A 68986-nucleotide genomic window follows, 5' to 3' on the forward strand; every position below is an offset into this window, starting at 1 on the left:
TATAGCGAAAGTAGCCGTACACTTGAGACAAGTTGACACGTTGATATTTTTTTAATAGGTTCGGTCGACCCTGCGGGTACGACTTAGTCCTATGTTAGGAGAGGCTTCGAGGGGGTCGTTAGCCAAGCGCTTGGGCCGAACTCGTCTTCCCAAGTCGCCTATAGCGAGAGATCTCTAGGGGCCGTCTCGGACCTAGGCCGAACTCGTCTTCCCAGGTAGCGAGGTTGGGATACCCTCGACACTCTAACCCGATCCCTCTACTTCGAGTCGAGGTCGTACTAGACGGCCCGGAACCTCGAAACTAGGCTTCTCAAGTCGCGTCCCCGAGGTCGAGTCGAGACTAGGCTCGACCCAAGCACTCGAGAGCGGGCTCCTTGAGTTGCTCTAACTCTCTCCCCTTTGATCTTATTCCAATGGAGAGTGTCTATCATACATGCCCCCATGGGGGGTATTTATAGCCTAGGGGTCCATGACAAAGGACCATGGCTACCCTTGAGGAAGAGGGAAAGTGAGGGTAAGGTGGTAATTTTGCTCGTAGAGCTTTCTTGGCCCTTACTCTAGCTCCTTTGACCATGACTTTTAGGGCTTGACCCTTTGACTCCTTTGATCGGCGCTTAGTTGGCATGGCTATGCCTTGTTGACGATTTGACCGGTCTTCGGGATTCGTGGACTTGGTCGTTGCCACGTAGGATCGCGGCCTGGCCCATGTAAGGATTTTGTTATATTACAACACATCATACTGACATGGATCATTAACCACTGAGATTGTAGAGCGGGTACTAGTATTGTGGATTGATGCATTTCAGTTAAAAGACCTGACGGAGGTAAATACACCCGCGGTCCTATTTTTATTGTCTCGGTGTTAGTTTAGTCCTAAAACTATGAAATTGAACACTTTAGTTCTAATTTTATGATAAGTGGTGCACACGAGGTCCTAAGCTCGCTCGGGCGCGTCTGACTCGCCTATGTGGCATGTTAACAACCTACACGTCGGGTCAGGGGTGTTTGGCGGGAGTTTTGCCGCCACGGCGGTTGGAAATTTTTGCAGAAAACCCCCTATAAAAACCTGGCCATCTTCCTCTCTCTGTTTCTCGTCCTCTATGTTTTCTGTTCAAGCTCTCTATTTCCTCGTCCTCTTTTCTCAGTCGTCGTCGTCGTCGCCGCCGCCGCCGCCATGACAACGAAGTCGATGGCCAGCTCCTCCGTGCAGGGGCCATCCCAACCAGCGTGTCCCCACCGGCTCGTCAACTATACCGCCACCGGTCGCCACCGAGTTGCCACTACGTCGCCTTAGAATCGCCGTTGGGTACGAAGGATTGAAGGGAGAGGAACGGAGCGGGGAAAAATAAAAAGGATGCCTCCTCCGTCAGGGGGTTTTCTGCAAAAATTCCCAACCGCCGCGGCGGAAAAAATCCTACCAAACGCCCCTGAGCCGACGAGTATGCGGTCAACGTGCCACGTAGGTGAGTCAGACGCGCCGGGACGAACTTAGGACCTCGCGTGCACCACTTATCATAAAATTAGAACTAAAGTGTTCAATTTCATAGTTTTAGGACTCAACTAACACCGAGACAATAAAAATAGGACCGCGGGTGTATTTACCTCCGTCAGGTCTTTTAACTGAAATGCATCAATCCCTAAATACATGTTTAGATACAATTTCTCCAATACTTTGTATCTTAGTGTTGTATCTAAACATGCTCTCATTTATTATGTTTTGTGAGAGGGCAATTATGAATTTTCTTTTTTTCTTCATTAAATAGTGTGCCACATCAAATTTTTACTTAGGTGGCATGTTTAAGATATGGTACACCTTGAAGCATTGGGAGTGCCCTAAGGAATCAAACAAGACCATGTACTCTCCTCTCCCTTCCAAGTTTTCTTGGGAGTCGGGTGTTCATAAGAGTAAAATACACTGCTAGTCCATGAACGCGGCAAAAATGAACACTTTAGTCTACGAACTCAAAAACCGCACACTTAAACCCCCTAAACTGGGACTACTGTGTCACTTTAGTCCAAAAACGGTTCGGCGAGGCTTAAACACGCCACGTGGCCGCCACTCGGCTTCGGCGATCCCTTCACCGGCGTCCTCTCGTCAAAATTGAGCGTTGTGGACTTGATAGCAACCTTAGGCGAGGCGGCAGCGGCGTGGTTCTTAGGGCCCCAGGATCCCTGTCTGGGCACGGCCGCCTTGCCCCTCGTGGGCAGCTCGGGCATGGTGATTTTACAAAAAAAAAATCCTAAGAAAATCTAGTAGCAGCCCGCGGTCCGGCGTGTTTAAGCCTCGCCGGACTGTTTTGGACTAAAGTGACACAGCAGTACCAGTTTAGGAGTTTAAGTGTGCGTTTTCCGAGTTCGTGGATTAAAATGTTCATTTTTGCTGAGTTCATGGACGAGCGGTGTATTTTACTCTGTTAATAAACCCCAATCCGAGTTTTACGCGCTGACACTTATACTGTTTTGTTGGCTTTTATGGACTAGCGATGTATTTTACTCTGTTAATAAACCCCAATCCGAGTTTTACGTGCTGACACTTATACTGTTTTGTTGGCGGCGATGTAAACCTTAATTTTATTGATTCTGTTTCCATTCAAAATCTTTCTCTGTTTCCTGGGGCTCGACAGGATCTCATGTGGTTTGATGGCGAAAGGAGTGGAGGGGCTAGCGAGCAAGCTGATCGATACTCTTGGACGCAGAGAAGGGCGTGAAGGTATGAAAATAATCCTGCATACACTGAAGTGGCAGGGCTGCAGCTACATGCGATTGGGAAGTTGTACTTAGAGAAACTGGCGAACCAACAATCAGAGGTGACTACTGCTGGTGGCCCCATGGGCGCACCCTAGGCCCTCCCGCGTCCGCGTGTCCCCTGCTAGGCTTCATCTGGTTCCAACTTTCAAGTGTACCTCAAGGACTTTGACATATTCACCCTCTAATTTTCGGAGATTTTTCCTCGCACATTAAATTCCTTGAGATAACATAATGGAAAAAATGAATAATCTGCTTGACAGCAGTTGACTGCATTTAAGACACAAAAATGATATAATTTGGTAAAAAAGCAAAAAAAAAAACTTCAAAAGGAATAGATATATTTGAGATTTATCCGCGCGCGAAGTGTGTCGGAGCGGATTGGCGCGTTGAATCCGTTGCAGCAAGCAACAATTTATAGCCATCTTTACATACATTACTTTTTTTTAGGGAATCTTTACATAAATTACTAAAAGCAAGCATTAACGGAATCCACGGAACAGGTTAACTTCCCAGCTAATCAGAGGGGAAGGATACATTTTTTCTATTATATGGATTCTTCTGTGTATCAGAAGAATATGCCATAAGCAACAATTTCTAGATGAGGTTTAGTGGGACATTGAAAAATCGGAAATGGATGTCATATGTTAAAAGAAAGAATTTATATGGACCTCTTACGGCATGAGACATGTTAAAAAAGATTATTGTGGCTGATGTAGACTACATGATCAGAAAATGAATTCAAGTTCTATCATTCTGCATAGTATATAATTATATTTTTGTAGGACATCACTTACCCCTCATCAGTGTGAGTTCTGCTGCTCTCCAAAGCCATTTTTTCCTTTTCCATAAGCGGTATAACTGACAGTAGCACTATGAAGATCTACGCTATTTAGCTCGCCTCGTTGCACATGCTCTAGGATATAGGATGGTAACCTAGCACAAGACTCCGGCTGCGTCTTCTGACGATTGGCAGACAGAGATCGACGCACATATAATAGATTATGGCAGGATTGTGAAATCTACATTGCTTTCTTTGTATATTGTTCTGACCTGAACATGGTTTCGAAGTACACCCAGGCCGGATGTTGTATGTTATTTTTATTTTCTTTTTGCGGCTAGGTGTTGTATGTTATATATTTATGTATGTGACAATGACAGTTGACAACCTTTGAACTTGACGTGCACGATTCTCATTTACTGTCTAGTGTCTTGTTAGTTGTTACACCAAAGCTACTTTCTTTGCTTGACCATGAAAGTTTAGACTGATCGATGCTGCGTCTCAAAGACAGGAACAAAAAGAACAGGTGCTGCATAATTGCATAATTCAATAATTCAACATACGTTTCCCCAGCAAGGCGTGGCATCAAATGCAAACTCATAACTCATTCCATGCATTCCCATTTGCCTCACGCCTCACAGTGCGTCTACCATTTCAGTCGTTGGGGTCTATTCCACATGTCAAGGCACTCCAACTAATACAGTACGCATGCACTACTGTACTATTCTCTAAGATTGGTCAAATCTAGCATTAAGAACTTGGTAAACAATATGCATTGCATTTATAAATAACTCAACACTACTACAGATCGCTGTATAGGTGACGGGCTATTAGCACCTTCACTGGCGTGGAGGCAGTAGCCGGCGGGCTGCCCGTCACTGATTGCGTTTTGGGTCGGACGACACTGATATGCTGTTCCGTGGTAGTGCAAGATCAACCATCATAAAATGGCATAGCATAGAGATAAGATCATAGACAAGAGATTACATTATGCAGGGCATCTCATATGACTAATAAACAAGAGAACACAAGTAGAGATTGGATACAAGCTACTATGGACCCAAGGTACTCATTGGGATTTGGGGTACTTGGTTCGAACTTGATTTAATTTCCACCTTCTCGATGGCAGGATTTCTAGTAGTTTCGCTCTGAACTTCTCATACTTTTTTTTTTGCGCTGGACTTAACTTCTCATACATGGGCTAGTGCGCGCAGGTCCATGGAAGCCCACAACCAATCAAGGTCAGCCTAACTTTACCGAACAAAACGATCTGACGGGTGATGTTTTCTCCACTAGTGTTAGGAGTTTCTTAAGTACCGTGACGCGGCAGCAATCAGCAAACCACCACAGCCCGAGAGCCTGGGAGGCCTCAACTCCCGGCTTCTCCTCCTCGGCTGATCGATGCAGGTCACATACTTCCACGTTATTTAAAAAAAAATATGTTGTATAATTGGTTATCTTTTAATGTTATATCTTAAAATTAATGCTCAGATGAATAAAATTAACTAAATAAATGCTAAGAAAAGGTGAAATCTAGTACAATGAAAAAATTGCCTTATCTTTGCCTTATCATTCTTGTGAAGAGATCATCTCTTAATTAAAAAAAAGCTTGTGTCTTTTTTTCGTCTCTCTCCACATCAAATTTTATCCTACGTGACACCGTTAAGAAAAGGCTGATGTCACCATATTATACACGCCCGAACGCAGCTCAGCGATGGACACGCCTGATTTCTTCGCTCCCGAGCCATGCGGGTCACAAATCAATCGCAATTGGGAAGTCAGCGGGTGAATTGATCAGTAGGCCCGTGTGATTTGTGGGGTGTGGACGAATTTGTTGCTACATACCAGGAGGAATGTGTCCGACAGAGCCTCGCGGCATGTTGGGATGTTGGTGGAGGTATGGATGGCAATAAAACCCCGATAATACGCGAATAGGCAGCCAAAGGATTTTGAACCGACTAGCACACGGGTTTGGTAGTGTAATTGCAGATCCGTGGGTGTAGTAGTAATTTTCTAGACCAGGCGGGCCTGGTATGGCCAGGCCCGGGCCTGCAAACCCGTGTATTTGTCTGATCAGTTGCTAATTAAGTGGATGCATCATGCATGCATGGACCCTGCGTGTCACAGTTGCCAACACGTGTGTTGATAGATTGAGCTGGTATTCTCTTGAATTACTTGCACGAGCACATGAACGGAACCAGGTCTTGCGCCAAAGTTTTCATTAATTTTTTGACAAAGTTTCTATTGTGGAGAAGTGCGTTCAAGTTCACTTAGAGTAATGTGGAAGTACTGCTATTGGGCAGATTTGAATACACAAACTACCAACTACTGAAACTAACATACAGGTGTAAGATTGCAACAAAAACAGCTTTGCCTGATATGATTGTACTAACAAAATTCCATTGCTCACACACTGCTGATCATTATTCAGTAGTCAGAAATGCATAGCTGAGCATAGTTTGGTAACCAATTACAAACAAACATGACCTATGAATTATGAAGTACATTCTGATGACTTCTTACATGGGTTTTTGCTGAACCCAGGAAATAACTGGGACCTGACAGATGATCCAACAAATGGATGAACAAAATTACGTGACATCTAAAATTGCCTTACAGATCAGTAGACTGAGCAAGATTTGTACAGTTAAAGTTTTAAATAAAATACCTAGATCTCATAAAATGGTAGATTGGTAGACACACCGATATAAACTTCTGCACTGATGGAACAAGGCAAAGTAAGTTTGGTGCTGGTTGCTCCTCTCTAAAGAAACTACGGATGGATCAGCTTATGCTTGTTCATCTCATCAAAATCCTAGAAGAAAATAGAGAACTGATGTGAGATTATTTGCACAAACTGGACTGAAGAATGCCCTTGAATCCCTTGTCAAATTAACTAAAAACATGACCAGGTGAAATTTGATAAACGCTACAAGAGAAAGCATCTCAGAAACTGAAAAGAAAAGAGCTGCAGCCTGCATGTCAGGTGTTTTCCATGCAAAAGCAGGGCATCCATTTGGAAGCACCCTATTTCTTATCCAAACTATACATGAAACTTGTGTTTGGATTGGATAGCCTTCCCTCAGTGCTAGGATAAAATTAGAGCAACAAAAAAAATCAGCATATGTTATTACCCTTTATCTCTATCGCAAGATATGATGTTTCACTCTTAGAAATAAGCATTACTTAAAATGGCTCCATTCCTTCGAGCATCTCAATTGGAACCGGAGTTGAGGATTTCCAGTTAATTACTTTGGAAGTTTTAGTTGTTACAGATATCCTAGAATGGCATCCTCAAGGTCATAAATTGGAGACTTACAATTACACAATTTATCTCTTTCCTAACCCACATGACACACCCAAGAAAATTGGCCCAGAGAGCAGAGTGAGCAAGCAGAAGAACAACACATGTCCTCCCAATGAGGGAGATCCATAGATCACAGTTAGAACAAACCTTTGCAGTTTGACAAAAACAAGAAACCAGTTGCTTCTCATGAAATGATTCTGCAAAATCGCGAGAAACTGAGTTGAGGCTTACCAGGTTTTGCCATATAAGTTTTTATGAGGTAACTAACATCCAAGGAAGGAATAGCCCCATTCTTCTCTACCTGCATGCATATCACTTGCAACAATAATATCTACTCCCTTGTTCCAAATTATAAGGCATATATTTTCCCACAATCAAATTTTCTAAAGTAAATTCATATGATCCATCAACAAAAAACTATAAATGAACATCAGCATTCAATCATGATAACACATACAAGGCTCTGATAGAAAGCAGAGTGTAATAGTGATTGTAGACTTTAGATCTTGTTAATAAACCTCATTAAGCTAAAATGATGTAGACCTGACCTTACTGATCCTGGATGCTGTGTGCAAAATATAATTAAATTAACTTCAGTTGAAGTTTAAGACAAAGACACCGATGCTGCTACTAATACGTAGCCAGTGCATCTATAGCTTCAGTTGAAGCTTTCATAAAACAACCAAGATATCAGAATTCAGTAAAACAACTGTACTGAAGATTGAAGAATACGCATAGGAGACAACTCTATTGGTCAGTTCTATCTTTGCTTACAAGGTATCCATTTACTTACAGAAGAGAGGAAACTTCCTTGTCCGCAATCTATATACGCTTCATGTAAAACTGACAAGTATTATTTCACAGTTACCTAATTTTACTTATTCTTTTTCCATGATAATGCAATTAACTTTACTTATCAGCATTAATATTTCCATGATGCTTCCTTGTTAACCATTTTTATTACAACAGAGCCACCTATTAGCTAGACACCTCTATCAGGAAGTAAAGAATCACTGTAATGGACGGAGGCTGCTGGTTATACCTGAATGGAAGCATATTTTCTGCACAGAGGATGGATGTAGCCTGCTCCTGGACGATCCCATGCCTGGCAAACATGGCGCTCCACTGTCAGCGTGCTCCCGACGGTTCTACGATGGCTGCTCAGTCGCAGGGGAGCGAGGGCGGGTCCAAGCCGTGGCGTGGAGACGGTGGGGGGCGGTGGTCGCAGGGCCGGGGTCCCAGTCGCCGCGTGGAGACGGCGGGGGCTCGCGAGGCCGCGACGGCGGACGGCGGCAGGCCGCGTGCGGGGTGGCAGCGTGGAGACGGCGGGGGCTCGCGAGGGCAGACGGCGGCGGGTCGCGTACGGGGTGGCGGCGTGGAGACGGCGGGGTCGCGAGGGCGCGAAGGCAGACGGCGGCGGATCGCGTGCCTCTCGTGAGGATGAGACGGCGGCGGGTCGCGATCGGAATTCCTGGTCCCGTGCGGGGCTCGGCAGCGGCGACGGGTCGCGTGTGGGGGGATTGGCGGCAGCGGCGGTGCCTCGTCGCGTGGCTCTTACGGCGGCCGCAGATTCGCAGGTGGAGATCGGGGGCACTAACTGGCAAGCGGGCGAGGCGGGGTGAGGCGGGGCAGAGGGCGGCGGCTTCAGGGGAAGGGAAGGAGGAGGTGGGGTGTGCGAGGCGGGCTGTGTGGCGGGGCAGAGGCGAGCCGTGGGGGGAGGAGGCGGCGGCGTTGGAGGCTGGATGGGCGAGGAGAAAAAAAAATGAAAAAAACGGTTCGGAGTGTTAAGATTAATTAACAAATATTAATTAAAGAGAATCAATCCTTGACCGTGACATCCCGCAATCCCTCAAAAAACTGCCGGAAGCTGTCTTTCGGGAGTCTTGTCTTCAGGAACTGCCATATTTGATCCCTATATATTTGTACAATTAATCATCAATAATATACCGATTCATTCTTGTCTAGTACACAATTTACTTCTAACACGTTATCAGCATGTTCTCGGAGCCCCTTCGAGAGAACTGACGAGAGGAAGAGAAAAAAAAAGATTTCTACGGGGACGATCCAGACTCTCAAAAAGATGAATGGAGATATTTTAACAATCGCTGGACGCGATACGGTAATAGTTGGCACTGGACGTGCCATATTTACCTTTCCAAATGGTACACAAGTGACTATCGAGGATGCCTTGTTGTATCCGATTCTTCACGTACCCTAATCAGTTATCGAGATATCCATAAGAATGGTTTTCACATTGAAACCCATGAAGACAACAAAGAAGAGTTTCTACTCTTCACAAAAGATTACGGATATGGCAAACAAATACTTTAGAAAATTCCTTCTCTGTCGTCTGGATTGTACTATACGTACATCAAGCCCGTAGAACATGTTACTTACAAGGTAATTTTCCAGAATGCTGATGCATTCCAAACTTGGCATGATCGCCTAGGCCATCCTGGTATCGGGATGATGAGGAAAATTCCTAACAATTCCATTGGTCATGCTTTAAGTGAATCAAAATTTCCACAGTCATCAGACTTCGTGTGCACATCATGCGCCACAGGGAAGCTAATTTTGAGGCCTTCGGACCTCAAAATACAAGCTGAACCACTTCAGTTTCTTGAACGCATTCAAGGTGACATTTGTGGTCCCGTCCAACCATTGTCTGGACCATTTAGGTATTTCATGGTTTTGATAGCCGCATCTACACGATAGTTGCACGTGTGCCTTTTGTCCACACGAAATCATGCATTTGCCAAGATAATGAGGGAAGTAATTAAATTACAGGCCCGTTATCCAGAAAGTCGAATCAAATCAATTCGCATGGACAATGCTGCAGAATTCTCCTCCCATGCTTTCAGTGATTATTGCATGGTTTTGGGGATTGAAGTTCAACACTCTGTTCCATATGTCCATACTCAAAACGGTTTGGCTGAATCCCTGATTAAAAGGATCAAGCTCAACGCAAGACCTTTGTTAATGAATTGTAGCTTGCCAACCTCTTGTTGGGGTCATGCAGTTTTACACGCTGCTGACTTAATACAATTGCGACCTACTGCATATCACAGTACTTCCCCTCTGCAATTGGTACGTGGGAATCCTCCAAGCATTTCCCATCTGCGTAAATTCGGATGTGCAAAGTACATCCCGATCTCACCACCCCAGCGTACATCCATGGGACCACATAGGAAACTGCGGATCTATGTGGGGTACAAATCACCGTCGATTATCAAGTACCTGGAACCCCTTACAGGGGACCTATTCACAGCCCGTCACGCTGATTGTATCTTTAATGAGGAACATTTCCCGGCATTAGGGGGAGATTTCGAGTACCAGAAAGAATGCCCGGAAATTGATTGGAATGCAATTGCCATTTCATCCTCTGATCCACGTACCCAAGAGACTGAACTCCAAGTTCGGAAAATAATTAATTTGCAACATCTTGCAAATAATCTGCCAGATTCGTTTACTGATTTAAAAGGTGTTACGAAATCCTCGAATCTGGCCAGAAATGCGCCCGAACGAGTGGAGGTACCAGCTAAAACCACTCAACTTCCCGTCACTAAAAAGAGGGGGAGTAGTACGGCCTCTGACCAGGAATCTGCTTCTCACAGGCAGCAAAGGAAAGAGAGGAGAAAATCCTCAAAATCAGTAAATGCAAGTCAATCTAGCATTGACACACACCTAACGGGTAGTACACACCCGGTGGAAGGGCAACCTCCACAACCCAATTACAGTTTGCACACACTGGTTGGGACATCGGAACACCCAGACTCACGCGTATTGGGAAATCATGAAGAGTCACCAAGGGTGCAGGAGATATCCACCAACTATATCGATTCTGGAGAATCATTTAATCGTAAGTCTACGATTGTCGACATATATTTTTCTGCTACAATTGCTGATACCCTTCTCAATGATCATGATCCAAGGACTATCGTTGAGTGTGAAAAACGCTCCGACTAACCTCAACGGAAGGAAGCAATACAAACAGAACTAGCTTCGCTTAACAAAAGGAAGGTATTCACATAAGAAATACCTACACCTCCCAATGTTTTCCCCGTGGGATTCAAATGGGTTTTTGTCCGGAAACGGAATGAGAACAATGAGGTGGTGAGATACAAAGCGAGGCTCGTAGCACAGGGTTTCACGCAGAGGCCCGGCATTGATTTCAATGAAACATATTCTCCAGTAATGAGTGGTATCACTTTGCGGTACCTTATATCTTTGGCAGTGCAAAATCATCTATCTATGCAGTTGATGGATGTCGTGACCGCATATCTTTACGGGCCACTAGATTCGGACATTTACATGAAGGTTTCCGATGGAATCTCTGTCCCGAATGCAAGCGCAAAACGTAATATGTACTGTGTTAAATTGAACAAGTCTTTATACGGCTTGAAACAGTCGGGACAGATGTGGTACAACCGACTAAGTGAGTTCCTTCTTCAGAAGGGTTATTCCAACAATGATGACTGCCCGTGTGTCTTCATCAAGAAGTCCTCTTCAAGATTTTGCATCATTTCAGTGTATGTTGATGATCTAAACATCATTGGCAACGCACAAGATATTGATGAAGCGCGCAATCATCTAAAGACAGAATTTGAGATGAAGGATTTGGGTAAAACCAAATTTTGTTTGGGTCTCCAACTCGAACACCTTCCCTCAGGAATAATGGTACATCAAGCTGCCTATATTCAGAAAATATTGGAGAAATTCAATATGGATAGATCCTACCCATCTAAAACTCCCATGGTGGTTCGTTCTCTAGACGTAGAGAAAGATCCGTTCAAGCCAAGGGTCGATGGAGAAGAGATGTTGGGATCCGAAGTTCCATATCTCAGTGCCATTGGAGCGCTCATGTACCTTGCAAATTGCACGAGACCTGACCTCGCATTTGCAGTAAATCTACTTGCTAGACACAGCGCAGCCCCCACCAAACGCCGTTGGGCAGGAGTAAAGAATGTCTTTCGATATCTCCAAGGCAAGAAGGATCTTGGCCTATATTTTCAATCCCAGAGAAATCTGGACTCTAATATGGTTGGATACACAAATGCTGGATATTTATCTAATCCTCATAATGCCAGATCGCAGACCGGTTTTGTGTTCCTACATGCTGGAACTGCAATTTCAGGGAAGTCTTCAAAACAGACTCTGGTTGCAACTTCTACCAATCATTCTGAAATAATCGCATTGTATGAGGCGTCACGTGAATGCGTGTGGCTTCGCAAAATGATAAACCACATACAGATGTCATGTGGAATTGGTTCTATTGAATCACCTACCATTATCTATGAAGATAATGCAGCTTGTGTTGCACAGATGCAAACAGGATACATCAAAAGCAATATCACTAAGCATATTGCCCCTAAATTGTTTTATCCCCATGAACTCCAAAAGAGTGGAAAAATAAACATCTTGCAAGTCAAATCATGCGATAATCTTGCTGACCTATTCACAAAGTCTCTACCAACTGCAACATTCCAGAAATACATTCATAGAATTGGTATGCGACGACTACGTGATATGCAATAATCAGGGGGAGTGTCTTCTTGAATTATTCCTGTTCAGAGCATCATATCACACTCTTTTTCCTTTATGAGTTTACTTTACAGGTTCTCATTAAGGTTTTTAACGAGGTAATATCAACATGAGATTTTGTGCCTTACTTTCTGTTTTCCCCATCGGGGTTTTTAGGGAAAGTATACACGACATAATTATTGTCCTCGATATTCTATGGAGCTTATTCATATTGAGTTAACAGAGGCAATAACCATAATATGTTGTATCATTTTCTCCTTATTTTTCCCACAGGGTTTTAAAGGAGTTTCAACAGCATATCCTACATCACTCCTCACATTTTTCCCACAGGGTTTTTGGAGGAGACTTAATCAAAGATGATGGATCATTCTATGCAGTCAAGGAGTGATTAGGAGGAGTGTTAAGATTAATTAACAAATATTAATTAAGGAGAATCACTCCTTAACTGTGACATCCCACGATCCCTCCAAAAACTGTCGGAAGTTGCCTTTCGGGAGTCTTGTCTCCAGGAACTGCCATATTTGATCCCTTATATATTTGTACAATCAATCATCAATAATATACCGATTCATTCTTGTCTAGTACACAATTTACTTCTAACACGGAGGCTGAAAGATTCTACTGCCGGGTGGGTCGAATTTCAGGCTCCGTACGTAACCACTAAGTGCACACGGTTAGAAGATAATCCATGTTTAGTGACTCTGACTGTGAGGCTATTATTATTTGTGTTCGTCTAGGAGGGTGAATGTTGGAATGAACATGCCCGTGTATATACGTTCGGGTTGAGTTGGATGTCCAAAAGCCCTCTTTCACGACAGGTTCATAAACACATGTTGGAAAAACTCCTATGGTACCTCGCCGCCAAGGCGGTTGGTCGAGAGAGATGGATGCGCTGGAGGCTGATGCACTGGGCGAGGGTGGCCGGTATCACCCCGGACAGCAGGTTCCTTTTCAGGTGGAGGATGCTGAGTTGGGTAAGGTTCCCAATGCTGTCCGCGATGCTTCCCGGCCGCCAAGGCGTTACCCGACAGGTCCAGCAAGCTGAGTGTCTTGACTTGGCCTATATATGCATGGAGGGATCTCGCCCGTCAGGGCGTTGTTGGACAGGTTTAGCAGCCGAAGATTCTGGAACGCGCAGATGGACGCTGGGATGGTCGTCCCATTGAGCTGGTTGCTCGAGAGGTTCATCTCCACCAGCATAAGGTTTTTCAGGTCGCCCATGTCGGCAGGAATCGAGCCCTTGATCTGGTAGTTGTCGGCCAGAAAGAGGTGCGACAGGTTCCGCGGGAGCATGGAGCCGAAGCGGCTCGGCAGCCGGCCGCCCATCCCCACGGAGTCGGCCTCTATCTCTAGTAACTGTGAGCAGTTTGATACTGCAGTGAAGAAGGGCTCTAGGTTGGCTCCAGAACCTGTTGTCGGACAAATGCAGATAAGCTAGGCCCTGCTTGCCCGAGATGATGTCGGTCGGAAGCTCGTCGGCGAGCGAGTTATCCTCGATCCACATCCAGCAGCCAGAGAGACGTGCAGTTGTAGTTTTGGAAGAGAGCAGGAGGTATATATACGGCCTGACAGATGGTTAAACTCGAGGCTAAGGAAGTGCTTAGATGCTAGGCAGTTCGGACAGGACCGGCGGTATATATGCTGCCGCTGAGCTGGTTGCGGCTGAGGTCGAGGCTGGCAAGGCTGCGGAGGCTGGAGAACTCGATCGGCCGGGATCTGCCCCGTGAGGTTGCGCACGGACAGCGGGAGAGCTCCGGAGAAGTAATTGTATGAGATGTCGAGGCTCCGGAGGCGCGATAGGTGGCCGACGACCGGGCCGGGGAATGGTGCCGTAGATGCTCATGTGGCTTAGAGAGAGCCTGACAACGTGCTGCCGCGTCCTGTATATCGCAAAGAGACACCGGCCGGTGAAGCCGCCGCATACGTCGTCGTTGGACTCGTTCCAGTCGGCCAGGACCGACGGGGACGGCAGCTCTTGAACGCCAGAAGGGTGGCCTTCTCCTCAGCAAGCATGGCTATATAGGTGCTGCCTGTCCCCGCTTGCAACGATCACGTGGAAGAGAACGAGGAGGCCGGAGCGTGGCCCTGCCATTCATCACCATATTTACCGATCGATACGGCACCCTCGTTCTTGTAACCGGTCGCGCGTGTGATTGTTGGCTTTAACTAGCTAGCTCAAAACACGGGATCGAGCACACTGCAGGGATCTTTTGTTTCCTCGGTCTTGTTTGTTTCTTGTCGCGTTTTGGCTTGATGGATCATTCACTCCTACATATATACTATCGACAGTGTGCGCAGCGCATGTTCTTTCCGTCCATATGTGTGTGTGGTGTGGTGTTGCTCATTCCTGGTAGTTAAATTCCCACTCGTTTTCTTCTTGCCGTAATGCATGCCTTTCACTTTCTCTTCTTAGCGCGGCCTTTATGCCGAATTTGTGTGCTATACTGCTTGCTTTTGAAGGATTAAAGAGTAAATAACATTGTTACCTTTAATTAATTTTATCTATCCCATTTGAACTATACGACCGACAACTCAAGTCATTCCTCCAAGGAATAAATAACGTGTAAATTCAGATTATGTCCAGATCAGGTTTGATTGCACTTTGTGAAGCGCGAGCTGAGCCTAACTCAGGTGGTTGGTTCCTTGTGGCTCAGGTTCAAGTCTCCGACTTGACGTGGGTGCTCGCATTTTTCTGGATTTATTTCAGGACCTAACTCGTGTACATTCTGTGTTTTTTCAAAAAAAAAGATTGCACTCTGTGAAGCGGACATGGCGGACCCACCTAATAAGCCCCGAGCACCACCGAAGTGGCCTCGGTTCTTGATGCTGCTAGCTGCGGCGCAACCCACCTAATAGCATGCGACGCGGCATGTGTAACTTCTTGCATGTTGTTTTCCTGATGTTGCATTGGCTCAATGGCTCGCCCACTGGGCTTGTCCGCTTTGGCCGCAATAGGCTGCCGGCAGCCGCATATAGCACGATCAATCCCCACCTAAACATCATTCGTGGAATAGTTCATTTTATTTCAGAACATCTTCATAGCAGATATCATGGCTTGTCTGTGACCTTCACTCGCGCTAAACATATCTAAGCCTAAGCCTTCATAGCAGATTTCATGGCTTGTATGTGACTTTCAGAACATCTTCGTAGCTAGCTCTGACAAACATATCCCAAATGAATATCCCAATCCTATCGGGCGGTTTTGGGTCTAGGGTCTAGCTAGAGACCTTGTAGTAGTTTTTCTTGCACATATATAATATGATTTGTACGTGTGCAATTATCCTTTCATCCATGTAGTTCTCGGTAAAACTATATAAGTGAATTAGCTAAACTTTTAACCTAAGTAAACAATATCTCACATTGTCTCCTTGGGGTTCCGTAGCTTACCATGGACAACTTGCTAGTATGACGAAACAAGAAAGTGCATGGAGAGATTTTATATACAAGCTATTACCATGGTCCATGGACACAAAGTCCAGAAGAGCTACTACCTAGAAACTAGATTAGCTGGAAATTGATGAAGTGGGCTTGAAGAAGCCTTCAGAGGCGATTACAACGCCGTTTCCCCTTTGATATACACCTTCTTTTGGTGGCAAGATTTTTGGTAGTTTTGCTCGCTATTGTTTTCTACCTCCTTCGGTCCTTTCCTGGCATCATTTGTCGGTGGGGATTATAGAGAGTGTGTCGGTTAGGGTAACGGATAATGCCAAAAATCAGATGCGGCGGCCACTGTGGTGGCCCCACGGGCATGCCCTAGGGCGCCCCTGGGCCTAGGTCCCTCCCACGTGTCCCCGTTGAGACTATTCGCTAACTTTCAAGTGCACCTTCAGGGCTCCGACATATTCACCCTCTAATTTACTGGGATTTTTCTTCCCGCGTTAAGCTTAAAAAAGGAACATAATGAAAAAGGAAAAAATATGACTCACAGCACTTAACTGCACCGAAGACAAACAAGTTAATAAAATTTCGTAAAAAAAACATAAAAATAAAGAAAAAACTTCAAAAGAAATAGAGCAAGGTAGACCAGAGTGGAGTAGCGCGTGGAATCCGTTGCTACGAGCAACAATTTCTATAGCCATCTTTACATACATCACTAATTAATGAAATCTGCAGAACAGGTTAAACTTCCCAACTGATCGGTGGGAAAAGATACAGTTAATTTCTATTACATGGATACTTCTGGGTATTATCCCCGTATCAGTATGCCATTGGCAACAATTTCAAGAGATAAAGGTTTAATGGGACACTGAAAAATCAGAAATGACTGACATATGTTCTTGTAAAATACGAGTACCTCTCACGGCATGCGACAGGTTAAACAGGAGTGTCGTGGGGCTGTGGGCTTTGTGGCAGATGCAAAAGCGGTATAAGCTACGGAGTAGATAGTAGCACGTACTCTGAAGATCTACGTTGCGCCTCGTTGCACATGCTCTAGGAAATAGGATTGAAGCCTAGCAATCTTCTGAGGATTGGCAGCAGATGGCTAGAGATCGACGCACGTGTAACAGATTAGCAGGATTGTGAATATCTACAATATTATATTATATTGCTTTCTTTGTTATCGCTTCTGACCTGACCATGCATGGTTTCGAAGTACACCCAGGCCGGGTTGCGTATTTTTTTTAACGTATCTATGTAACAATGACATTCGACAGCCTTTGAACCTGATGTAGACGATTTATCATCTACTACTGTCTAGTGTTTTGTTAATCCAAAGATACTTTCTTTACTTTTTTTTTGCGACCAGCTACTTTCTTTGCTTGAGTATGGAAGTTTAGACTGATGCTGCGTCTCAAACAGAAACAAAAAAGAAGAAGAGGTGCTGCATAATTGCATAATTCAACATGCATGCATTTCCACACCAAGTTGACATCAAATGCAAAACTCATAACTGAAGAATGGCATCCTTGAAACAACAAAGAAATTGATCTGAAGGAAATTTGTTCTAGCTGCAGACTGGAAGATACTACGGAGTACTACAATCCCTTAAAAAACAAGCTACAGTTTGTCTATCGCTTAATTAACATTCATCCATCTACTGGAGCCGACAGCCTGCGCCTGCAGATAGGGCACTTCTCGCTTTCCTTGAGACAGAGCTCCAAGCATTCGCCATGGAAGACATGGGGCTGGAAGCACCCGGGCCACTTGGCGAGGCCGCTCTCGAGCTCCTCCAAGCAAACGGAGCACTCATCTTCCTCTTCCTTGCCTTTGCCTTTGCCTTTGGCTTCGTCTTCGCAGGGCCGCCGCAGTACTGGCTCGGGCAGCTGCAGCTCCATGCCGACGTGGTACATAGACACGGGCCAGGTCTCTTCCGTCATCCCTCCCAGGTAGTAACTCACACGGCCCATGCGCCTCGTCGTGTAGTCCCCGCGCCGGAGGATGCCGACGTCGGCGCGCAAGTAGACGCGCCAGGCCCGCGGCGGGACGCGCATGTCGGAGACCAACCTGGCCCAGAGCTCCTCGAGCGGGCAGGCATGGCTGGCGGGGTAGATCAGCGGGCCCAGCGCCGGCCCGGCCCAGCGCCGCAGCGAGGCCGCGGCGTCGCCGTCGTCCGGGACGGCGAAGCGCATCTCGTGCAGCTTCGTGCTCCTGAAGCCGCGCACCGCCACGCCGTCGCCGGAGCCGGAGGAGATGAAGCGGGTGAAGCGGTATAGCAGCATGATCTGCCTCTGCGGAGGCTCGCCCTCTACGGGGTTCTCCTCGGTGTAGACCCGCAGGACGCCGGCGGTGCTCCCGGCAGAGGCGAACCGCGGCGATAGGTCGCGTTTCAGGCCGTTGAGGATGACGCAGCGGCGGGTCATCAGCTCCATGTTTCCGCCCGCTAGGAACGCTTTGGAGTCGTCGGTGAGCGTCTTGAGCGGCACGTCCACCTCGTCGTCGTACTCGCTCTCCGCCTCGTCATCGTCGGCGGCGGCGTTGCGCTCCTCTCCCTCGCCGTCGCCGCTCTCCGCCTCGTCATCGTCGGCGTAGCGCTCCTCTTCCTCTTCCTCATCGGCAAGAACCGGCGAGGACTCTTCTTCTTCGGTGGCGGGGGCGGCGGGGTCGTCCCGGTTCATGATCGGCATCCTAACCCTGGGATGGGACAGGGAGGCACGGGGCGAGAGTTGCAGGAGAGGAGAGGAAGGGGATGAGTAACGCAGATGGGAAGAGAATGAGTTGGCTTCTTCCACCCGCTCCTCGTGCTCATTTTATAGAGGCACTCCAGGTCGTACAGAGAGCTTGCTAGGAAGGATACAGCAGAGCATGCAGACTGGGAAAGAAAATCTTCTACGATTTGAAGAGGGAAAACATTAAATGCCGTTAATGCCAGGCTTGTGATATCAATGCTTTCCAAAATATTATACAGGACCGTTGTAAATCCATTGTCTTTGGACAAGAGGTCCCTGGCTGCTCGCGGTTGGCCGTACGCCGCCAAGGAATATGTCCTCTACTCTCCCTTAGTCGTAGTCTCCCCCATCCCCACCCTCCATCCCTAGCTACCCCTTTCAAGTTTGCTTGGGAGTTTATAAACCCTAATCCAAGTTTTACGCGCCGACACTTATATTTTGTTGGCGGCGGTGTAAACCCTAATCTTATTGATCCAGTTTCCAATTAAAACCTTTTGTGTTTGGTGATTAATTGCGCCGCCATAATGGACCTCGTCCAAATCGCTCTTTGTTTCCCGGGGCTCGACAAGATCTAATGTGGCTTGATGGCGACGGAAGGAGTTGAGGGGCTAACGAGGAAGCTGATACTCTCAAATGCGGAGAGACAATCCCACATACAAGGAAGTGACATGGCTTCCATAGGCGATTGGGAAATTGCTCTCAGATAAGAAACTGGCAAACCAAGGTACACTCGATACATGTTGGGAAATGTTTGGTGTCCGTTGAAGGGGTTCAGATGGAGAGGAGGGGCTGTAGATGTTACAAAAGGAGTTATTGGTCATGCGGGAGCTAGACACTGCCAAAACCTAGATCGATGAGATCGAGTTTTATACCATACCAATGTGGATTAGAGTGTCCCTCTTTTTAAAGGGTTGTGTGCATGGATTGATGCAGACGTTTTAGGATTGTTCCTCACTTCCTCCTTTTGAAACAAAATCGTGGATGGACAGGGATATAAGCTGTTGGTGCCGAGGCGTGAAATTATCTTATATCCCCTTTGTCCGAGACTCGCTGCATGCTGAAGCTCGAGCTTGACTCCATGAGCTCCAAGCTGCACATTCTAGCTAAGTAGCTAGGAATAACATGCATTGAGGTAAGGTTAAGATGAAGAGAGAACTCCATATTTGCTATCCAAATTTTGCGCATATGTCCAAATGCCACTCAAAATTTTCCGGTTCCGAATATACCACTCAAAATTTTCCGGTCCGAATATACCATTCAAATTTTGCATGGGTTCAAATATGCCACTCCATTTAGTTGACCGTTACGTAAGACCTAAACAATTATCGGTTTTTTATATTGACCAATATGGTCCTGCGTCCACACAGGTCAGAGCTCTTCATGCATGCGCTCCGCGGCCTGTTTGCACGGCCTAATTAAGAATGCGATTGTGATCATTTCCTGGTTCACGGGGCTAGCTCTAGCTCCTAGCTAGCTCTCGGCCAAACTCAAACGCACATATGTTGTATGCTGCCCTGGCCAGGACGTACACTAAAACTCACCAAGTCCACGCGAATTGCCTAGCTAGACACAGGCAGCACAAGGACTCCTGCATGCACACGCACGTACATGCGCCGCTGGCCGCTGCATGTGTGTCGTGTTTCATTTCTTACCGATGGTAGAATCGCGTACGTAGCTGACTTGTATTTTCGTACGTCGGTCTTGGCCGGTAGGTATATACGCTGGCCGTATTCGGTAAAAACTACCGTACTAGGAGCAAAAAAAGGAAAATCAACATACTACGCAGGGGCAATATTGTCTTTTCATATCTTACTTAACGATCGACTAACAGCAGTGGCATATTCGTACCCCGTGCAAAATTTGAACGACATATTTGAAACAGGCAAAATCTGAGTGTCATTTGGACATGTGGCCAAATTTTGACCGGCAAATATGAAGTTATCTCTAAGATGAATGACAGGTGGTAGAAACTAGTACGATCCAGCTAGCTCGCAAAGGTTAGATACTCTTCAAAGAGATAAAACCTTAACATTCATCCTCCTTCGGTGTACTAAATTTTGATCACGGAAAAGATGTAAATGCTCAAATTTACATGTACAGGTTAGACGGTTAGAAGTTTAGGGCCCCGAAATGGTTTCCACTTCTAGGCTGTGTGCTGCTACTCCACAAAGCTAAGATGTACTCCCTCCGATTCTAAATTGTTGTCGAAATATTACATATATCTAGACGTTTTTTAAGAATAGATACATTCATATTTGAGCAAATTTGAGTCAAGAATTTAAAATGAGAGGAATAATTACGATCTTATCACAACATTCGGTAACGAGTTGCACGCAATATGTACCAGTACTATCAGACAGAAAAAAGGACGGAAAAAGGAAATTCTTTACGTGCGCCCCTCGGTCCCGTTGAGTCTGTGACGCACACTACCGCACGGACTAACTAGCAACCAAGCATGACACGTATATACATCCAAACGAGCAGCGGAGATTGGAGACCGGTAGGCTGCTGATGAGAGCACGTCACACTGAGTAGGAGTTAAATGTGTAGAAAGGGAAAGGATAAAAAAATTCTACTCAGGGGATCCCATATGGCATAGGCAACAATTTCCAGAGGTTTAGTGGAACACTGAAACAACAGGTACGAATGGCATATGTTCATGTAAAATACCTCTTACGGCATGCCACATGTTAGTAAGAATTAATTGGCGTGGCTGATGTACGTAGACTACATGATGAAAAAAATATTCTACCATTCTGCATATCACAATTTTATTCTGCAACCTTTGAACATCATGTACATGATTCTCGTTTACTGTCCAGTCTCTGTTAATCCAAAGCTACTTTCTTTACTGGACTATGAAAGTTTTGACTGATGCTAAGAAAAGCAGAAAACGTGATGCATAATTCAACATACATTTCTCCATTGATCAAACATGGTTTTTTTACAGTGGTATGTTCCCATCAAATACATCTCATAACCTAGTTCAGTTCATCTCTGAAGAATTCTTGAAACAACAACAAAATCTGAAGGAAACTTGTTCTAGCTGCATAAAGGAAGATGCAACTGCATTCCCTTCAAAAAACGCTACAGCTTGTCTGTCGCTCGCTTAGCATTCATCCATCTGTCGGAGCCGACAGCTTGCGCCTGCAGATGGGGCACGCCTCGCTCTCCTTGAGGCAGAGCTCCAAGCATTCGCCATGGAAGACATGGGGCAGGGAGCACCCGGGCCACGCGGCGAGGCCGCTCTCGAGCAGCTCGAAGCAAACGGGGCACTCCTGCCCGGCGACATCCGCCACGACCTTCCTCCTCTTCGCCGGCCGCCCACCGTCAGTGTCGTCCTCCTCGTCGCCGGCGGCCTCTGCGTTCGCGCCCAGAAGAACTGGCTCGGGCAGCTGCAGCTCCATGGCGACGTGGTACCCGGGCCAGGGTGCGGCCATCATCCGTTCCAGCCTGGCGCGCACGCGCTCCATGCGCCTCGGTGTGTAGTCCCGGCGCCGGAGGATGCCGACATCGGCAAGCACCTGGACGCGCCCCGCCCGCGGCGGGACGCGCACCGTGGAGACCAAGCGCGACCACAGCGCCTGGAGCGCCCTGCTGTGGCGCACGGGGTAGATCAGCGGCGCCAGCGACGACCCGGCCCACGGCAGCGAGCCCGCCGCGTCGCCGGTGTCCGGGACGACGAACCGCAGCTCGTGCAGCTTCGCGCCCCCGCTCGCCTTCACGCCACGGCCGCCTCTCCTGCCGTTGGAGACGAAGCGGGTGCAGCGGTAGAGCACCAGGATCTCCTTCCGCTGCTTCTTGCCTTCTTCTTCTTCGTGGGTCTCCTCGTCCTCGGCGTAGACCCGCAGGAAGCCGGCGGTGTTCCCAGCCGAGGCGAACCGCGGGGCCGGGCCGACGAAGTTCCGGCCTTCCGGGAGCGGGACGAAACGCCGGGGGATTAGAGGCATCGATTTCGACTCACGGCTTGAGCAGGCCGTTTGATCGCCGCCGTCGATCTTGAGCGGCACGTCGACCTCGTCGTCATCGTCATCGTCGCTGCCGTAGAACGCCTCGTCGAGGCGCGCCTCCTGGGGTTCTTCCTCCGGCTGTTGCTCGCCCGAGAGGATCGATTGGCTCCGGCACCAGTCGCACGGGCACGGCGAAGACGAACCTGCCGCGTCATCGCTGTCGTCGTCATCGGAATCCACCGCCTCCATCTCCCCATCCGCAAGAACCGCGGCATCTTCTTGTTCCCCGCCCGCCGCAGCAAAACCCGAAGGCGGCGGCGGCGGCGTCGCAAGATCAAGAACGCCGTAGCCCGCCAGAACCAGGACTGCAGCCGCGTCCGCGGCGGGGTCGTCCCGGTTCATCGCAATCCTCTCGTCCATGGAGTGCGATCGATGGAGTTTCTTGTGGGCGGGTCGTAAAATCGAGGGAGGCAAGGGGTGAGGGAAGATCGCAGATGGGAATTGAATGAGTTGGGGTGATCGACCCGTTCCCCGTGCCCAGATTTATAGAGGAGTGACTCCGGGCTGGGGCCGGACTCGTGTCCAATCCGAGAATCTGTGGACATTGACGTAAATAATTAACGGGCAAGAAGAGAGGATGCAGCAGAGTATTTAGATTGGGAAAGAAAACGATTTCGATTTGCAGATTGGGAAAGAAAAACGATTTCGATTTGCAGACGTAAAAAATTTAAAACGCCGTTGCCGGGGATCGAACCCGGGTCACCCGCGTGACAGGCGGGAATACTTACCACTATACTACAACGACCTGGTTGTTAAATGCTTTCCCTGTTTACAAATGATTAATAAAGAACAAAGTGTTCGCAGCTAATCCTGTGTCTGTGTCTTTGGAAAGGGAAACCATGCTCATTTCTGCTCCTAATGGGCGATCCGCTGATAATGAATGCAACAAAACGTCCAGCTGTTAAGTTTCCAATCATATATGGTATTTATGTAAAATTATCATAAAGAGATTTTCCGATAATTCAAATTGGTGCTAAGACAACTCCCTGATGAAGGAAATGAACATTCCAAACGTCCAAAAGAATTACACATCTATATGTCCGAGTCTTATATGCTGGTAAATAAATTTTCGAAAGAAAAATATAAATTCTGGATCCTGGATTAGAGGAGCAAATTTACTGTTTTTTAGAGTACTGCATCTATCTTTCTTATTTTATATTTCTAGCTGTTTATTTTTTTTTATTTTACTTGTGTATCCTTGGAGCATGTGCTCCACCGGGAGCCAAAACGCCATGTTCCATTTTCCTGCTGAGATAAAAAAAACAAAACAAAATAGTTTCTTATGCCATTGATCATATGTGCAAAGAAAATACTGATGCACGAGCAACGCATAGGCAAGTAAAGATCTCTTTGCTGCATGCTGATACACAGCTTCCAGTTACAAGTTACACCAAGTTCAAGATTTCTTGGCATGGGAGCCAACCTCAGGTAAACATATGAGCTGGGGCATATGAATAGAGTAGCAGGTGGCAAGCGTAAGAAAAGAAGCGCTGCACACTACGAAAACCTTGAACCACACGGACGAAAACAGGGTTAAATACATGAAGAAGCTTGACATGCTAATCACTGCTACAAAATTCGCGAGGCACTTGAATGTGGATAGATCTTCTTCAGTTCCTTCGTTAGGGAAGTGGCCTAGTTTCAAAAAGTCGGACAGAAGTTCGTCCTTCAGTCTAAACCTCTCCGTGAGCCAGTCAGATACTTCGTCTTCCGATGTGGGTATGTCGGAGACTTGAATGATTTCAGCATGGATGTGGACTTCGGAAGGATCGACACCATATAGGTTGTCAAGAAAAGTGGGAAGCCGATGTTTATATGCAATTGTGATATCATAAACTGCATTAAACAGAAAGATGCAAGTCATGCAACCAAAAGAGAAAATTATGAAAGAAAAATATTGCAAACTGTTCATGGTCAACCACATTAAAGTATCATGTTCCATAATACTAGGTATTTCAAGTAAATCACATTGCCCAGAAGTCATCAGTGATGTGTTTGAGAAGTAAGAAGTTCCAGTACAAGTCAATTGCATTATGTGGTTTTAGCTCCATCTACTGCAGTCATTCCAGGATACCTGGTGTGTTGAACATACTTGGAATGCTCGTTGACAACTAGGATTAACACAGTTTTGTGCAAAGCTGACAGGTCGGTCTGACTGACAATAATTTGAACAGACCAAAGGTGTCCACCAGAAAGCATTATCTTCTGATAAATGCACAAATCCTAAGATGCAGAAAATGGCAGCCCCAAATGATGATTCCTTACAGATGCTAAAATAAAGAGTGAAGTGAAAAACACTGAAGAAGGGTTTGAAGGGAGGAGACAGATGGTTACCAGCATCTAAGGAACTCCTCAGCTCTTGCAGGCAGCAATTGAAACCCTTTATCTTGGGAAGGAGGACATTTTTCAGTATAGGCAAACCATGTTCTGCCGCATACTCTTGACTTTTCAGACATTTCTTCTCACTGAGATATTAGCACAATCAGCATCCAAATCAACAAAAAAGGGGATAAGTTACACCAATTTTATTTTATTTTAAAGGCAGAATGCTATTGTACAAGCAAAAGAGCGATTAGTATGTTCAATATGGAAATTTGTTCAAGAAAATGCAAACTCTGGAGCCTTATCATCTGTGCTACCGACTAATACCCAAAAAATGAACAGATAGAATATTGAAAAGTGAATACTCAAAAGTGCTTTCATTAGACTGGAATGCTTGCCAACAATGCAGCTGAATTGACAAACATTTAGTAATAAACACGGGCGTAGACCGTAGATCTTACGTGTAATCTGTGCCTTCAGGAAAAACTGCCAGCCAAAGGGGGTCCTTGGGGTTCCTCAATCCCGAAAGCCTGCTTCGGATTAATGGTTCATCAATCTCCCAATTCCGCTCAACTGGGATGAACTCAATAATGTGAAATGCCCAGTTGAAAACAGGCAACTTCATCAAACTTTTCTTGAGGATGTACTTGATAGACTGCAAACGGCCTTTCCTCAATGCAAGATCCCACAAGTACATCCAGTCGACCTCAGTTCTGTGGTTAGCAAACAGCAAGACACACTCTTTTGGGGGTACACTTTCACCAGAGAAAACAAACCTGGTTCTGTTAATTTTCTCAAACAAAAAAGGAAACATGGCTAACCACATCCCGAACATAAAGCATGTCCACTTTCTGCTATAATGCACACTGAAAAACCGCAGAAGGAAAGTAGTGACAGGGGCCAGGTAAACCATCATCATAAATGCTGTTAACAGCATAATCACCAAGCACAATACACCGCGGCAGCGTCTGAATGTAGTCAATGGACGGTGTTTTGGTCCATTGTTCAGCATGGAAGGACGAGGAGAATCAACACTTTGCGCCTGCTTTCCATTCACATGATTCCGGGAACCAGTGGAACCATTCATCATGTGGTATTAAATGTGAAAAACTTATCCTTTCTGAAATTCACATCCCCAGCTCCATCTAAACTTCACCTGTGATGGGAGGAATGGTATCTGCAGAGAATAAATCAAATCATACATAAGCATGCTAATGTCAATTAGTGACTTGCGCAGTTTACGCAACAGTATCTTCTGCTCCTTCATCCAAATGTATAAGAAAAAAAACAAAAATGAAAAAAAAAAAGTGACTACCAAAAGCCTGCCACATGCTTTGTGAAACATTTTGGAACATATGAAGTAGTCTATAATGCATAGTAAACCCTAGATCCAAGAGAAAATTGATAGAAGCAGGTGGTTTCGACAAACAGTAACTCTAAGAAAATAAATTTGCATGGCCAGCTTGCAGTTCAGGGTGATGCCATAGCCCAAAACATCTGAGAGTGCCTACAAGACTAGATGTTAATCGAAAAGGAGAATGCACGTCTGTATACATGTATGCAGTTTTTCGTCAAGGCAAATTATAAAATCAATTAGGCTATGGTAGAAAATGTCCATGTCCATTCATAAAAGCTTAACTCACAGGTTGATACAGATGCCTTTCAGCTATGCTGATAACGAAATCTTGATGGGGGCATTCATGAGAACCAAACAACATCACTGAAATCGGGATGCCACTCCATATCACGACTACTCGTCAGTCCAGCGCAAACTAAGGGCAATCAAAGAGATGCCCCCAAACAACTCCCCGTAGTTATATTTTAGTTCCGTTAACAAAATAAAAAAAAGCTCTCCAACTACTTCCCTATACTGTCCCCCAAATCTAGCTGCTCCCCAGATCGCACCCGAGATCCCCCATACCTAGCAGAGCGATCGGGACTCCCCTGGCCCATACCACAACAACCAGCTCGGAGCCTTCCCAACGGACGACGCGCCACTTACTCGAAGGCAGGCCCTGCAGCTGCGTTGCTCGCTCCCCTGCCAGCCGCCGCTACTGAACGACAGGAGCAGAGACGTCGGGGCAGGCCAGCGAGGCAGCTCGACGGGGCATCGCCCGATCTGCCGCCGCGGCCGGCTTGGTCGGGGAGAGATACAGAGAGAGAGGGAGAGCTGCGTAGAGAGGGGGCGAGAGCTAGGGGAGGCCAGGATTTGGAGAAGATGGCGAGGTGGTGGATGAGGCCCGCGGTGGGCAAATCTGGAGGGGGAGGCGCAGAGACAGTGGAGAAGATAGAGCAGAGAGGAGAAGCAGAGGCAGAGGGGAGGGGAGGGGAGGGGGGAGTTTACCCGAGACGGGAGGCCGGCGGGGAACGACGAGTGGCCGGCGGCGATAGGGACGGGGTATCGGCTCCGGGGGCGGGGGCCGTGGACTGTGGAGGAAAGCGAGTGGATTGGAGTTGGGAGGAGGAGAGTCCTGTGTGGCGGGCGGGGCGTGTGCGTAGCGGCGCCGGCGGGTCCGCGGATGGGCGGGGGCTGGTTGGTGGGACGCGTGAGAGAACCTGAGTGGAACGAGCGAAAACGACAGTGGCCGGCCCCGGGCGGGCCGGGGGTGCCTGCCAATGCCAACGCGACGTGCTCGGCCGAATCCGGCGCTCGTCATCTCGGCGCCGTCCGCACCGCAGGCCCGCAGCGTGGCCGGTTTGGTTTGTTTGGTTTGCCTCGTGCTGTTTCGGGTGTCACGAGACGACGCGAGCCACGGCGGCCGTTGGGTGCGTGAGCCCAAACTGAGTGCACAGCTTGGATTTTAGGCCAGTACAATGCAAAATGCTTGGTAAAGTGTTTAGAAAAATTAACTGTTTTTTTAAACACTGGTGCTTGTTTATACTAGAAAGACGTCTAACTTGACACCTTCCCATACAAATAAGTATTGGTGGTTAAAAAAATGCTTGGTTTATTTACGTAAGCATCCGTCTAAGCATCTTGTAATGTATATGTTCTAATTTGGTTGACAGCCACTGTCTTTTTTTTAGTTCATCTATGTAACCATCAGCCACTTTCAAAACATGCTAAAAATACGAGCAGTGGCAAAAGATTAGGCGCCACGAAATCACTCGTCACACATTACGTAGCCATCAGGCAAGTTATAAAGACCTATTGAATCGTTTCCTCTTGGTTACAGAAGCGGCATAGTTTGTTCACGCGTTGCTAGGATTGCATCTTGCTACGATTACCTCGGATAGAGGAACCACGAGAAAAGTTTGATGTTGAGGAGGATTTAAAGCATTCAAAGACATTTCATATGACGTCAAGTACGAACCGAATCCATATGGTTGATGGTTTACAACGACCTCTTCGAGTTTGCACTTTAGGTCATTCCACAAAACTACCTTTGCACTGGGGATTGCTCTTCGGACATAATATCTGTCACGGAGGCATTACATTGTTGGACAATATTGTATAGGATGAGTTATTGATTTGCTGGATCATGAATGTGTCTAGACAAGTATCTTCCCACAATCTGAAATTGGTCCCATTGTTAACATTAAACACCTCGTGCTAAAGGAAACTTTTTTTTGACACACATTAACCTCTTCCAAAAAGGCGAGTGTAGTTTTAGAGTGAAGAGTTGTCAAATAAAAAGTATAGATATTTATTCCATAACAACACTTGATACACCCCCTTCACCACCATCCAGCCCAGCACACTTATTTTTGTCTCAATTTTGCCGTAGGTTAACACTTAATTAATGGAGAGAAAATGTGTTTAGAGAAATAATCACAAGCACTAACTAACAATTAACAGATAGATATAGCTGTGCATAATACTACGACGATTTGTGATGCGTATTAAGCCGGTATACAATTTTGACATCGACATTTCTGAAATGACTAAGGATTTAGCATATCCCCATGTGCTACGATGTTCATCGTTTTGCGGATTTATGTAGGAGTACTCGAGATCCACAGCTTTACATCCATCGCTAGGTTCCTGCAAGGCTGCAAGCCTGCAACCCTTCTCCCCGGTAGAACAAAAGCCCAGCAGCAGCATGCAGGGTATGGGCCGTCTCCTGTGCACCCATGGGCTAGCTAGCTAGCTAGGAAGCCTACAACTAGAAATCGTCGTCCTGGTTGGGCTTGGGCGAGGCGAGGATGGCGGTGTAGAGCCGGAGCTTCTCCTCCCCCATGGACGAGCACCTCGACAGGGGCCGGCGGGGCCTGATAAAAGACAGCGACGCCAGCGTCTTGCGGTGCTTGTACCGCCTCCACGCGAGCTGCACGGCCACGGCCGCCCAGGTGCGCCACCCGGGCGAGTAGTACCGCGCGCTGCGGCGCACCTTTTCGTTGGTGAAGGTGTACCGGAAGTGGCGCGTGACGTACTTGACGTCGGCGGCGTCCAGCCCGAACACCTCCGTGCTCTCCATGGTCACCAGCGTCGACGACGACGCCGGCAGCCGCTCCATGAACGGCCTCCTCAGGCACCACGACAGCAGCTCGTCCCCGCTGAAGTTGCCCGGCCCCAGCGTGCAGCTGCTCGTCGCCCCGTTCCTCAGCGCCTGGCTGCACTCCAGGTGCCCCCGCACTATGAACAGCATCCTCTGCACCGGATCCCCTTCCCTCACAATCTGCAATCCAAAATCACAAACTCACTCCTCAGCTTGAAATTCAGATCGATCGATTTGGTCACTAAGAATGTCCCGATCTTACGGTTTCGCCTTTGGGGAAGATGAGGGACTTGACGCGGTCGCACATGTTCTCGAGGACGAGGTCGTCCATGTGCTGGAAGAAGGGGACCTGGCGGACGAGGTCGAGGCAGAGGTGGTACTTGATGTCGCGGCGGAGGGACTCGGGGAGGTCGCGCACGATCTGGCACTCGTCGACGCCCCGTGTGGCCGCCCACCGCTGCCGCTCGAACTGCCGGACCCGGTGCCGGTACTCCTGCGGCAGGTTCTTGCGCTTCATCCACCACTCGACGCTCCGCAGCCGCGTGTGCATGGCCTGCTTCTTGGACGTGGTAGCGTTCAGGAACACCTTGATGTTGCCGATCAGCATGGTCACCAGGATCAGCCCGCCCGTGATGGTCACGATGTTGAACACGATCTCCAGCCACTCCGTCGTGCTCTCCAGGTTCCCGAACGTGCTGCACAGTGCAGAACCAAAAATCCACGTCAAGGAATGGAACAAGACATATGGACGAACACCCTGCGCGCGTGCAGTGTCGATGTACCTGAGCGTCATGAGACCCCAGAAGATGGGGAGCAGCATCTTCTCGAGGCGGCTGGTGTTGGCCACCAGCATGACGGTCCACTTGTAGGCGCCGTACTGGTAGTTCTCGCCGCTGCCGCCGAGGCACGTGTTCCTGGCCCTGCCGTCGTTGGCCCAGGCGAGCCTGTCGCCGCCGGCGCTGACGACGGACTTCGCTGCGCCGTAGTAGAGCGGGTTGGCGCACGCCACGGCCGCCCCGGACGACGAGCACCCGGACTGGAGAAGGAAGCACTGCTCCTTGAGGCACTTGGTCGCCCTCTGCACCCCGAGCAGGTACCAGCACGCGCCCACAGCCTGCAAATTCATCCGTCAACACGAGGGCTGTTTCTCAAGTGTTAATGGCGAGGGAAGGAGGATGTACATGGGCGGCGACGAAGTAGGCCATGAGGTTGAGGACGATGCCCCACCAGATGGTGCCGAAGATGTGGCCCGACTGGTTCTGCATCCGCCGGAGGAAGGAGACGGAGTGGTAGATCTTGGGGAGGTACTCCAGCAGGAACGCCACCAGCAGCACCGTCATCACCGCCGTCGTCGACCCCGCCCGGATCATCGCCGGCGCAGCCACCCACACCACCACCTGCCATGAAATGCACGTGCATAGATGCATTCGTCATCGTCCATCGCTAAATTTTAGCGACAAAATTACGTAAAGCGCGTGACTACGCGAGACACCAGTCCATATACCTGTTGAAAAATACTGATTCGAACAAAGTTTATGCGAATTCGACACGTTTTACTCAAAATTTGAATCTTTGTTTCACAGAAACGAGCCGATTGACACGATGGAAAACAAAATTACGTAGAGCATGGGTTCGGTTTGCGACACGTACACGTCAAAGGAGCTATTCTCTCCGTTCCTAAATACTTGTCATTGTTTTAGTGCAAAGTCTGCAGTATTTAGGAACGGAAAGAGTAATTGCTAGCTGTAGTGTGTCTGACTGGTGATGCTGAAAGGGGAATATTCTTTGCAAAATGCGCCACGCGTGCAGGATAAATTGATTTTGGCTAATCAAGATTGCATTGGGGAGATATGCACAAACCGGTGGGATCAATACGGTGATCGATACGTACAGCCGAGTGCACTGCAGCCACAAAATGGCAGGCTGATGGAAATTGGTAAGCTTGTAGTACAAGCAGAACACCCATGCTCTACGTACGAACTGTACGTACCCTCTGTTCAGTTCGACAGTGCAATTGTGTTTAAACTGTACGCTAGCTAACGTGAAACATGGCGGCATGTGATTGGAGCACAGGAGTACAGACCCCGACACATCCTCTGTGTTCTGGCAGGATAATGGTAGTAGCATGCATGGTGTACCGCTGGGCTGGGTCCGGCCGGCGATTACGAAAACTCCAAGCTGTGACCTGTTCCAGCAAACTGTGCTGATCAGCTAGACAAAGACCGCACGTGATCGCCTGATGCAAAAATCCACCCCGAATATTCCTCTGGTTTGTAAGGTCTACAGTAAGATATGTTATCTCACTGTACTGAACAGTAGTTTAGAAACCATTTTTGTTTTTTATTGGAAATTTTGGTTTATTCATTGCTTTGACTAAACTCGATCGATGGCAAAATTATAAATTTTCAGTTTGTAAATAAGTCATGTTAGGGCCAACCACACAAAGAGAGCCGTACGCAGCTCTTTTCAATTAACTTTTTTGTCGTGGGCTTGAGGCGACTCCAACTTTGATAAATTTCGGTAAGTGTTCATGGCATTCTATCTTCTCGGTCAACTATAACACATATAATCAGTTTTGTTGCCATCTTCAATCTTCTCACCGAAGATTGCCAATCACCTCCAATCTTCTCACCGAATATCGCCATTCACCTCCAAGCTTTCAACTGACCCCGCTCCAAACTTGATTGGTGTTGCTTCCGTGTAGCCTCACCGCTTCCAACAGGCAGCAACTATCTAGGACATAGAGCGCAGGGATGCTCGCGTGATCCCGCTTATATTTCATTTCTAGTCCAACATTTTAATTTTGAAATAATTTGTGAACAATTTTTTGAACTAGCAAGTCAATTAAGTAGAGAATAAGCATGATCGCGCTTGTGTATCTACTTGGGTGCGTAGGCTTTTACTTCGGAGCCTGTGCCTCTCTCCCAACTGTAACCGTTTGCCTGGACGAGAAGGATTTGCGGCGACATGGTTCTCCTCCATGGTGGTCATCTCTTGTTCGTAGGTGACTCTCCGTCTCGCCACCGTGGTCACTCAGGTAAGGTCACCACACTCAACTTTATCGTCTTCATCTCTCCTCCCTCGCCAACAGCTTTGTCTCGATCGCCGATGGCGAATCAGAGAGAAAATTCCCACGATTCATGACATGGATCAGATATGATGTAGCAAATCCGATATACTATCAGTACGATAGCTAGCGGAGAGGATGGGCTTGTAGAGCCGAGAGTCGTGGCAATGAACCAAACATTAATCTAGACACATCCGTGTGACATCGTATCGTTTTTGGGAGATGAACAATCGCCTTCAAGGTGCATGTTCATTATGCATCACATATTTATGCGAACCAACCAACAAACTATAGCCAAGTCAATAAGGAACATGCATGAGCGCACATGATGACAATAATTCGGACCAGAAAGAGACAGGGAGTCATGTAATTTTGTCTGCAGCAAAAGTGTAAGGCCGGCAATCCCAGCGAAACCAAACCTAGAACTAAAAACCAAGGCGCAAACAGAGAAGAGATTACATAGGGAAAAGAAGGGGCGGGCACCTGCATCACGGGGAGGAGGACGAAGAAGTCGAGTGCCATCCCTTTCCTGGACCTCCTGGCGTACGGCGGCGGCATCCGGTTGTTATTGCTGCCCGCGGCAGCGGCGCCGTCTAGAAGCTGATCCGCCGCGTCGGCCTGCTCCTCGTCCGCGACCCCGGTCCCGGTGCCGCCGCTCTTCGGCGCCGAGGCCGCGCGGGCGAGGCGGAGCTGCGTGAGGAAGTTCCAAGCGTGCATGGCGTCGACGGCGCAGCGGAGCGCGGTGACCGCCGCCGCGAGCCAGGCGTCGAGGAAGACGCACATGAGCGTCCCGCTCACGGAGACCGCGTACAGGAACAGCGGGTCCACCACCAGCCCCGCCGCGCACGCCACCAGGTAGGCCCGGTCCCACTCCCGGACCCACCGGGCGCGCGGGTCCAGCGCCCACGCCCCGAGCGCGCGCCCCAGCTGCCGCCGCCCGCGCTGCCACCGCCGCCGGAGCTTCACGCCGCCGCCGCTGCTCGTCTCGGTGGCCTGGCCCCGAAGCGGCGTCGAGGCTTCATGGTAGTGATCGTCTCTCCGCGCGATGTCAACGGGAGGGGAGGCGGCGAACAGCGAAGGCGACGAGCGGGGGGAGAGCTCGCTCGACATGGCGATGTCTCGTGCTCGCGAGCGCGGCAGAGAAGGGCATCAGCTCTTGCGGAAGCGCGAGACTCTAGACTGTGAGGTGGATGGGTAGCTCGGGGCATTGAGTGAGTACCGGTCCGTACATATATGACATGTATGGTGTGATCGATATATGCACTGAAATGACCAAACTAACCTCTTTGCTCCAAGCGTATATATTGTAGGTGTATACTAATATTACTGCTTCATTTTGCGTATCAGCGTATGGATCAGTGTGTCGACGTCAATACGTACGAGTCGTATTATACGCCTCACGTTTGCAACGGGGTGGGAGCAATGTAGGATATGCTTTTGACACGGACGGTTCAATTCCTAACCTGCCAGCAGGGACGGTTTTTGTGCCCGTCTTGTCTAAACTTTATGTGGCCGACTGTTATGCCCCGGTGGCAAGTCGCAGAAGAGTACGGCCGGGTTAGCGAAGGCGTTAACTCTAAAAGATCTTTTAATCGTGTGGAACTAATGATTAGCTCAGATTAGTGCACGTCAAATGTTACACACATTCTGAAAGATCAGCCTCTGGAAACCCGTAAAGCTTTTTTTGTTTTTTCAGAGAGAGATCCAAAGCATTTGTCCTTCTTCTCGTAGCAAACCGATTGAGGCGAATAAATGGTTCCACCAACTAATGAAGATTCGGTCGATCCGGCCGGCCGGGACGCTGCATGATTGCGCGCGTTGGCGCCGTGGATGCATATGATGAATGACGAAGACGACAGCGTGCATGCGAGGTGTACAGGGCAAGAGTGCTACTGGCAAAACGATAACGAGTAATTGGTCCCGGCCCGGCCCACGGCCACTCTATCCCCATCACGTTCATCGTGTCTATTCTCGCCATGAATATGCTCTCGTCTCGTCAGAAATTTGTCTCATCGATCTACATGGCATTATGCTGGTCAGTTAATTGATCATCTCTCCCGGCCCCTCTCGGCTTCTCCATCTTCAGGAGGTATCTTGAACGACTCACTAGCCTATCAAGTAATAATAGAGCACCGAAGATCTCGTTCAAAGATGGCTGTTTTTTTTTAGAAACTCCACGGCAGTGGTGGACCAAGAATTAATTTAAAGGTGTGGCGGATTTTACAAAAATAAATAAATCATACGCAATATAGCTATCCAAAAGCTCACCGAAATACTAGACATATACATTACTTTGTGTTCAACAAGTATATTCAAATCCAAAAGCAAGATATTGGAGCTAAATACCTCAATAGACGTACCTCATTTGCGTTTAGTATACTGCGGCAATGGTATTCTTCTACCTTCCTTCTGAAATTCTTTCTTGAGTTCATCAAGATCAAGTCCTTTGAATAACCCTCGCTCGATGTAACACACCATCAAGTCATTAAGCCAACAATCGGACATCTTGTTGCGCAACTCGGTCTTGATAATCTTCATGGCTGAGAAGGCTCTTTCAACCGATGCTGTCGCCACCGGTAATAGCAACCCCAACTCAATAAGGCAATAAACCAGAGGAAACATAATATTTCTTTCAAGTTCGAGCATCTTTTTGGCTATGCTTGCAAGATCATAACAAACTCTAAACTCATCATGTCTTCTCATGTGGCTGATGAATAACTCAAGCTCAACTTTGATACGCTTGAGATCATCATACGAGAAATCTACATCATAGATGTTTGTAAGACTAGCAAGTTTGTCCAAATCAAACTTGGCAAATGAGTCTCTTGGATCAAGACAAGCAAAGCCAGCAAGCAATTCTGAAGTCTGTCATTAAAGCGATGATCTAGCTCAGTGGTGATAGCATCTATAGCTGCGTAGAAGGTATCAACATGAAAAAAATGTTCAGTGCTAATGTTATTTCTCCCTCCTCTTCTTGATTGGCCAAATCTTGGTACAACTTCATCCATATTTGGCACTGGAATATCATTTGCAGTGCAGAAAGTTTTGACATCTTCAAATAATGGTTCCGAACCATTGCTCCTCAAGTTGACCAAGCATGATTTCACATCTGTAACCAAAGACATGGCTTGAACAATATTTTGATCCTTCTTTTGCAAAAGAAGTGATAGCTCATTTGTAATGCGAAGGATTTGCAACATCAACTTCATGATGAACACAAAGATAAAAGACTCCATTAGATGCACCAAACCTCCTGATCTAGATGGATTACGCTCATCTTTATGCACAATCTCTAGCACTTCTACGACTGCAGCCCACATCGATTCAATACGAGCTAAAGTCGTATAATGAGAGCCCCGTCTTGTGTCACCTGATCTAGCCAAAGATGTTTCCTGATTTTTGCCTCTTCCTGATAAAATCTCTCCACTCTCTAGCTTTTCCAACAGATTTATGCGTTGCTTATCAAGCAATACATCCTTCCTCTTGCAAGATGAGCCGGTACTTGTTACAATCAAGGCCACATATTCAAAGAAGTCCTCAATGGACGTACAACATCTTGAGATAGCAACAACTACCAACTGTAACCGGTGAGCAAAACAATGCATATAGAAAGCATACGGGTTCTCATCACGGACCAGTTTTTGAACACCATTGAATTCTCCTCTCATATTAGAAGCCCCATCATACCCTTGCCCACATAAATTTGCAATAAGTAGCCCATGATTACCAAGAACCTCAACCAATGCTTTCTTTAGTGCTTCCGCTGTTGTCTCCGTGACATGCTTGATACCCAAAAATCTTTCAATAACTTCCCCCTTGTTGATATACCTATAGAACAATATAAGAAATAATAGAATAAGCCATGCATATAGGTAATAATAAAAACTATAAAAGAACACACAATAAACTCAGTAAGTAGCCAACAACATACCTCACAACCAGTGCCATTTGCTCTTTGACTGATATATCACGAGATTCATCAATAAGAACTGAGAAGAGGCGATCGCCCATCTCTTGCTTTATTGCTTTACGAACCCCATCAGCACAAGTTTTTGCAAGTGCTTTTTGAATCTTTGGATAAATCATTTGGGCATTTTGGGGACATAGCTCCTCAAATGCAATCCTCGCTTCCTCATTTCTTGCTTTGTACCAATCAAGCATCTCTAGAAAATTACCCTTATTTAAGGAAAGGGCAGATTCATCATGCCCACGGAATGCTTCACCTTGCAACATAAGATGACTTACAATGCCCAAAGATGTTTCCAAACGGGTCTCATATTTCACTTGTGATTCTTTACTGTAAGTTGTAACCTTATATTCCACACTTGACCTTTGATTTTTGAAATCATCATGTGCTGTCCTTGCTATGTTGTGGATACTCATAACATTACCAACATGAAGAGGAAGTGCTCTATATGCATTCTTCTAAGTATCCCACCCATCTTTTGTGAAGGCGGTACAACCAAAATTTTCACCCACCGGTTCTACTTTAAAAAGAAAGCAACAGAAGCAATAAGCTGCATTCTTCGACACACTAAATTCCAACCAAGGATTCTTTTTATACCATTTTTCACAAAAGCGCCTACCGCAATTGTCAATTATATATTTATGACCAGATGGCTGAGTTGGACCCTTTGCCACATAAGCCAACCTAACTTGATCTCTAATGTTGGAACGAAAATTATCAATTGGAATACGAAGCCCAGGATCTACCTCAATGTGGCCTATGTTCCATTCTTCAATTAACTCTTCCTCTTGGCCAGAATGCTCCAGGTTCTCTTCCTCTTCTCCTTGGCCAGAATTTTCTTGGTTCTCTATCACATTCTCTTGATTCTCTGCATCTGCATCATCAATCTCTATATGATCATCTTGGACCTCTTGGTCTTGGTGCTCTTCTCCTTGTACAGAGGGTGGATTTACTCTGCTAGTGCTACCATCATTGACAAAGAAGCTCTTTATATCTGAATAAAAATATATGGATATTCAGTTTCTGAAATTTGAGTTCTACAGTTTCGATTTTGATTTTTGAATATACCTCGCATCACATATCGTGATTTCTTCTTAGGCGCCATCTGGGCAAAGGTGCTCCTCGCCGGCTCGCCGGTCGCCTGAGCCGCTCAGCCTCCGCACTTCCACAGACAGGCGCCACGCTCGTCCCCGTGGCCGCCCCCCCTGCTCGCCCAGTCGCCCCTCGTTGCCGGCGACCTGACGTTCTGCTGCTGGTGCACTGCGCTGGCCGTGGCCCCTTCTCTCTTCTCTGTCTCCGGAAGACGGCAGTCTACAGTTCGGTGCGCCGTGCACTGCAGATTGGTGCAATGGTGCTTCACGGCGGCAGAACAGAAGGGAGTCTCGCGAGGCCGGAGGAGTCGAACAGACAAGCGATCGGCCAATCGGGAACCGTCCTGGCACACGATCGATGGACTTTCACTTACATGAGCAGGCCGGATCGAGTAGAGGTAAGGTTGGGCTGGGCTGAGGTAGGATAGTATACCTGTTGTAGTAAAATAAAACCCCTATATGGGCCGGGCTGTAAATCCTACGTGGCAACGACTGGGTCAACATTTCCCAAGCACGAGTCAAGACGCCCACGTGGCACAGTCAATCCTACGTGGCAAAAGAAAACAAGTCAACAAGTCAAGCCTCTCATGCCATGGTCAAAGGGTCAGATGAGCTAGAGTAGCGGGCAAGAAAAGGGCCTTAGTCCATGATGAACCATGGACCAAGCCCCACTTTTCCCACATGGTGCACACAAAAGCTATGGACTAAGAAGCTACTTTTATCATTTTGTCCCCACTTTTCTCTCTCCCCCAAGGGTAGCCATGGTCTTTTCTCATGGACTCCTAGGCTATAAATACCCCCCATGGGGGAATGTATCATTCACTCTCAGTTGAATAAACTCAAGGGGAGAGGGCTAGAGAGCCTCTTTGAGAGGAGCTCTAGTTTCGGGATCTCGGGAAGCCTCGTTCGGCCCAAGCCCGAAGGAGAGGGAATCGGGTTAGAGTCCTAAGGGTATCTCGACCTCACTACTTGGGAAGCCTCGTTCGGCCCAAGTACGAGGCGGCCCCTTCCGACCTCTCGCTAAGTGATTCGGGAAGTCTCGATCGACCCGAACGCTTTGGCTAACGACCCCCCCGAGCCTCTTCTAACATAGGACTAGGTCGACCCTGCGGGTGCGACCGAATCTATTTAAAAAATATCGACGTGTCAACTTGTCCAAGTGTACGGCGACCTTTGCTATAAGGCCGGCGTACACGCCCTACTTTTATACTCGCACTCGTGCCATCGAGTTTTGGCACCCCTTACTCTAATCGTTGTCGAGAACAACAACAATACCTATATTGGTCTTCTGGGCCAAAATTTAGGTGTGGCGCGGGCCGTACCTTGCCATACCGGCAGGTCCGCCACTGCTCAACGGAGCTATTTATGTGAGACACAGTATACGGCCAGAGGCAGAGCCACATCTAGCAGCCGTGCATGTGATGAAGCGTGCCACACGAGAATGCCATTTCGCTCCGCTAGATACTTCCTTGATGTACGTTTTTCCTCGCTCGAATTAACCATGGATGTAAAATTAACCATGGATCGTCGCATGCATGGGTTTGGTCCGTTTGGATCGAGAATCCCGAAATTAATCATCTTCCTCCTGAAAATCGTGATCACTTCCCCGAAATACTACATGGAGTATATGGCCATTGCACACCACCGCATGCCAATTGACTCGGAGTAGCTTGGACTACCATTTATGCTTTGGTGGTTGTGGTTTTTTCTAACGGATTTCCTAGTTCTCAATCGCCCTGAGAAATTGTATTTCTTAGTCGACGGTGTGGACTATCGGATGAACCATCAAGATTCGTGCTTGTTGTCAGACGACTGGTAGAAACTAAATAACGGAACAACCGGACATGCATGATAACAGCATGTTGGCTTGGTTGTTAGTATGCTTTGCCGTCAAATGGAGGTTGCAGGTTCAAATTCTTGCGAGCTCATTTTGCTGTTTATTTTGTTCTTTTTTTTGTTTCTTTTTTCATTTTCGTTTTTTTTGTCTTGACTTATTTTTGTTTTCGTTATCCTTTCTATTTTGTTGTACTTTTTGTTTCTAATATGCATGTCTTGTGTTAAGAGTAGGGCAAGTTGCATGTTTCTAAATTAATAATGGCGCAATGACGCTAGTACTTCATCTGATCTATATTAATTATCTCAAATTTGCCTAAATATGGATGTATCTATGTCTAAAAAACGTCTAGATACATGTAATATTTCGACAACTAATATGGATCGGAGAGATAAGTTGACATATTTTTTCATATCTTTATTTTTTAAAGAACTGAACACTTGGAGTTTTCAGGTCTTCTTTTTTGCAGCTGCAACGTGCTATCTTTTCATAAATTACAAGCGAAATTTGTGTGCTGACTTTTTGCAACCGCAACTTAGTTTAATAACTTCAAGTGTATTTTTAAAAAGATTGTAACTTCATGTCTTTTCATAAATTGCAAGCGAAATTTGTGCACTGACTTTTGAAACTGCAATTGCAACCGTAATTTTTTCGAAGGGCCAGAGGCCGAAAACTTTATTAGAGAGAAAGAAGCAGAGCAGTACAACACACGTGCATCCTGCGACAGAGGAGGCCCTGAGCTCATGTACAGGCAACACCACAACATCTACAACATCACAGCATAGCACGGCCACTCGCCTCCTGAGCTAAGCCAGACCAACTTGATGCAGCAGAAACACACTACAGGAGGCCTGAAAAAAGAGACACTCGATGATCATCACTACAGGAAAAAGAAGGAGCATTAAAATGCTACTCCTCCATTTCATAATTCTTGTCTCAAATTTGCTAAAAAATGGATGTATCTGTTCCCAAAAAGTGTCTAGATACATGTAATATTGCGACAAGAATTATGGAACGGAGTGAGTACAACACAACCAGCAGCTCTCCAGGCCTGAAGATCCTCAACAATCAGCTCGAAGACCCTATCCACAGAGCAAGATTCCTGCTGGAAGATCCTCGCATTTCGTTCTTTCCAAATTCTCCAGTGGATTAGGATAGTAATAGTATCAAAATCCCTTCGCAGCAGCTTAGGAACTCGTTTTCTAGCCGTAGACCACCAATCTTCAGTGCTATGAAAAGAGGTGTCAGGTGTAGGGAAGGTGGCTCTGGACCAATGTAACATCCCAATTTTTCCAAATTTTGCATCATGCATTTGCACTCATGAGCATCATACCATTTATGCATTTTGAGTACTTTTAAACCAAAGATTTAACTTTTAAAACCTTTTATTAAGCCTTTTACCCTTTTAACCTTTAACTTTGCATCTTTTTGGAATTTATCAACCCATGGGGTTGAAAACAATAGAAAGGGTTTAATGCAATAAGATGAGCTACCCAATAATTTTTGGAATTTATTTTGGAGTTGAAAAAATAATTTGTTTCTAAATACTATTGCACTAGAGGCAAATATATAAGCAAAACTATTTTCAATAAATTACTTTTGGAAGAAATCAAGTCCCAGATGCTATGGCATTAAAGGATATGATTTTACAAAAAAATTGGAATTTATTTGAGTTCATTTGGAGTTCAAAATCAAAAGTTATAAAAGAAAAACAGAAAAAGAAAAGGAGAAAAGAAAAAGAACAAAAAAAAAGGAAAGACGGACCGGCCCGGCCAAATGGGCCGAACCGGCCCAGTCGCGCTCGCCCGAGCAACCCAGCCTGCCCAGCTAGCGCCGCCCTTGGCCAACGGTCACTGACAGGTGGGGCCCACCTGTCAGTCTTCTTCTTCCTCTGGCCGGGAATCTAGCGAGTGCCCGCCTTTAAGCCTCGTCTTCATTACGTGATTTAGGGCGCGAGTTAAAGCCTCTCTCCCGCGTCACTATAAAGAGGGCACTCCCCTCTCTCATTCCCCCGGCACCCCCTCTCTCCAATTGCGCCCACGCCGCCGCAATTGCTCGCCGAAGCCAGGAGTCCCCGCCGGCCGTCGTTGCTCGCCGCCCTCAAACCGGTGAGAATTCGACCAAGTGCGCATCATATTCTTTCTCCTCTCGTCCTTGCGCACATTTTGACGCGACCGTTTTCCTTTTTGGTGCACCGAAGCCCGCCCGAGCCGCCCGCCGGAGCTCACCGACGCCGCCGCCACGCCCGCGAGGAGCTCGGCACCGTCGTCGTTCTCGTCTCGTCGCGCCGACCGTGTCACCATCTCCGCCACGTCGCGCCGCCCTTGCCGGAGTCTTCCCCACGCCCGAAGACCGCCCACGACGCCCACACACCGCCGCTCGTGACGCCGCCGTCGCCGTCGCTCCCGCCGGAAACCTAGCCACACCGGAGGTGAGCTCGGAGCGATCCCACCCGTTGGATCTCGGCCGATGGCCGAGATTAGACTTGTTTAAATCGAAGGGGTACCCCTTGATCTCATCCGTCCATCGTGTTAAATTAAGATTGGACGGCCATCTTTTTTTGGACCCTGAAACGGTACCGACGAATCACGGAATGACACGTGGCAATGTAATAAAATTGTAAAATGATTTCCGGATGAATTAAATGGTAAAATTGCAGAAAAACTCCTGGAACTTCAAACACTCATAACTTTTGAACCGTTTGGCCAAATTTGATGAACTGCACCTTTTTGGAATCCTCATGGCATGTAGAATCTTTTGGAACAGTTTGCTTTCAGTTTTGGACAACTAAAACAGGACCAAGTGACAGAATGCTTAACAATGAATGTTATCACTTAAAAATTTAGTTAAAATTATTTTGGACGATTTATCCACTCTTAAAATTTTCTAAATGCACCCCCTGTCCATTGGAACCAGTAGAAAATTGTTTGGTATAAAAAATGGATTTATCACAAAAGTGAGATTAATCTAGCTTAAAATGGATTAGACTAGCCTTGTTTAATGTTTTCCTTTTCTATACACCATGAACATGATCCTAACTTTTCATCACATAGATTTAAATCACTAAACAAGTTATTTATTTGTGACAGAAACCAAATTTAGGATTGCATCATGTGCATGGCATCATGGCATATTTTATTTGATTGCTTGTATGTCTTGTATGGTTGTTTATTTTTGCTATACGTTTGATTGTTAGATTGTTCGGAGTGCGAATCCTGTCTTTGCGAAGAGTGTGAGAACAGGAACAACTTTGGACATGGCAAGTTCACCTTGACCATGAATCACCTACCATCGCACTTATTTTTAATCCTTTATGCATTAGCGTTGTTTGTAGAATTGCATTAGGATTAAATGATTATATTTGTGCTAGCTATGTTGTCCTAGTAGAATAGATTTTCGTCGCCGTCATATCCCCACCAATAGCCATCGAACTAGTTACGCTTAGCCGTGCTATGTAAATATGCGTGGGAGGGAACCACTTTCATTTCTAGAAATTTTGTCGATGTAAATGTTATCTTGAAGTATGGCTAAAATCAACTACTAATGAACCATTCTGGGTGGGCGACTTTGAGCTTTATGGTTGTACGCGACGTCAGGTCCATTTCTATGGGGCCCGCTGAGTCGTCTCTCCGTGGATTCGGGAGCGTCCATGGTCGTTGCTCCCGTGGATTCAGGGAGCGCCTGCGTCGCAAATGTGGAATTCCACCCGGGGTAACCAGAGGCTGAATTGGGTTCCTATTTGATTGCTTCCAGTACAACCACATGCTATATGGGCTCTGGCGAGAATAGAGTATGTTGTATGAACCTAGACCCGAAGAATTGTAATGATGTAGCAGTGTAGATGGAGCGTGATTCTCTCGTGGTCTAGGGAATTACTTCTGAAAATCTCGTAATCGACGCCGTTGCTACTCTACCCTGAGGACAGCAATGGATTAACCCGTCGGTTTCTTGTGGGGAATGTGTACAACCTCTCGAGAGTGTCAAAACTAAGTACTCAGCCGTGTCCCCGATTATGGACGAATTATGAGCAGTTGGATATGGAAACTAAGTAAGATCTCACTCATTCGAATTTCTAAATAAAATGAATGGTTTAAACTTGGGTTAGGAGCATTGATGTGTCTACTCAATGTCCTTAGTTTTAATAGGAGCATCGGTGTGTCTACCCGATGTCCATTAGATTTATCTTATTGAAAAATTCAATTGTAGTAGGATAAAATCTATTTTAATTACTTCTACGCCAAAAAGCCTAAACTCTACATAGGATCTGTTATAAACTCCTGTGAACTTGCCAATACATTCAATGTATTGACCCTAGTGGCTGCAATCTTTAAAATTGTTGCAGGGATTTCCGACGACGAGTAAGGTTACGTTGTTGGGTTACGAGCCTGCATTCCAACATTCGCTCTCTGTGGTGTTGCAATGGCTCAATTTTTCCTCCGTTTTCCGCTGCTGAACTATTTATGATATTTTTCAAATGCTAACCCGAGTGGTTATGCGAAGTTGTAAGTAATATAAAGTTCTGGATGATGACGATGTAATAAAATTACTGGACCTTTGTTTCTCGATATTACATCTTGAACTGTGTGTGCTAGTGAGTCGATCCAGGGACTAGCACTATAAGCACAAAGATCGAACCCTGTACGGGGGCGGTCGCTTCAACCAAGTTCGGAGGCGCAGCCAAACTTTCTGCGAGAAGCGGCAATACACAAATAGATGGGTACAATCTTCCTTCTCCACGGTGCAAAGAGGACAGATGGGACTATGAGGCCATCTTCTTCTCTCCAAGTTGTTAGCGGTTAAGCAGCGACGATGGATAACAAGCCACGTAAAGAATTTGCACTTCGTCGGAGCTTTGGACTTCCAAATTGGCTTGGCGCAAGCGAATCTCGTGTTAGCAGCGAAAAAGAGCTGATAAGCAAAGCTGACTGAAAAGATGCCATTTGATGAGCGACGTCAAATTGCCTTATCCGGCTGTCCAGGAGATAGATTAGTAGCGGTCACCAAGTCCCAAAGCATAAGATATTCAGTAAGAGCTTGGGTTGATAAACCGCCAGAAATGTCTCTGACCCATCTGTTATTGGCAATGGCTGAAGCAACCGAGACGGCCGAGTCGCGAACAAAGGTGAATAGGATGGGAACAATGTCCTGCACCGCACGACCACCCGGAAGCCAATTGTCAGACCAAAACTTAGCTTTTAAACCATTTCCGAGCTGAATAAACATAGCCGCCTTGCAGAGGGCAGCAGCGTCACGGTCATCTTCGATGGGAATAAAGGACCATGGACGGGGATCAGGAGCCCATCTCATCCAAGGCCAACGACACCGAAGAGCAGTTCCGAAGAGTTGCGGGTTGAGAATGCCTAGACCACCAACATCAAGAGGGCGGCAAACTCGGGACCAAGGAAGGAGGCAGTGGCCACGGTAATTCATATGCTTATTTTTTGCGGTTGCAACTTCGTGTAAGATCAACAAAACACACTCATGCATGCATGGATGTAGCGGTCACACACACGAGCTGAAAAAACGCAATCCACACACACAAGCATGCACATGCATGTACCGGTCCACACACACACCCAAGCATGTATGCATGCACCGGTCCTCACACACACACACACGACATGGAACTTGCCTGGCCTGTCGACTGAGAAATTTGTTTTCTCAGCCGACTGTACCGTAGGCAGTCCCTTTTTCTAAAGTAAAATCGAACTATATATACATGCAGTCAAGCTGTTTTGAATGATTGAAATGGCTGGTAGGTGTTGGCCGGTCCGTGCAATGATGTTTCTTTCCTTAAGCTGTTGCCAGCAGAATGACGTTTCAGGTTTGTGACATGATTTACATTGCGCGCACGATGCCCACGTTTATATATACTGGAGCACTCCCTTCATTCTTAAATATAAGATGTTCTAACTTTGTTTTGAATCAAAAAAAAAGTTTGTCTAGGGTTTAAGAAAAATCTACAAACACCTACAGGTCTAAATGAGTTTATTAAAGCTATCATGATATAAATCTTTGCAATATACTTATTTTGATATTGTAGATGTTAGTATATTTTTCCATAATAAAGTTGGTCAACACTTGAAGAAGTTTGACTTTAGAACAAATTAAAATATTTTATATTTAGGAGCAGAGGTAATAGTAGTACTAACTGCGGCAAGGGTAAAATAGTCCAAAAGCAATCCGGATTAGCTTCTTTGATATGCGTTTTGATTTTTAAGACGACCTCCAGTAGAAGATATACATAAAAAATTACTAGCTGAAATAATGTAGTCCTAGTAAACGGGACCATTATTCATCATGGAAAAGGACTATATTCATTAATCAGGGGTTTGATTACAATCGATGGCGATCGATCAAAGATTTAACACAATATGATGCTGAAATCGGCATGCCAGACTATGTCTAGTCCTTTTCGTCGATTGAGCTAGCTCATGCAACACTGCACTACTTAATTTTCGTGCGTGAGCAAAGAGGAAGGTCATGGGGTCGCCAATTAACTGAGCTAGTATTAACTTAGCTTCCTGCACAAATATCAGAAATATGAAATATCTGTTCTGGTATCCGTTGGTTGAGCATGTCCATGGGCGGACTAGCAATCCGACAAGTGTGCATCCACTCAGTTGCCATGGCGTGGCCTTTCACGACAGGCCAAAACGTCCACCTTGAGAGCGTGAGATGAACCATCTCCAGGAACAGGAAGACAATGGCACTGACCAGTGACCATCAATGTCCCTGACTCTGAAAATTAAGCCAACTCCAGGATCATTTTTTTTAGATGATAAGGGACAACGTCTCCGGTCCCAACCATTTCATTGAGACCCAGCAGGCCACTCCAGGATCCTTTCAATTTTTGAGTATCAAAAGAACCATCCAGACTGATCTTTGTTCACCCTGTGACTAGTGGTGCTCATCCTTCTTTCCGTTGTTCAGAGCAAAAGAAACCATATCACGCCTAGGGGGAAAACAAGTCAAAATTTATCCTGATTCTACTACAGTAGCTTAATTTGGAAATGGGCATTCTGCTTTTACAGTAGTACTTCTGTAGTTCGTTGCCAAGAGAAAGACATGCATGCATGTCTACTCGTTGAAGAGCAGTTTTTTTCCATACATACTTTTTTTTTGAATTAAGGGCAGCAACACTGCTCCCGATTTCATCATATACTGAAATCAGACTAGTAGACTACAGAATGTTCACATACCAGTATATACGATGTCTTAAGTATGTCTCCATAATACCCTGAGCTAATCATTGTCATGATTTTGCTCAGGGAGCTTAGGCCACTCGCAATGCATCGTTCCTTAGGTGTTGTTTCTTATCCCACAATAAATGCTAAGAAATCATATCATCAATGCATTGTTTCTTAAGGTGGTATCTAAAGTAGCTAATAACTTTGTGGGAGGGAGTTAATGATTTTGTGTTGGTTTGCGTGAAGAGACAGTCACTAGCATAAGAGACAGTTTTATCATTACGGATTTGCTAGGGAGAAATTGCTTTTCTCAGTCGACACGGCAACGTACCGATGATAAATAGACTAATACCTGGTAGTTTATAGAAATAGTTTTGTGGTGTGGTGGTTTGTGGTCGTTATGCCCCAGGGTAGGTCATGGGTTCTAATCTCCTGCCCTCATATTTCTGTTTTTCTTCTACTTTTGGTTTCTAAATTCCTGTTTTTCTTCTATTTTTTGGTTTCTAATTATAACTTGTTTCGTTTTTGTTTTATTTCTCTTGCCTTTCTTTGTTTTTAAGTTTATATATGTCTATTAACGTAAAATAGAAGTACATTTATTTTATGTTCTCGCGTTCCGATTTTTTTGGACGAGTTGCATATTTCGAAAATTTCAGTGCAATTTAAAAAAATTCACCAGCAATTTTAAAAGTTGGACCTGCAATTTTTAGAATCGCGCATAATTTTCAACTGTAATTTTTAGAATCACACATAAAATTTCACCTGCAACTTTTAAAATCGCGCATAAAGTTTTACCTTCAATTTTTAGAATCGTGCTTAAAGTTTCACCTGCAATTTTAAAACCGCGCATAAAGTTTTACCTGCAATTTTTAAATTTTGATTGCAATTATTTTTGTTGCCTTTTTCCTTTCTCCGTGGCGTTGGCTACGCTATGCAATTGTGATTTCGTCTGGATCGATCATTTTTCAAATTTCAAGTTTTAGTGTTGTTTTAAAATTTGTAACAATACACATGAGAACCATATAAATGGTGACTGGATTTATGTTAATAGAAAAACGAATGTTTTTTATTATGATCTCAAACTCCGAAACACATAAGTTCGCATGTACCGATCTGGACGTCACACCCACACACATGCATGTAATTGTGTTGTGTGGCAACCTTGCCGAACGAATAAATCACAACGTTCTGGACAGTCGACAGAGAAATTAATATTCTCAGTCGACTGATGCCTAGGCACTCCCTTATCATTAAGCCATGTCACCAAAATGCCTAAGATACGTGGTAAGTGGGAGTGGCCTTATGGTCCTGAGATAATACAGTACCACTCCATTTACGCAGAAGGAAATTTCGAGGCAACTTCCAGCATCATTCATTTATATGTATGTGGATGCTACCGTGGACGTACGGGAAGCCTGGAGCACATTTACTGCCGCGGCACCCATTTCCATCGCCTTCTTGTCGAACTCGAAACGCCCTGCACGTCTCTAGCATAGACGGGCAAAAATTCCATACGGCATCCCAGACGCGGAGCCTCCGTCGCAGCCGCTCGATAATCCAACGCCACACGAGCCATGATTAGGATCCCTGGGGTTGGAGCATATATATATATAAAGTCGGTCGGAATGTCGGATCACCGTGATTGCAACGCACGTAAGTAGGAGTACGTACGTACGGCGGGCATCCGTGTTGTTCCGATCGATCTCACCCTTGGTAGCAATAATTAACCGATCGATGGCGAGGTGGATTAATTATTGGCTAACCGACGACGTCGCCGTTGACGCAGACCCACGCACTACTGGCCGTGGCCGGGGAAGACGTGATGTTAATTGGGAGGGCTGAGATGGGCACGGCGGTTTCGACACGGCGGCCGTGAAACGGCGACCGTTCGAGGCGCTAACGCACACGGTCTTGCGCGCTCTTGCGGCGCTTTTTTCTTCAGTGCCGCCTTTATACCCAGCCCAAACAGAAAAATTCAGAGCCCGGCCCATAATTACCCGTGCCAATAACTCGACCCGTGAGACAGTTGCACGCGCTAATTTCGGCCCATGAGAGTTTATACTCGTATTGTGCGCATCGCAAAGCCAAATCATTTTCGCTCCCCGAGTCCGATCGACGAGTCCGATCGACGACGACCACTTTGCGTGGGTCAAGAACTGATGTACCGAGTGCTTTCTCCTTAGTTTCATAAAGATTGACATGACTTTGTACTATAGCTAGTTTAAATCTTTATGCAACGGAGGGAGCAGTTCTCTAGAGGTGGTGGACGCGATTTTCTCATTTGGGAAAGATTTCACCGCGGATCTCCTGTCGTACGTCCTCTAGACTCTCTCGAGTGCGCTGGGGGTGATCGAGCTTCATCAATCATCATTGTCTGTAACTCTCCGCCATGCAGCAAGTATCACATCCACACCAGAGAGCTAGCTGCGACGGCGTACAACGATCATAAACGTATGACGCAGAGACGTCAGGAGCATATTTCTTCGCCGGTCTACTAGCTGGTGGTGCGCCAAATGCTACCTGCAAGCGACATTTCTCCGGCGGCATCGCCATTCCTGCACCTACATTTCGGTCTCACATTCATGGATCTTCATTCAATTACTACTGCACTATACATCTTCCTGGTGTCCTTTCCTTTTCGAAAGAAAAATAAATAAGATCTTCCTGTCGTAGTTTTCTTTTGTTTTCCGGCACGGATACTCGCAGCATGCACCATCCTGCCAAAAAGGCCGAAAAGAAAAACTGAGGGTAAATTATAAAAATAAAAAAGTGCTGCGTGAGGGAACAGTGAGACCGAACTGAAAGTCAGGAGCACTGCAACTGCTAGTGGTGGTAGCCACATGTTTCTGTTCGCAGTTACCCAAACGAGGAGAGGAGACCTCTCCAGCAGAGAGACAAAAAGCAAATTAACTTTCTTTCCCTGTGCCGTATCAGGCTACCAGCTAAGCTAGAGCAGGGGGACCAAGCTAGATCCCAAACCACACCCCGCAGCATCTACCCGCTGCCGCGAGTGGCCGGCATTGATCACTGCCAGTTCCACAGCGCCCGGCACGCTGCCTTGCTGCCGCGGCAGCGGCTGCTGGCTGGGGTGCGTGCCGATCAGCGAATCCCAGTTCCAGATACGTCCGATCTTCCTTCCCATGGGCCGCAGCCACAAGTACCCGGCTCCATATATACGCTGAGACATGTGTGATACCGTGCCCACAACACCACAGGCAGTAGTACTCTCTGTTCCCTCCACCTAAAGCCTGCCCTGCCCTGCTCCCTCCCCACATTTCACCTCCTTTTTCCATGGACCTAAATTACCTAATGCAACCACGGTGTGATTACTAGTCCTAGTTCAGTAGGGATTTCCGAATTCTGCGTGGGCATTGCATGGATGCGTGGTCCTCCAGGGAGATGGCGATCGACCGGCTGCTGCCGCAGTGCAACCGATCATGGCAGGATGCTGGCAAATCTGTGGCAGTGGATCAGGCTGCGGCAGCATGCAAAGCAGTGCCAGTTCTCACCAATGGCACCCAGTGCTTTTAACCCTCTAGCCAGCGTACCTCCTCCGGCCGGGTTCTGCACTTCTGCTTTGCTTTTGGCTAGCCGCGACAGATGAAGGCGCTCAGGGAGGGAGAGATCAAGCTTGGCCAGTGCAAAAGTAGCTTTAAGGCTTTAGCTAGCTGGCTTCCCCTTTGCCGCTGGAACTGGATCAATCGCCCTAGGGCATTGCAAAACGGATGTACTGCTGCATGCAATGCACTGGCACTGGGACTTTGATCTTTGTAGCTAAAGATGTTAAAAACTTGCACTTCTACTACTACTACTCATTCTGATGTATCCGGCTTTGTGCAGGTGCATTTCTGGAAACGTTTGTTTGGGCTAAATTTGTGGTTTAACGTACTGCCCGATTGACTTGCAAATGCCATTCTGTGATGTTTTTTCCCTTGTGCAAAGAAAATTGGGTGTAATGAAGCACATGAACTAAACAGAGGATTGGATCGAGTGGGTGAATCTGCTATGTCATATGTATATAGCATTGCAACCTGAATCTGCAGCATTGATTTGGAGAAGATGAGCCATATCTCTCTCGCAGTCTCGCTGCTGCCTGCCACACACAACAAGGAAAGAGCTGGAAGGCATCTTTGTACCGGCTAGAAGAAGGCTGCAAGGTTTGCTAGCCATGACACACACATAGACACAGTTATATCACTTGCGGTGGTAGGATTCTCTCCCTCTCCCTCTCTCTACACACACAACAATTATATCACTGCAGCGGTAGGATTACAGACGTTCATAGACCCAATCATTTTCTGCAAGGTAAGATCCAAATGTGCAGACCTCGAAGTACAGTGTGTGCATGGCTGCATGCAGGAACAAAGCATCAAACGATCAAACGGTCACTGCAAACAGATCCTCCCCTCTTAAATGTACTGCTGGTCTACTAGAATTTAAGCAAATGCATTTTCCTCCTTAATTCCATTTCCTTCTTGTATGAAATCAACTCCCTGCATTTTTTCTTCTTCTTCAAATAAGAGAGAAAAACAGCAGGACCCCAAATCTACCGTCGGTGTGACGGCATGTAATCTACACGTTGGGAGGTGGGAGAGGCGAAACCATCACATCAAAAATGGGGATTCATGCATATCTGTGCCGCCGTGCATGATGTCTCATCAAAATAAAATAAAAATGGTACTGTGTGTGTACTGCGCATCTTTGGGGGACACGTACTGCAGGGAGCACCTTTCTCGTGATCCACACATGATGCACTGCACGTCGCGTCACCCCGCTCGGTGCCACAGGTCAAAGGTATCGAATTGCATGCATGTTTATCAATCATAATTCATAATGTAGCTGGTTTTATGATTTCAAGCTGGAATTAGTGACTAATGAGGAGCTATACATTAGTATACGGTTTGCCAAAGTTGAATACTCCATCTGATCACCAAGGTTCCAGAGAGCTCTAATACATGAGATGAGGATAAAGGACGGTTTAAGATTGAATTTTGATCGAGCAGTGGAGACCGGAGTGCTGCTACACGACAGAAATGGAGGCGGGAAGAGAGCCGACCGTCCGGACCCAGTTGGCAGCAGCTCTGGTCCCACTACTACAACCCCACTAGCGTGCTTCCTTCCGTACCGTATACGAGTATACGGACACGTAAAACCTATCGAGACGAAAGAAGTACGCGGGCACGTACGGTGGTACAAAAATACGATGGCCCCACCTGTCCGCGAGCGAGACAACGCCTAGATGCTGTGTACGTTTCTCCTCGATCTTCTTCCTCCTCGAGCGCTATAAAAAGCCGCACCCCTGGGAGGAGACAGTCGCTAGCCCACCCCCAGTACCAGTGCACCGCCGCTTGTCATCTTTCTCTTCCGCTCTCATGGCGACCAGCCCATACTTCCTCTGGCCCGCGCAGCAGGCGTCCTCTGCCACCGCCACCGCCGCCTCCGACGTCTCCGCCGGCTTCGGCTTCGGCGCCGCTCAGGGCGAGACGGCGTCGACGGACATGGGGCCGCTGGTCGCGCCGGAGCTCTCGGAGGCGGTGGGGCGGCCGCGGCTGCGCCGACAGTCGTCCGGGTCGGGCTCCGGGAGGGGGCCGCAGCAGCAGGCTTCCGGCTCCGGCGGGGCGGCGGCGCCGAAGAAGCCCCCGCAGCGCGGGCTCGGCGTGGCGGAGCTCGAGCGCCTGCGGTGCGGCGGGTTCGACCCGCTGCAGGACCTCAACGCCGTGGCCGCAGCCGCGGCCGCCATGGCGGACGCCGTCAACGCCAGCGTACTACAGCAAGGCAACTCCAATTCCGTCCTCCTGCAACACCCCGACCACCTGCCGCCGCCGTTCGACGTTGCCCCCTCCATCGGCTCGCGCTACTACTCGCCTCTCCTCGTCCAGCCCTCGCCTGCCCCTCCGGCGCCGCCGGCACCCGTGCGCTATGTCCACTCGCACTCGGCTCCAGGCGTGGCGGCGGAGCAGCAGTACTTCATGGATCGGTGGGGCCGCATGGGGGGCTTCGTCCCGGTGGGCAATGGTGGCCAACAGCTCCAGATGGACCTGCCGGCGGCGGCGGCGGCAGAGCACCCTTCAAGCCAAAACACCATCTGGCGTCCGGCGGCATCCTCCTCCGCCCCCTGCTTCCACACTGGCCACCGCTGCGACCTCTGCTCCAAGGTAGTACGTACCAAACCCTTTTTACGCTGGATTCTCTCCACGATCCATTTTCCTTTCGCAACATGCATGATTGTGCTAATGAGTCTTTGTCTTCCTTCCTTCCTGCGCGCCCGTGTGCGCTTCTTGACTTGCGTCTACAATTAAAGACGATGAGGGCCTTGACAGAGAGAGGATCACGGGCCCCTGCCGCCGCCGCCACCGCCATGCCGGACTACTCCATCTACGACCTCGCTGCCGCCATGACCAGCGCCGGTCGTAAGGTACGTATCCAAACTCGCACATGCCATAAATCAATGACTTGCATTCATCTCGTTGACAAATTAACGTGAACTCATGGCGCGTGTTGTTGCAAACGGATGCAGGAGACGACGGGGGAAGGGTTCTTGGCACGGCTGGAGGGGAAGAAGGAGGTGAGGGAGATCGAGTTCTTCCCGACGAGCACCAACCACGGCGCCGCCGGCGATGTGGGCCCCGACGATTCCGAGTTCTCGACGATGCGCTGGGCGCCCTTCTCCTCCTCCTCGTCCGCCGGTGGCCACGCCGCGCCCCTGGACCTGTCGCTGAGGCTGTAGATTTTATGAGTTTCTGCTCTTAGATCCGTCCATCAAATCATCAACAGTTCTTTTGGGCCTTGATGCTTTGTCGCTGTTTTCTGAGTGTTAATTTGCGGAGATAAAGATTAGTTTAAAACTCCTATCATGCTGCAGCTGCACAAGGTTGGTCTTAGTTTGGTTAAATCCCTTCTTTTTTCTACTACTGCTTAGTTCCCTGTGTAAGATCGATGACGATATGCTAATAAACCTTTCAGTGGCGCCAATGTTTATGCTCTCTTCATGATGATTATTTTTTGATTTCCAATGAGCGTGGAATGCAATGTACTTGAGCTCATCCATGTAAATTTTTTGGTAAGTTAAATCAAGAGCAGGTGAAAATGTGATCGAGATTGATTTGTGCGTGCGTCGGTCCAAAATCAACAGAGATCCATGCATGCATGGGTGTTGTTTTTCCCAAGGAACTCATCGTTTCAGACGTTTCTGTTGCCTGTTGGCCTGGCTAATCATCTCTGGACTCTGGGGGAAAAGAGGAAATCGGATCATCGACGCGCCGATCAATGGAGTCCAAAGAAAAGAAGGCTGCCGCCTGCAGCTGCTCTGTGCTCGCACCTGTGCTGCTGTGCAGTGCACGCGGCCGGGTCGCGCGCGGAAACAGGAGGGGACCAGCAATGCAGACCCAAGGCATCGTGTTCAGAGACTTCCCGGCGTCTTAAACGCTTGACCCAAAACACAACCAATGTCTAGGTTTATGACGAGATTTTCAGAAAGAGGTTCAGAAATACTGTGGACTCTTAGTCTCAATTACGTCTCTGGAATACAGCACGAGACTGCCTGAACAAGCGACCCCGAGCAACATCCATAAAGCCAAAACACACGCTGGGAGCCACGGCCAGGCCGAAAGGAACACACATACATCAGCTCCCAATACGCAGGAACAGAGTAAGCACTCCTTTTAAACAACGAATATGCCTCAGAGGCGAAGGAACCAAGAACCGTCCATGATCTACAGCCCTTACAAGCAGAATTATGCAAATCAGACAAGGCAGAGATACAACACAGCATTGTAACGGTCAAGGTTTGCAGCGAAAACAGGTTGGCTAACGGAACCATGTTCCAGTGAAGTCAAGCAGAAACATCCATTCATACAACAGCTACCATCTGCAGTAATACATTATTCCCATTTTCAATTCTCAGGAAGCGAATCAACGAGGACTCGTCCATGATCTACAAGTCTGATACAAACTCAAAGTGCAACACAGAGTGGAGCATACAAGCAGCCACAAAGTTACAGATGGTTGGAATCAGCCAAGTCTTGCTTTCTCCTCTTGATCTGTCTGCTTGCGGCTACCTCAGTTTTCTGTAACACGGCAAAAAATAAATCTAAATCACATTCGTGATATGTCGATATAAGAAAGTAAACTAACTCGCTCAACCCAGGATGCACTAGATTGCTTAACAAGTTTAACACGATTAACGAGGCAAAACAGTACACGTTTTGAAACACACACCACAAAGTAGTTAGCAATGCCAATGTCACCCCTAACAAATAAAGTTGTGCGATGCAGAATTGTAGGATATAAACAGTGTTGTTCAGTTTTCAGGACCTTTGGTTTTATTTAAGTACTCCGTCCAATTAAAAGATTAAAAGATAAGTACAAAAGAAGAGCTTATCAGGAACTGTATGGGCATTACTCGTATGTTGTTCTCTTCCTAAAAGTAAGCACAATCTACTTCAAAATTTGGACGAGCTCAGAAATTTGAGCGTTTGACTTGAAGGTGAATTCCACTTTCATAGTGGAAGTAAACAATCAGTATCAGTTTGGAAACTACAGAAGTGAAAATAGTACAAGACAGCATTCCTAACGATTACATGATTTGTACGACAAGTTTACGCATGCATCTGGAAGCAGTGACATTGCAGATATTTCTTGGAACGGTGAGGTGATGGTATATGCGCATTAATACAGAATGGCCAATAGGCAAACATAAGAACATCTGAATTCATGGTAGCAAAATTCCAAATAGAGCTAGTTGAGTGGTGCAGTGTAGTTGCCTTTAAATATATGACGAATAAGCATAGCTCACAGAAAGCCTAAAAATAAAGGGAACTGAAAGGTTATATTCATTCCTCCTGCACATGTTCTCGCAAAATCAGTGTTCATCGTGATTTTCTAAGGGATATAGATGAACAACCAGAATATGGGACTTCTAATTTTGTGTAAATGACGAGCAGTAAAATTCATTTGCTGTACACGATAAACTACTGTGTCCTTTTTGTGACTTCTAATTTGTTACTCGATCACAGATATCTCTTATCATCACATATATGAACAAAACTTTCCATGGACAAAACAGAATTCAAAGCTCCTTTATGCAATAATGAAACAATTCTATCCTGAATCAAGGAGGTACCTGCATATCTGTTCGATGTGAATAGATTTATGCACACGAAATGCAACTAAGCAAACTGTATAGACATTGGAAATTTGACTCAATGCAGAATGGAATAACAATGTGCGCTGTATTACATCACATGCCGTTTGTGCAACTGTTTTGCTGATTCACAGTTCTAGAGGCAACCTATTTTGTGTTTTGGCATTTCAATTGGGCTATGCATCTTCAGTTTCGCTACCATATTCCGAAGGTCAGATGACACATATGACTTCAATTTGGCTTGAATTATATTGTCTAGTCTGAATGATTAAATTTATAATTTTTCGAAAAATAAGTTAAGATCATGACAACCAGGCTGTCAGACTGACTTGTTGTAAATCTCTGGTCCGTAACATTTGATTACAATATCCCAAGAACAAGTAAAAGTTAAATGAAGGGATTTCTGTACTGAATTCATTATAGTGAAAGCACTAGTTTACTTCTTTTACGGTTCTCTTCGACTCGGTCTCCTTATCATGAATACACAACACGGTCTAATCATTTCCAGTGTTACATGTATTGATTATTTTTGACGAAAAATACACCCTCTGATGTTATAACACTGAACATTTAAGACACCGTTTCATGCATTTCTATAATCCAGAACATTTCATTACCCACATCGTGAAAAACTATGCAATAAAAGATCGCTTAAAAAAATACCAGATCAAGAAAAGGAACAGACCTTTCTGCCCCTCGGGCGCCTCATGGAACACGACCTCATTCTCAGGGACCGTCCGCAGCTCATCGCCCGCAGCCTCCGCACCACCAGCTGCCCCAGCATCATCAGGGTACCGCACAACCACCACGGGGCAGACGCAGTGGTGCACGCAGTAGTCGCTGACACTCCCGAGCCTCCCTTTATCTCCCCTGCGGAAGGCACCAAAGCCGCGGCTGCCCATGATCATCGCGGACAGGCCGAGGCGCTCGGCCTCGAGGCAGAGGCGCTCCTTCATGTCGTGGTCCTTGACGATGTGGATCTTGAAGGGGATCTGCGCGGCGACGAGCGGCTGCGCCAGATCCTGCGACTTGGTGGAGGTGAAGGTGTCGAAGTCCTCCTCCCGCTTCTTCCGCGCGTCCTCCGGCTCGTCGCCAGCCGGCGCTTCCCCGCCGTCGTCGTCGTCGACGGAGACGGGGATGGAGCCCCAGTCGGCGCCGTAGAGGACGGAGGTGGGGCGCACGTGGAGGAGCACGACGGCGTCGCCTGGGCGGAGGTAGTTCTGGACGGCCCACTTGACGGCGAAGGCGGACTCGTCGGAGAGGTCGACGGCGATGCCGATGCGGCGGTGCGGCGAGGAGGAAGCCGCGAGGGAGGAGAAGAAGAAGCGCGGCGAGCTGGGTTGGATGGCCGCGACCGCCGTCGCCAGGCGCACCGGCGGCGGCGGCGAGGGGGATGACTTGTCACCGGCGGCGGTCGGGGAGGCCGGGTGGGTCGCTGCCATCGCCCTAGATTCTCTGGCTCCTAGATTCGAATGTAGTACTGACGAGCACTCGATCTGACCGGAGGAATGTGGGGGGAGACGAGGGTTTTGCAGACTGCGGCGGGGGATTGGAGTGGAGTGTGCTTGATTGAGAAACTGCTTTGGGAAACAACGGCGGTGGCGGCGCGTGGTTTGCTTGGACACGTTGCTGCCGGCTGGCGGCTGCCTTCGCTCTCTGGTTTTTCCTTTTGCGCTTTTCTTTTCCATTTTTAAAATAAAATTTGAAATCAGCGGCGTGGAAAATCAGACGAAATTCCCATCAACCACCTCCAATGTTGTTACGAAAGGTTACCGTATTTCAGCGCCACCTTGACTAGCCTAACTACACGATGATATTGTCATGCATATAATTTCATGAGTTGTCGACTTCATTTCATCACAACGCAAGATGGAGACTTAACAGACACATCAGAAGACGACTACCGTCACTGTTGCCACATAAGTATAGTCAATAAAAGGCAGAACGGCTAGCCGGTCCTAACTCCAAAAATAGTGTCTCCAAGAAGAGATTCCACGGTCATCATCGTCCTCTCTAGAAGTCTTAATACAGAGGATTTCCCTGGAACTGAGACCCAAGAGCGGAGAGAGCAACATGTCACAAACATTTCTTCCAGAAGCTTCAGCCATCAATGGAATCATCTTCACATATTCCTTATCGATATATCGTCTACTAGGTAGTGTTTGGAATGGAATTAGACGGTTAAGCATGTTAGTAGAAATTATTTTTTGAACAACCAAATGATTTCATTCCAGGTTTGTACCAGTATATTTTAGTAGAAACCAAACAAAACCTCGAAAGGTTCCATTATATTCCGACGTGTTATAAATATTCAAAAACCAGACTAACAACCGTGATTGTTTTTTAAGCAGAGAACGAAACACCGTGTTTGGTTGTAAGGCTGCGTTTGGCATTGCTGTGGATTCTCGTAATCTCGTTTTTTCATCCGTTTTCCACTATTTTCGTGTTTGGCTAACCAACTTTTCACTATTTTTATGTGTACTTTTTCGTAACAGATTATAAAATAAGTTCAACGAACACACTTCAGCAATGCAAGCCGAAACTAACAGGGTCTTTTCCATGGACCGCACACAGCATATATGCTGCCGAAGGCCTCCTAGTCCAAGGCGGCCCAAGAGAATACGGAAATTTAGGCGGTTTTGAGTTGATCCATCTGGCGCGTGCTTCCTTCTATTTCCCCACCCCGCCGGCCGGCGCCGCTCCTCACCGCCGTTCCCGGTGGATGCGATTCACGCCGGGGACGATGAAGGCGGCAAGAGTGCCGTTTGCAAGGTAAAGAAGCTTAAACCTCACCTTATCCATTGATTCGATTTTGCTGTACAGATATAAATCTCAACCCTCTCGACTTCTCCCCCCAGCATCGATCTGGGCGAACGAAAATTCCCCATTCACCGTCCAATGCTAGAACGAATCAGACCACAAAAAACCACGCCCGATTCCGCAGCCTTGCACGCACACACACAAAGCCAACGATCGCATGAGCCGCAAAAGGCGCGCTCCGAGGATCGGTAGGATAGGATAGAGCTCTAGCGGCCTTCGACCATGGTGATGGTCATGCTGTCCACGAAGCTGCAGTCGGGCCTGCTCGACGATGTGTCCTCCGTCGCCGTCGCCGTCGCCGCCGCGGCTCTCCTCGCGGCGAAGCCGGGCTGCTTGGGGGTCGGCAGCGAGGCGGCGTCGGTGGCGGCCAGCATCATTAGAACCTGTGACATCAGGGGCCGGTCTTCGGGGTTTTCCTGCACGCACAGGAGCCCCGCCTTGAGGCACTTGAGCACCTCGTCGGTGTCGAACGACCCCTTTAAGGTCCCGTCCACCAGATCCAGGCTGTTGCCCTCGTTCAGTAAGCTCCAGGCCTGATTAAAATTCAGAGATTTTTTTTAAAGTCAAAATTCAGAGATATTGGTACTATGAGAATTCTGAATTTTGATGAGCAATCCAGCATATTTGGTTTAGGATTGGTGAGATATGTTCGGGCTTACATGTGCTAGAAGGTTTAGGTGGTTCGAGTAGCTGTAGACACCTCTGTTCCTTGTGCCAGTGATGATTTCCAGAACTATGACACCGAAGCTGAACACATCTGATTTCACCGAGAATACCCCGTCCATCGCGTACTCAGGAGCCATGTAGCCGCTGTAGAGCAGCGCATTATCTTGATGTTAGGAGATTGAAATTGACTAGATAAGGTGATTGATTTGTTTGTACTTGTGGTTTACTACTTACTATGTGCCAACCACTCGAAGTGTATTGATTTCCGAGTCATTGCCTCCAAATATTCGTGCCATGCCGAAGTCCGAAATCTTGGGAATCATGTCCTCGTCCAGAAGGATGTTGCTTGTCTTCAGGTCTCTGTGTACGATTCTGTATCTCGAGTCCTGGTGGAGATACAGTAATCCTCGGGCAATCCCCTCAATTATGCGATATCGTGTTTGCCAGTTAAGAAGCATGCTCCTGGATTTATCTGATAACATAAGGCAGATTGGTTATAATTCCTTGAAAAATTGTGAATTTTCATGCTCAGAAAGGTTAAGTGCATACCAAACAGAAAGAAGTCCAGACTTTTGTTTGCCATGTATTCATATATGAGTATCTTTTCTTCTCCACAAATGCAGCAGCCAAGCAGTCGAACAAGATTCCGATGTTGGAGTTTTGCTATCAGCATAACCTCATTCTTGAACTCATCGAGGCCCTGTGTTGATGCCTTCGAAAGTGTTTTAACAGCTATTTCTTCTCCATCCTCAAGCTTACCCTGTAGTTTTGAAACAATTATTTTCAATCAGATGTATAAACAATGTTCCATTTATGGAAAGCTAGAATTGCATTATTATTTTCAACTACTAATGATGTATTATTATACTTCTTTTCAGGACCTAATTTTCGATTTTCCGAATGAATATCTTTAAAACTTTAGTACCTTGTATACTGGTCCATATCCACCTTCACCAAGCTTGTTGTCCGTTGAGAAACTATCTGTGGCTGCTGCTATTGTCTCCAAATCAAATATTGGCAGTTCCAGGTCATCCCCATGACTAGTTCCTTCACTTTGGAGGCCTCTGCTGTGTGAAATACCACTCCATTTATTTGGTCCTACAGGAATATCAAATTTACAAATTTCATCAGCAAATAAGAGGTCAGTTTTTTCTCTGGACTTCTTTTACGTTTGGACCAAACATATGTAATTTTCTCCTTCTCTGGAAGTCATAAGTCAGAACCACATAGATGATTTGAGGTTACCTGGCAGTCTTGATTTTGTCCTCTTTCTTCTCCAAAAGAAGAACCCTATAAGTGCAAGAATAACCGCCAGTGTGCCGATGCTGACCGTGACAGCAGTAATAACTTGCACCTTCTTCTTAGACTTGCTAATTGAATCTGCGAAGGAAATCACAACTATTAGTTCGATCTTGGACATGGATATAGGTATAACATTTTTTCTGATCTAAAAACATCTGTGTCTGTGTATAGTTGTTTTTTTACAGGAATGTCTGTGTATAGCTAGATTTTAATATGCATAGTAGTGTTACACTACTTGTGAACCGTGAGCATTCCTCTGCCTGATGAATGTAAGCACTTTTTTTTTTCTGAAGGTTTTTTTTTTTTGAAGGGGGGATGTAAGCATTTTGATAGCTGCTAAACAAAGAGTACTGTGAAAAGACAATGATAAAAGTCATTAGCCTAACTGGCTCTTTGTGTTGAAATATTCATCTCTATCTACATACTACTCCCTCCGTTCCATAATTCTTGTCGAAATATTACATGTATCTAGACATTTTTTAGGAATAGATACATTCATTTTTGGGCAAATTTGAGACAAGAATTATGGAACGGAGGTAGTACAATACAAACATAAGGTGAATGAATATAGTAAACTCTGCCTTTAGTTCACTTTTCTGGTTCTATTCATATTTTTAGATCTTCTGTACAATCTAACACAGAAGTTTTTGATCCAATATAAATTGTATACTATTTTGCACATATGGGGGCTCACTAGTTTATTCAAAACATTCTCAACCATGGATGTAACCCTGGCTTGGATGTAACCCTGTATGCACCCAATGCGATGTAACACTGTCAATGCACCAAATCCGAGATGTAACCCTTGCTTGCAGATAACTGGATGCAATGGGGGTCCAAGTTTAGTAGGTGGACATGCCCTACCAAGTACCGGGACCTCTTAAATACGGGGTCCTGTTCTGTGAAATTCTGATTTCTGAACACAACATAAAGCAAGGGGATCCATTCCTACCCTGGATTATGGCACCATAGCTTCCTTGCTCACAGTACACATGGTACGGTCACATGGGAAATTAACTCTTATAAAGACTGGTCTACTACTGTTCACATGTCTTGGTCCTTGTCCAGCTGAAATACTAGAGTGATGAGAGATAGGTACAAACATTTCGCTGACAAGGAAGGAGGTCTTCAGATACTTCAGGCACAACCTGCTGGCTGTGAATCTTCTTGATGGCCACAACTAGTCCGATATGTTGATTTTTGCCTGTTTGTCTTGGTTATTTCCTTTAAAATGGAACTTATATGGTGCTCCTATTGCATAATTGTAACGACACCTTGCTGATTTAGGCATTCTAAAGTATTTTGTTCAGTGCCATCTTAAGAAGAAAATTTCTAGGTTCTTTTCCAGTACAAGTGTAATGCATGTTTAATTTGACAAGAAGATGCTAAAATTGTCTGGTCACTTCCAACTGAATCTAGTGTTGTTGGAATCTAGTTTCAGACAGAGAGCGATGGCCTTTCTCCCTCACTTTCGGTGATGCTTTATTTGACTTATCCATGTAAAAAAATGGCGCCAAGGTTCGTTAGTTCATTAATGATCATGAAAACCTTATGGCTCGTACACGTAAACCACATGTAAAGAACACATCTACACTGAGAAAAAACATGTGGATTTAGATGTGGTTAGGTCATTCACCAGAATGTCCCGTGATTCCTCACGGCATTTATTCCTGTTGGTCTATCACCACCCCACTCACCAAATATGGACTGTGAGCATTAGAAACATCTAGCTTCACTCTAAAATTTGGACTAGATGGTCCTCACTTTATCACTGAGTTAGCTAGATTGTTGCAGCACGAAAATGTCGTGGTCACTTCTTTCTGAAGGAAGCAAAGCGCCGTGCCCATTTTTGCTTTAGCAGGGCCAGGAGATTTGATTGGGGATGGAATTGTGAAGTACTAGCACTGTAGGAGGACCAACTCTAAAGTGCCATCGACAAGCTTAATGTGTCAGGTCAGTTAACTATCGGAGGTTTCCCATGTAGCTGATATGCAGCTATTTACAGGAAACAAGTGTGAGCGTATGATTGGGCTGGCACCAAAGACGAGTCTTCTGCAGAGGTCTAGAGTTGCTTGGAATGGAATCAGTTGCAGCATTGGCAAATCATCTTTTGCTCGTACTTCCATTTTAGGTCACATCAGGGATATCATCCGAAAGCAACAGTACAAGGATACTTTCTACGTGGAGATGAGATCTGGTAAGCATCGGAGGCTAACCCCCTTCTGACCGTTCTGCTTAATTTCCATATATATCATGTGGTGGTTATCCTACTTCGATGTTACGGGGCAGACGTGTGCTGTTCGCCTGTTCTCTTCTGAATTGAAGCTGGTCCACGCAGTGCCTTGCAAAATGCCAATTGCTAGCTTATACAGGCATGCTTGCTTGTTGCCTCTGAGAAAAATCTTTTAAGTTATCATCGAGTCCCACCGATAGGATCCACATGAGCGGGAAGACAGGAGCAGGGCAACAGAGTATTATTTCAATTTTAGAATCATTTCTGTGACATCGGCTTTTCTAAATTATGTTACTACCAGAGGTTGCTGTCATTTTGTGCTCTTTCAATAAAATGTGGTCGCTTGCTTTCCCATACGACAAATGCTAATTATCACGGTCCAGCTCAGGTGCATGGTTCTTGCAGGGACTGCAAGCCCATATTGGCTAGAACCAATAAAAGAACAAGAGAAGGTTCCGCCGTTCCGTGACACATTAAAATAACCGTATAAGTATAACCCCTTTGCCCTAAAGATAGCATGTAAAAGAAGAAGGAAAAATGCATTAACTGTATGGTGTTTTCACGGTCACGTAGAACCAAGAATTCGTCGACATCCCATCGAGTATACATCATGTGTGCTTTATTTGCAGATTTTCCAGGATTTGATCATAACCTCTCATCTCCCAAGGCTTATAATATTTGTGTTCAGTGTAAACCAAAGGTATTAGTTGCACTGCATATGATACGACTTTATTCGATGATAGCTATTGTCAATCCTAATGAATTAGTTTTTTATTTGTGTCCCTATAAAAGTGCCTTTTACTCAAAACGGTCGAGTAAAGAAGGCCCACGTGCATGGAGAGAGTGGCTTCTCACTGATTGAAACCAGTGGCTTGAAGCAGAAGCGAGATCTAGCACAGTTTGATTAAGACAAACTACAGTCTCCACATGCCAAAAGCTAAACGCCTTGTTAAAAAAAAAGCCAATACAAAAAGTTCAGATTCCAAAACTATGCATGTCTACTGCGTCAAAAGGGTAGGACGGAACAAATTCTTTTCGCCAACCAAGAACCGACCAAAATGCACAGATCATGACTCATGAGTACATCACATGGCAGAATTTTGTAAACAAGAAGTGAACAAAAAATAGGAAAGAAAGAAATTTGACGTACCGAGGTCGGCGGCGGCGAGGCGGACGTAGAGGTCCTGGCCGAAGTTGGGGTAGACACGGAGGTCCTCAAGCCCGCCGTACCACATGACGCATCCCCTCTGCCCCTGCGCGCGGCTGAGGTTGGCGCTGGCGTAGGCCGCGCAGGAGCAGTTCGCCAGGCACAGGCGCCGGCATTGGTCGAGGCTGGCTCCGAAGTCCACCGTGGCATTCGTCGTGTCGGGCACCTTGGCGTGCGGCACCACGGTGAACCCGTCGGAGGTGCCATTGCCATTGCCGGCGCGGGCGCAGTCGAGCGGCGTGGCGCGCGCGCACCCGGCGCGGTTCTCCCGCATGGCCCAGGCGTCCGGCTGCCGCGGCGAGAACCCGCGGAGGCAGGCGCAGACGGGGAGCGCGTTGGTGTCGCAGACCCCGTTGGCGCCGCAGGGGGACACCGCGTCGCACTGGTCCTTGGGCGCGTACCAGTACATGTTCCACTTGTTCGCCGACTCCACCCACGTCCACCGCTGCAGGAGCCCCGTGCTGTTGAGCGCCAGCCGGGAGACGATGGTGGCGCCGGGGGCTAAGTGGAAGCTGTAGGTGACTTCCCTGTCGCTGTTGACGAAGCGGAAGGTGAAGCCGGAGTAGGTGGCGGTGTCCGGCACGCCCGTGAACTGGACGCCGTCCCATGGCCCCGAGCGCCAGACTTTCTCGTCCCCGTTCCAGATGAACACCTCCGGGTCCCCGGAGACGTCCATGACGGCCACCACGGGGCCCGGGGACGGGTCGGAAGGGCTGGCCCACGCCGTCAGCGTCATGTTGGTCCCGGACTCGAAGTCCACCCCGACGCGCATCCCGGGGAGCAGCGTGTCCGTCGGGTGGTCGAACCCTTGCCACGACACGCGTTCGCCCTCGCCCCCGTCGGCGGCGGCGGCGGCCACCACCACCAGGTTGCCGTCGTCCTGGATCCGGGCCGTGCAATCCCGGCCCAAGCCCAAGCCCGCGGCCGGGGGGGCCGACCAGACGATGGTGGAGTTCGAATCGGAGACGGCGAGCGTGCAGTCGGCGGAGACGGAGAGGGCGGCGCGGGCGTTGTGGTCGAGGGGGCCCCGGATTGGGGCGGCGCGGTTGGCGACCCAGACGACGGTGCGGACGGAGACGCGGGCGTACCAGACCCCGAGGTAGGTGTTGTTGGAGCCCGGCGGGGTGAAGAAGCCCAGCGCGAAGCTGCCGCCGCCGGCCGAGACCAGGGTCTCGTTGCCCCTCAGCGGCTGGCCCGGCGAGATGGCGTCCCGGGCGTGGGAAGCCCACGGGAGCAGCAGGAGAGAAAGAAGCTGGGGAAGGAGGAGGAAAGAGATACGGGGGCTTCGGCTGGCCATCGCTGCGGCGAGTGGTGGCGGCCGGCTGTACAACTAACTTAGCAGTTAGCCCGCGGCAAGAGATGGCTGCTGCTGACGAGAGGATCCATACTCGTGTTACACGGAATAGAGTCTTCTTCAGCAAGCTTGGCAAGTGATTCTGGCAAACGGAAGAAAAGAAAAGGTGTCAATGTGAATGTGGAGTGAGCAAAGCTGGGCCGCGCCAACTTTCCTCTAGGTCAAGGGCCGATTGACTCGTTGACCCAATCCCCGGCCGTAGGAAATTGGGTCCTACTAGTGGAAAGATTTCCGGGGACCGACCAGCGTCTTCTACGTTCCCACAAAAAAGATAAGGAAAAGAAATACAGCAATCTTGTACCGCAAGCTGCAGCCGTGAAGCATACACTATTACACAGCTCGAATTAATGCAATCTTGAACCGCAAGATTACCTCTCAGGTTACACAGCCGCTAGCTTTTTTTTTTTTTTGAGAATAATCTACGTGCCGCTAGGTGGAACTGCGAAGTCGTGGGTTTGTTTTATTTTGAGGACTAGAAGTCTCGGATGGGCTCTCTGCATATTTTTTTTTGAGTGGGGATGGGCTCTCTGCAAGGAAAAAGAAAAAGTCTCGAGTGGGCATGGGCCGACTTAATTGTTCCGTTATGTTGGACCATTGATGGGCTCAGGAGTAGGACACGCAGCTTTGTTTCCTTGTATTGGGCCAATCACGTTCTTTACCAAAAATTGTTAGGAGTAATGAAGTTTTTTCCTTCATCGTTTTACAACTTTTTTTTTTTGAGAATTCATCGTTTTACACGTCGTGAGAAACTGAGAACGCAGGCCCGTAAGCTGCCAGGTGCAAGCTGTGCGCTTGTTCAGGGTCCCAAAATATTAGGGCTCCCAATTCTAGTCTTAGAGCATCTCCAGCCGCGCCCTCCATTTGGCATCCGGCCTGTCACTTTTTTCGGTCGTATGGGGAGCGTCGGTTAGAACTTTTTACAAATATTGCAAATTGAAACAGACACATTATTTAATAAGTTTTGAATCACATTCAAACAAATTTAATCAAATTCAAGCAAATAAATAAGAAAAGCTAGACATTTTCTCGGGCACAAATGCTCGACCAGATCATATTAAAGCTACTGATGAGTACCGGCGCCTCGAATTTCTTGCCGCCGAGCGAGGAAAGCAGCAAAGGCGGCCAGCACCTGGTGATTGAAATTGGCTAGAGGACCCATCCGTTCATACGGTTCAGTGTCAAACATCGGATATTCCCGCTCGCTCTCGATGATCATGTTGTGTATGATCACACAGGCAATCATGAGCTCCCACATCTGATCTTTCGACCAAGTGAGAGCAGGATACCGGACGATGTCAAATCGAGCCTGCAACACACCAAATGCCCGCTCGACATCCTTCCTGCATGCTTCCTGTTGCATCGCAAACCAAGATCTTGCTCCTCCGACGGGTGCGTTTGAGATTGTCTTCACAAAGGTCGACCATCTTGGATAGATGCCATCTGCCAGGTAGTATCCCTTGTTATGCACATGGCCATTGATCTCATAATTCACCGAAGGAGCAGTGCCTTCAACAAGCTTGGCAAACACATTCGAGCATTGTAGCACATTGATGTCATTGTGCGATCCTGCCATAGCGAAGAAGGCATCCCAAATCCACAGATCCTGATTGGCCACTGCCTCAAGCACCACACTGCATGATCCTTTGGGGCTTTTCTACATGTCCTGGTGTGCAAATAGACAGTCCTTCCATGACCAATGCATACAGTCGATGCTGCCAAGCATAACTGGGAATCCTCTTTTTGCATTATGTGCCATGATCCGAGCTGTGTCTTCTGCAGTGGGTGTCCTCAGGTACTGCTCTCCAAACACAGCCACAATTATCCTACAAAACCTGTACATGCAATCGATGGCCGTGGACTCGGCCATGCGGAGGTAGTCGTCATGTGTATTGGCAGGAATTCCATAAGCAAGTAATCGGAAGAATACCATGCATTTCTGAATTGACGTGAAACCGAGTGTGCCGACGGCGTCTCTCTTCAATTTGAAGTAATCGTCGTACTCCTGGAGGTACTCGGCGATTTTTAAAAAAAGCTTCTAAGACATTCTGAATCGGCGCCGAAAGATCACATCGTTGTGCAATGGATCATTGGCGAAATAGTCGGCATACAACATGCAATAGCCTTCCATCCTTTGCCTCGCCTTGCTCTTGCGGCGGCCCTTCCTCGATCCTCCCCTTCCCGGCGGCTCTGCATCTTCGGCGATGAGGGCGAGAAGCGACGAGACAATGAGTTGATGCTCCTGTTCGCCGCCGGAGGCAGCATCGTCGGCAGCGGCGACTTCCTCGTAAAAAATGCAGCGAGCATCTCTTCGTCGTCTGAATCCATGGTCTTGGCAAATCGCCGAACACCTTGACAGCAAGAAGCGAGGAGGCAGCCGCTGGGTGGGCACCGACACGGTGCTGGAACTGGCCGGCGGCGGACGGCGGAACCGGAACTGCGACGGCTAGGAGAGATCTATGCGGCGACAGGTTCAGGGGTGGAAGTCGCCGGTGAGAGGGGTGGTTCCGGCGGCGATTCGGGGTGGAAGTCATCGATTCGGGGCAAACTTTAGGGGACGCGGCTGGATATGCTCTTAATACTACTGAGTACTAATTATCTAAATTAATTTTATACTCCAGAAAATAAAAAGCCCAAAGAGAAAGGCCCACGCCAGGAAAGGAGAAGGCAGAAGGGCACAATGCCGCACGCCACGACGCCTCGTCTACTGCCGATCGATCTCATCATCTCGATTTTGACAAACACCATCGCGTAGGCGGCCAGGCAAATATCGAGAAGCTTCTGCCGGCCGTCGCCTTGAGCCGGTCCGCCAGGCGCCTGCCGTCACGTCGCCGGCCCGTCCATTGTCGCCGCAATCACAATTCACAGGAAGCCAGCAATTTGTGCTGCCGGTAGCCAAGAGTTTGCAAATAGTTTCAGAGCAAGCCTGCAATCTAAGGCACTTCCGTGCATGCAGGTGGGGTGAGTTCATCACGCAATCACAATTGATAACTAGTTTTTTTTACTGCTAGTAAGTTTAGAATTTTTATTGTACTCACTCCCATCCATATTAATTGTTTGAAATTTGTTCAAATATGAATGTATCTATTCATAAAAAATGTCGAGATACATGTAATATTTCGACAACTAATATAGATCGGAGGGAATAACATTTTTCAATCACAATTGATAATTGCTCTCTTTGCCCAAATATGAATATATCTATGCCTAAAAACATATAGATACATGTAATATTTCGACGACTAATATGGATAGGAGGGAGTAGGTGTGAAATGTAAAATGTGGCCCTAGAATTGAAAAATGTTACAAAAAATTCTAAACTTAGCTATAGATTAATTATTACTCCCTCCGTTCCATAATTCTTATCGAAACATTAGGGTAGTGTTTGGTTCTATAGCGATGTGGAATGGAATGGAACAGTTCTATTTTATAGGAATGGAATGTAATGGAACGGTTCTACTTTTCAATATTCTCAGAACCAAACACTTAAATCACTGGTTGCACTTGGAACCTGGTTAGGCATATTGAGAGAATATTTCTTTTTGAGGAACCATGTGGTTCCATTCCTTCTCTGTGTTTTAATAACCAAACATAGAAATCATCTCAACTTTTGGAACCATCTCATTACATTCCACTTCATGATCTCAACCAAACACTACCTATATGTATCTAGACGTTTTTTAGAAATAAATACATCCATTTTTAGACAAATTTGAGACAAGAATTATGAAACGGAGGGAGTAATTTACAACCGTACGTGGATGCAGCATGTTGTGAAGGCCGGGTGGGGACGATGATGCGCGGCCCAGGAGACGGTCATGCACGACGGAGGAAGCCATGATGAACGCACGCGCCCGGTCGATC

The 68986-nt window shown here is 47.1% G+C and overlaps 7 protein-coding genes, 1 long non-coding RNA gene and 1 other non-coding gene across 15 annotated transcripts; 2 read left to right on the forward strand and 7 right to left on the reverse strand.

The window, feature by feature from the left end:
• Positions 1 to 21406: 21406 nt before the first annotated feature.
• LOC106866161 lies at positions 21407 to 22938 on the reverse strand. Its single transcript, XM_014898913.2, has one exon. The coding sequence runs from the start codon at positions 22849 to 22851 to the stop codon at positions 21598 to 21600; it is 1254 nt and encodes a 417-aa protein (XP_014754399.1). The 5' UTR covers positions 22852 to 22938; the 3' UTR covers positions 21407 to 21597.
• Positions 22939 to 23164: 226 nt separating this feature from the next.
• Positions 23165 to 23236, reverse strand: TRNAD-GUC. Its single transcript has one exon. It is a non-coding gene; the product is annotated as a tRNA-Asp (tRNA).
• A 586-nt stretch (positions 23237 to 23822) lies between these two features.
• On the reverse strand, positions 23823 to 27371 carry LOC100822952 (probable 1-acyl-sn-glycerol-3-phosphate acyltransferase 5). 5 transcript variants are annotated; one of them, XM_024459936.1, is made up of 5 exons: positions 27158 to 27371; positions 25275 to 25990; positions 24826 to 24956; positions 24566 to 24714; positions 23823 to 24327 (listed from the first exon to the last, which is right to left on the reverse strand). In XM_024459936.1, exons 2-5 carry the CDS (start codon positions 25901 to 25903, stop codon positions 24160 to 24162), a joined length of 1077 nt encoding a protein of 358 aa, XP_024315704.1. In that variant the 5' UTR covers positions 25904 to 25990; positions 27158 to 27371; the 3' UTR covers positions 23823 to 24159. The 5 variants fall into 5 exon arrangements, with proteins under 5 accessions (XP_024315704.1, XP_024315705.1, XP_010231202.1 ...); XM_024459937.1 differs by having other exon boundaries at positions 24584 to 24714; positions 27158 to 27370; XM_010232900.3 differs by lacking the exon at positions 24566 to 24714 and having other exon boundaries at positions 27158 to 27358.
• A 1201-nt stretch (positions 27372 to 28572) lies between these two features.
• Positions 28573 to 33578, reverse strand: LOC100823258 (cyclic nucleotide-gated ion channel 4). Its single transcript, XM_003568114.4, has 5 exons — positions 32803 to 33578; positions 30434 to 30649; positions 30035 to 30366; positions 29515 to 29947; positions 28573 to 29432 (listed from the first exon to the last, which is right to left on the reverse strand). The coding sequence occupies exons 1-5, from the start codon at positions 33427 to 33429 to the stop codon at positions 28920 to 28922; spliced, it is 2121 nt and encodes a 706-aa protein (XP_003568162.1). The 5' UTR covers positions 33430 to 33578; the 3' UTR covers positions 28573 to 28919.
• Positions 33579 to 35711: 2133 nt separating this feature from the next.
• Positions 35712 to 36606, reverse strand: LOC112270989 (zinc finger MYM-type protein 1-like). The gene is made up of 3 exons (XM_024459794.1): positions 36251 to 36606; positions 35955 to 36147; positions 35712 to 35820 (listed from the first exon to the last, which is right to left on the reverse strand). Exons 1-3 carry the CDS (start codon positions 36550 to 36552, stop codon positions 35782 to 35784), a joined length of 534 nt encoding a protein of 177 aa, XP_024315562.1. The 5' UTR covers positions 36553 to 36606; the 3' UTR covers positions 35712 to 35781.
• Positions 36607 to 51773: 15167 nt separating this feature from the next.
• On the forward strand, positions 51774 to 53301 carry LOC112270712. The gene is made up of 3 exons (XM_024458765.1): positions 51774 to 52556; positions 52703 to 52816; positions 52919 to 53301. Exons 1-3 carry the CDS (start codon positions 51774 to 51776, stop codon positions 53126 to 53128), a joined length of 1107 nt encoding a protein of 368 aa, XP_024314533.1. The 3' UTR covers positions 53129 to 53301.
• Positions 53302 to 54171: 870 nt separating this feature from the next.
• On the reverse strand, positions 54172 to 57181 carry LOC100823570 (universal stress protein PHOS34). Its single transcript, XM_003568115.4, has 2 exons — positions 56229 to 57181; positions 54172 to 54467 (listed from the first exon to the last, which is right to left on the reverse strand). The coding sequence occupies exons 1-2, from the start codon at positions 56983 to 56985 to the stop codon at positions 54460 to 54462; spliced, it is 765 nt and encodes a 254-aa protein (XP_003568163.1). The 5' UTR covers positions 56986 to 57181; the 3' UTR covers positions 54172 to 54459.
• A 995-nt stretch (positions 57182 to 58176) lies between these two features.
• On the forward strand, positions 58177 to 63719 carry LOC112270868. Of its 3 annotated transcripts, none has more exons than XR_002963406.1 (3): positions 58177 to 58315; positions 59908 to 60170; positions 62193 to 63719. It is a non-coding gene; the product is annotated as an uncharacterized LOC112270868 (long non-coding RNA). The 3 variants fall into 3 exon arrangements; XR_002963405.1 differs by having other exon boundaries at positions 62337 to 63719; XR_002963404.1 differs by lacking the exon at positions 62193 to 63719 and adding an exon at positions 61147 to 61646.
• Positions 58321 to 65216, reverse strand: LOC100840512 (receptor-like serine/threonine-protein kinase SD1-8). The gene is made up of 7 exons (XM_003566020.4): positions 63715 to 65216; positions 60275 to 60409; positions 59955 to 60127; positions 59579 to 59789; positions 59264 to 59501; positions 59023 to 59173; positions 58321 to 58896 (listed from the first exon to the last, which is right to left on the reverse strand). Exons 1-7 carry the CDS (start codon positions 65066 to 65068, stop codon positions 58570 to 58572), a joined length of 2589 nt encoding a protein of 862 aa, XP_003566068.1. The 5' UTR covers positions 65069 to 65216; the 3' UTR covers positions 58321 to 58569.
• Positions 65217 to 68986: the final 3770 nt, after the last annotated feature.

Source organism: Brachypodium distachyon, chromosome 2, assembly GCF_000005505.3.
Source record: "Brachypodium distachyon strain Bd21 chromosome 2, Brachypodium_distachyon_v3.0, whole genome shotgun sequence".
NCBI lineage: Eukaryota > Viridiplantae > Streptophyta > Magnoliopsida > Poales > Poaceae > Brachypodium > Brachypodium distachyon.

Coding starts and splice junctions, on each gene's coding strand:
- LOC112270712 (XM_024458765.1), top strand. CDS start 51,774: ATGGCGACCAGCCCATACTTCCTCTGGCCCGCGCAGCAGGCGTCCTCT. Junction 52,557..52,702: donor GCTGCGACCTCTGCTCCAAG/GTAGTACGTACC, acceptor CTACAATTAAAG/ACGATGAGGGCCTTGACAGA. Junction 52,817..52,918: donor TGACCAGCGCCGGTCGTAAG/GTACGTATCCAA, acceptor AAACGGATGCAG/GAGACGACGGGGGAAGGGTT.
- LOC106866161 (XM_014898913.2), bottom strand. CDS start 22,851: ATGGACGAGAGGATTGCGATGAACCGGGACGACCCCGCCGCGGACGCG.
- LOC100822952 (XM_010232900.3), bottom strand. CDS start 25,903: ATGATGAATGGTTCCACTGGTTCCCGGAATCATGTGAATGGAAAGCAG. Junction 24,957..25,274: donor CCTGAAGGCACAGATTACAC/GTAAGATCTACG, acceptor CTAATATCTCAG/TGAGAAGAAATGTCTGAAAA. Junction 24,328..24,825: donor GAGGAGTTCCTTAGATGCTG/GTAACCATCTGT, acceptor TGTTTAATGCAG/TTTATGATATCACAATTGCA.
- LOC112270989 (XM_024459794.1), bottom strand. CDS start 36,552: ATGTTGCAAGGTGAAGCATTCCGTGGGCATGATGAATCTGCCCTTTCC. Junction 36,148..36,250: donor CAAATGGCACTGGTTGTGAG/GTATGTTGTTGG, acceptor ATTGTTCTATAG/GTATATCAACAAGGGGGAAG. Junction 35,821..35,954: donor TCAATGGTGTTCAAAAACTG/GTCCGTGATGAG, acceptor GATTGTAACAAG/TACCGGCTCATCTTGCAAGA.
- LOC100840512 (XM_003566020.4), bottom strand. CDS start 65,068: ATGGCCAGCCGAAGCCCCCGTATCTCTTTCCTCCTCCTTCCCCAGCTT. Junction 60,410..63,714: donor CCTCGCCGCCGCCGACCTCG/GTACGTCAAATT, acceptor TTTCCTTCGCAG/ATTCAATTAGCAAGTCTAAG. Junction 58,897..59,022: donor ACCTAAACCTTCTAGCACAT/GTAAGCCCGAAC, acceptor AATTTTAATCAG/GCCTGGAGCTTACTGAACGA.
- LOC100823258 (XM_003568114.4), bottom strand. CDS start 33,429: ATGTCGAGCGAGCTCTCCCCCCGCTCGTCGCCTTCGCTGTTCGCCGCC. Junction 29,948..30,034: donor TGGGGTCTCATGACGCTCAG/GTACATCGACAC, acceptor TGCACTGTGCAG/CACGTTCGGGAACCTGGAGA. Junction 29,433..29,514: donor TCTTCCCCAAAGGCGAAACC/GTAAGATCGGGA, acceptor TTTGGATTGCAG/ATTGTGAGGGAAGGGGATCC.
- LOC100823570 (XM_003568115.4), bottom strand. CDS start 56,985: ATGGCAGCGACCCACCCGGCCTCCCCGACCGCCGCCGGTGACAAGTCA.